The sequence below is a fragment of the Benincasa hispida genome, chromosome 2 (genome assembly GCF_009727055.1).
Source record: "Benincasa hispida cultivar B227 chromosome 2, ASM972705v1, whole genome shotgun sequence".
Classification (NCBI taxonomy): domain Eukaryota; kingdom Viridiplantae; phylum Streptophyta; class Magnoliopsida; order Cucurbitales; family Cucurbitaceae; genus Benincasa; species Benincasa hispida.
The window spans coordinates 17608710-17680798 of NC_052350.1; the positions used below are offsets into that span (position 1 = coordinate 17608710).

General features: G+C 32.8%; 2 protein-coding genes and 1 pseudogene across 2 annotated transcripts; 1 reads left to right on the forward strand and 2 right to left on the reverse strand.

The window, feature by feature from the left end:
- The first annotated feature begins 12576 nt into the window (after window positions 1–12576).
- On the forward strand, window positions 12577–14196 carry LOC120071996 (annotated as a pseudogene).
- A 224-nt stretch (window positions 14197–14420) lies between these two features.
- LOC120070847 (histone-lysine N-methyltransferase ASHR3) lies at window positions 14421–22539 on the reverse strand. Its single transcript, XM_039022733.1, has 11 exons — window positions 22135–22539; window positions 21520–21672; window positions 20733–20897; window positions 19878–19904; window positions 19149–19263; window positions 18781–18877; window positions 17485–17578; window positions 17061–17139; window positions 16117–16288; window positions 15043–15123; window positions 14421–14898 (listed from the first exon to the last, which is right to left on the reverse strand). The coding sequence occupies exons 1-11, from the start codon at window positions 22501–22503 to the stop codon at window positions 14742–14744; spliced, it is 1509 nt and encodes a 502-aa protein (XP_038878661.1). The 5' UTR covers window positions 22504–22539; the 3' UTR covers window positions 14421–14741.
- A 3431-nt stretch (window positions 22540–25970) lies between these two features.
- On the reverse strand, window positions 25971–29805 carry LOC120071836 (AP2-like ethylene-responsive transcription factor At1g16060). The gene is made up of 8 exons (XM_039024229.1): window positions 29660–29805; window positions 29482–29564; window positions 28621–28629; window positions 28398–28486; window positions 28228–28301; window positions 28087–28137; window positions 27929–28005; window positions 25971–26749 (listed from the first exon to the last, which is right to left on the reverse strand). Exons 1-8 carry the CDS (start codon window positions 29803–29805, stop codon window positions 26199–26201), a joined length of 1080 nt encoding a protein of 359 aa, XP_038880157.1. The 3' UTR covers window positions 25971–26198.
- Window positions 29806–72089: the final 42284 nt, after the last annotated feature.

Below are 72089 nucleotides of genomic sequence, written 5' to 3' on the forward strand. Positions count from 1 at the left end.
ATTATATGAGTACTTGAACTTTATTTGGAGACTTACAAGTGGATCAGATTCAAGTAAATAGTCAAAATGATTTATAGTATATGAATAAGGTTGGTTACCTTATTCTGGTAACACTATTGGATGCGGCATACTCTGTAGTTGTTACAAAGAGTTGTAAAGTGCTACATAGAAAATGATCCTAATTCGTACATGTTAAGACATGAGGAGTAGGGGTGTCTTGAGCAAATGATTTTTGTGCAAGATCGGACCACGAAACCTGTCACTCTTATTTTATAACGCTGTTTACTGTTTAAGACTAACTATTTCAAAGCGATGACCTTGGTAACTTAACCTTAATCCTGAGCTAACTATGAACTCCTGTTTGTTCGGGATTATCCTTTGATCTGCAAACGGTGAGAGTAAACCAATTGCCTCTGCTCAATAAGCTTACCATTTTGGGGATAAGACCAGATGAATAGCTGGGAACATAGGGTGCAAGAGGGAATTCACTCCTACCCGATTAGGGGTTAGTAGTGAGGTTTTTCCCTCCAAGTGCTGATTCTAGGTCTTGGAGTAGCGAGGTTGTTCCCTTCAAGTGCTGATTCTGGGTCTTAGACAAGAGGCCTCACCCTCTCATTGGCCTGAGATGGATTCGATTTGTTGATTGGATCACAAATCAATTGTTCATTAGGGGATCAGTGAAACTTAAGAAACAAGAGATAATTTTGGGGGTAAAACAAAGATTCGACCCAGCCGTTATTACGAGCAACCTGTGAAGGGTTAACTTACTAATCATGGTTATATCGAGTGGACATAATATATTTATAGTGAAGGGAGTTCAGCTATGGGCTTTAGTAGAATCGCCCATTAGTGAATGAATGGGGGTTAAATCGGTCTAATATGTTTAGCCGATTAATCTCGGATCGTTGAAGCCCATGATCTGTAGGTTCGTGAGGTCCTCTACTAGCTCGTAAATGGGTATGCTTTAAGGTAGCTTGAGAAATTAATTTGAAACGTTCAAATTAAATGGAACAAGAGAATAAATATTTAAATATGATTTAAATATATGAAGATGATTATTATGCAAAAATTAATTTAATATTTGATATTAAATTATTTTTTTAATTAATTTATGAAACTAATTTAATGAAATCAATTTTTGAATCAAAATGATTTAAAGTCATTTTATATTTTAAAAAGAAAATGAAAAAAACATTTTGCATGGATTGCACAAAGTGGAAAAAGGTTTTTCTCCATTATCATCATCTTAATGCTCACACACAAAGCATTTTCTTCTCGACTTTGATTCTCCAAGCATGAGCTGCAAGCCATGCACTCCATCTTTTTGCATGTTGATCTTAATATATAAAGAAGATTGGAGTTGTTGGAGAAGGAGAAGAAAAGAAAACAAAATACAAAATTCGGAGAGAAGAATTTCGGTGAAGAAGAGATTGTCTTCTTCAACTTGCTGCTGCTGTGAGTTTTTCTTGTTTCTCCACATCTTCAAGTTGTTCTTGAGTCCCACAACTCTGCCTAAAGCTCCAAGAGCATAGTAGGGAAGGTTTTGAGGTGGTTCACGTTGATATCAAGTGAAGACAGCGGCTAAACAGACATTTTCTTGGAGAGTTCATCAAAGGTATGTTCTGAAAACCCATTTTTATGAACAGTGTGCTTTAGTTTTTTCCAAATTAGTGAGTTAGAATACTTATGGATCCTTGATACTTCTGCTGCATGTTGTTTAACTCTTACAATGTCAATTTTTAATTAGTTCTAAATTTGATGGTTTATAATTTTTTTCATTAATTTGATGTGACAATTTGTGATCGATAAAAAATTTCTCATTCAATAGTCCTCATATCACATTTGGTGTACTAAAAAAATGCCAAAAGTGAAGGGAGCATCAGTGACACCTATTGGAATGATTGATGTCTTACAATTGACTCTTCAAAATTCTAATAATACGTTATAACGTAAAACAACATTTTGATGAAAGTAGTTTGAGATTTGCTCCATTTTAGTTTATATATTTTTGGATGTTCAAATTCAGTTTTTGTAGTTTTAATAAAATATAAAATTAAATTGAAATTAACTCAAAATTCAAATGTTTGATTAGACAAGATTAAGATATAGCAAATAAAGGGTAAGAAAATAAACATTGTCGAGAGTTTGACCAAGGCAAGACTCAAAGTCTACAAATTGGCCTAAGTCCAAAGAAAATTGGGAGGCGACATGAGAAAACACACATTCCAATAGGAAAATTTTGACTCTCGAATTCTAGGCCAACGACCTGACCTAATAAATATATACCAATAAAAAAAACAGAGTCGTGCTTAATCTGACACCTTGTAACCCTGACATCGCGAGAATTACATGTAACAATACACAACTCTCAAAGGAATGACATTATAAATAGTCTCATTATAATCTTCAAAGGAAAGTTTTGACCTCATTTTTGTGTATTTAGTTCAACTATACACTTTCTATACTAATTTAGATATCATAGTAGGATATGTTCGATAGCACACCAATGCAAGAAACTTTCATATAGGTCAACGCGAAAAGCGAGACAAGACTAGAAGAAGCATCTTAAGACAACTACCAAACACATTTTTTAAAAATTAAATAATAATCCAATTAAATCAAAATTTTGAGGAGTAAATAGACGCCCAATTGAAGGCTGATAGACTAAAAGTTAAAGAAAAAGATCCAAACATTATAAGTATAACATAGATTTGCAGTAATTGAAAATTACAACAAAATTTGGGCCAAAAATAATTATAGAAAATTGGTAAGGTTGAATATGACAGCCCCACCGGCCACCAATGACAATGGATTGGGATTTCCACCCAAAAAAAAAAAAAGAAAGAAAGAAAGAAAAAAAGCTCAATACTTCCGGAAATGCCAAAAAAGAAAAAGAAAAAACAGAAGAAAATTCCAAAAAAGCCCCCAAAGGCCGTCGCAGGTGACACACAATTGATAAGACCCTTCCATGAACACACTCAGTGCCTCATCATTCACTCTTCTTTTTCCTTCCTTAATTAATGCCTCCTTTTTTACTTTTCAAATTTTACACATACTGACAATTTTACAATACCCAACCTCAATAATAATAATAATAATACATTAATTACCATCATTTAATTATCCCTCAAAACATTCTTATATATATTTGTACATTTTTTTTCGCTGTTGAATTGTCAAATCTCACACTTCTCGAGAAAAAATCATTAATCTATGGAGCAGACAGAGACAGAGAGAGAAGAAGGCAAAATTCTGACATTTTCTTTCTTTTGAAATGGTAATATAACAGTAAGAGAAGACAACACATTGAACTGGCTGCCTAATTTTAATGCCATTCACTAATTCAAACGGATTTTCAGACCTCTCTCATAATCCACAAGAAATAATCATAATTAAAAGAAAAGAAAAAAAAAACCCTATTTCTAATTAACAAGAAGGAAAAATCCCAAATTAGCCCTTGAACATATTTCTTGGGAATTTTTTTTTTTTTTTACAGAAAATCATAAATTATTTCAAAATGTATTTCGAAGAGAGTAAAATAATAATAATAATATATCATAAATAAAAACCAGAGATTGAGCCGTCTCCGCCAATATCACCACCGCAAATGATCTGAATCTGAATCTGAATCTTCCTACCTCCATAAAACACCATTACCTTCCTCCTCCTCCTCCTCCTCCTCCTCCTCCTCCTCCTCCTCTTCTTCTTCTTCTTCTTCTTCTTCTTCTTCTTCTTCCTCCTCCTCCTCCTCCTCTTCTTCTTCTTCTTCCAAGCCACCGTCCTCCTCCGCCGTGACCCACATTTGAAAAAGAGGCGAAACAGAGTCGTTTTCATGAAAAGGGAAAAAGGAGGGAACTTTATGGGTTTGTGAGTTCATATTCGACAAAAATACAAAGACGCAAAAGAATCTAAACCTAACAAGAGCAAAAATTAGGAAAATGGGAACATGGGTGTTGGCCGGATTTGTATTTTTCTTCTAATTGCCCTGTTTTAATGAGGGGGGTTTATGATTTTCCACCATTGTAAAGGAAAAAAATGGAAGAAGAAGAGAAGGAAGGAAATTGGACAAAGAAAGCTTAAAAAGAAGAGTGTGTTAAGAAGAAGCAAATAAAGGGTAAAGGATTGGGTAAGATTATATGGTAGATGAGAGTTCTTTTTTTCTTTTTCTTTTTTTTTTTTTTGTCTGTCCAAACATAAGGAAGCCAAGTAACTATCTGTCTGAACACAAGGGAAAGTGTTTTGTCTCTGTTTTTTTTTTAAAAAAAATGTACGGTTTGAACAATAGGGTGTGAGAGAGTGAGTGAGCGAGCGAGTGGTAATGAGTAATAACAATTGTATTTATTATACCCAAAAATAAAAAAAAAATAAAAAAAAAAACCTTGCTTTTCCTTTTTTTTTTCTCTTCTGCCTTTGATTTTGGGTTCAGAAGAACTGGATAGCTAGATTTGCGCAAGCAGCTTATGTTAATTTTCTATTTCCATGTCTACCCTTATTGAATGAGTGAATTTACGGTTGAATCTAAAAAATTGTATGTTTAGAATACACTCTCAAGTGTTTAATTAAAAAACAAATCATTTTAAAAAAAATTGGATAACTACTCAAAATAGTTTTAAAGCATATTTTAATCAAAAGTGTTTTAAAAAAAAAAAGAGTTCTTTGGAAAAAAAAAATATAAAATGGACCCTAAATTAGGAAGAGAGAAAAAGCAGTGAAATTGATGAAAGGAAGCAGCAAGGTCGAGGGTGAGTAGGAAGCGCATCGAGACCGACACCAAAACCCTACAAACACAAAAGCAACAGAGCAAGTGAAGAGGACATTTTTGGTGAAAGGAATTGTAGGGTTAAATAAAGTTGGGTTGGTTTGGTAGCTTTAATGCTTGCCTACTACACTATTTTATCCAATGTTAAAATATTACATTTTTTTTTTTTTTTATGAAGTTGTCAAAACTATTATATTAAATATGTTGGAGTGGTATCGAAGTCTTATATTGATTAGATAAGGGGAAAATCTTGACATGACAACTATTTTCAATGTCAAAAGGTTTTTTTAGTGAGACAAAATAAAATCATGATCATTATGTTCAAATTGGATAATATCATATAATTGTCTAAATATATGAAAATTAAGATTTGAAACTATATGACCATCCAAATTTATATTCTAGATCATTGTCACACCATTTCAAGTCTCAATTTTTGTTCAAAATTTTAGGATTTCTACTTGGATGTAATTTTAAAATGTTTATGAAATATCAAAGGTAATACTACAATTTATTGAAAAATAGAGATATTTTTTTAACAAATGATAAAGTTCAATGATATTTTATAAAATTCTCTATTTAAAAAAATATATGTATTTTCTTTGAAAGTTACAACATTGTCCTTAAGACTTCATATATGTTTTAAAACTACTATTGGAATTGAAATCCAATGAAAATTAGAATTCGAACACTATCACTTCATTTTAGGTCACCACAAGTCATTCCAAATTCTAATTTCTATTTAAAAATCTAATAGTAATTATTGCAACTTTGTAAGGAGTAGTAATATTTTTCTTAATTTAGCAAAAAGGATCCTCCTTTTTGTGGGGCTCATAACGATAGCCCATGTTATGAGTTCCTCTCTCCTCTTATGTTGTTATTATTATTATTTTTTACTAAACCTCCTAATCATATAAGGGCTAATCTATCATTTTAGCTACTTTCAATAGTAATATTATGTTTATTTAGCCTTTATATTTCAAAAAATTTTCACCACGTCATTTCAAACTTTTTATTTTTAAATTATTTACACTTTTTAGGCTAATATCTATACTAAAATTCTAATGTAGTAGGCGTATTAGATAAATTTTAACTTTATTGAAGTGACTTATCTTCATTAGACAAACTCATGCACATATATATCATGTTAATATTTTCATTTTGCACAATAAGAAAAATACTCCATTACGAAAAAGCTATTAATTATTTTTACAGTTCAATAAAAGTGAGAGTATAGGAAAGAATCTTAAGAAAATTAATATGGGAATCTTTAGGGTGAGGATATGAGTCGATATGGGTTATAATATCAGTGTTTGGGATTTTAAGTTTGTATGTTGCCGATATTTTATATTCATATTCACCAATTTGACAACAGTACATTCAGCCCTCATCATCATTGATATCTCCGTTGTCATTCCGACCACTACTTTCAACGGCCAATTCTGACCACCACCTTCGATGGTGGCTAATTTTGACTAATTATTTATATTAGAAAAAACTGTATCAGATATCTATAAGGCAATTGAGTAAATTAAATCGTTATCTAACCCTTCATTTTTTAGCAATTAAAGTGAGTAGCTGCTATAATTTATATTTCAACATCACATTTTAAAAAATATACATAACATCTTTTATAAAATAAAATTTAATATTAATAATATGTACATTTTAACTAACGATGTATGTAGTTGAACAAATTGATTAATAAATAAATAAAGTGTACAAAATGCACTTCTTTATTTATTAGATAAATCTATATATAGTTGTTATATTAATAGTTGACATGCAAGTTCCAACTATAACTTAATATAAAATAATAGCCAGATGTTAAAATTGGTTGAACAAGGTGTTTAATCTTTAATGATCAAATAAATAATTTGTTTTCTTAGGATATTAATTAATTAATTTATTGTTAGTCTAGTTCTTTTTGTACCTTAAATTATATATTTCTATATGTTTATTTTCATTTATGCGAGGATGGAAGATTCTCCCTTTTAGAATTGAGAGTGAAAAGAAGACTCAAATCAATTAGTGTAAGTAAAGACATTCTTAATTTTAAAAGGAAAAGAATAAAACTTTTCTTTCAAAAACCAAAGTAAAGATTCTCTTCACAACTCGAATTTTAAGAAAAGAAAACAACTCGTTGTCGAAACCAAAATGGAATAGCTTATGAACAACGAAAAAATGTGTCTTAAATCCATGATAATGACTTTTCAAGTGAAAAAGAAACTGAGTTGTAAATTAGATACAAATTCTAGGTTCGATTCTCCAAAAATGAGCTAATTCCAAAATTTACCGAATATAGATAGGAACACTTCTAGAATTTATCGTTGTATTTAGTAAAAGTGAATTGTGAACCATTTAAGTTATACCATATTTACTAAATTTCTTCCTAATGAAGATATATAGTCCATTTGATGAAACGTGTATACCATCAACAAGAAAACTCTTCGAAAATCCTCAATCCTATATATGTTGGCTTTAACAAATAGGTTAACTTAAATTTGTATTATGGGAGAAAATAGTCTAAATACCGTACAAAACAACATATAGAAAGATTTGAATATCAGTGATATCTAACGACATACACTCCGACATTTCAATATTATATATATATATATAATCTTCGATGGACACTTCATACCAACCATCATAAGTGATCTAAAAATAAATAAGTGTCCGTTAATTTGTTTTCTTGGAAATTATTATTGATATAATTTGTTTTTTGAAAAATTTGTCCAAAGTTAGATTGAAGTGAATTTATTCCATAGTTCATGAATCTACAAGTAAAAAAAAGTTAAATTATAAATTTGGTCAATATAATTTGAGAAAAGCTAAAATTTAGTATGTAGTTCTCTTGGTTTAATAAAAGAGAAAAAACATAGTTTACACCAACTTTTGTGCAACTGAGACAATTACTCAATAAAATATTGGCATGTGTCAAATTTTTTAATAAAAAAATTGAATTACCTTTTTCTTTTGTTTAAGCTACACCTTCATAAAATTAAGACTATTTAATAAAAATCTTACAATAATAATTCATAAAGGTTAATTTAACCAATAAAAAATTAGAAAAAATTATAGAATTTTACCATTTGAAGCCAAAAACGTCGTTATTCTTAAACATAAAAAGATGATTATTTGAGAATACCACCGTTGCTCTATTATTGCCAATGTGCTGTCCCACTTCAGAGTCGTACACGTGTCACATAATATGACAAAGCAACAAAGCCAGCAACGCAATAAATGAGAGAAGAAAAATGAAAAATGAAAAATGAAAAAGAGATTTCCAAAAATAAATAAAAAAAAAAGGTGAAATTATTTATACAAAATAACAATGTTGATCAGTTTGATAGAAATCTATAAATATTTAGAAACGGTTATTTTTTTTTTTTTATTTCTATAAATAATTTGATATTTTTTTAAAAAAAAAAAATAAAAACCGTAAAGTATTTAAATTTGAGAATGGGAAATCGAGGAGAGAGAGAAGAGACGTGATCATCGCAACAGCTTTAATGAAGAAAAAAAAAGAAACACAACCTTTTTTTTTCTTTTTATTTATTATAATAAGTATTATAATTATATTGGTCGGTCCTGTCAATTAGCTTTTGCGGTGAATGTGGAGTCTAAGACCTAGAGACAATAATTTAAATGATATAAAAAATGATTGAAGTACTAAGATTTTAGCTGCTTTTTCTTATGAGAAAACCCACCCCATTCTTTGACTTTACCTTACCCACACACCATATATTAATCATTCTTTATTTCTTTTAATTTTTCTATTTCAAGTTCCCAAAAATCATAAACCACTAATAATCCTTGCCTTAAACCCACCTGTGTTTTACTCTCTTCTTCTTCTTCCTTGCAAAAACCTAAGTAGCTACTGCCTAACCATTTTCATATCTAATTAATACTTTATATTATCTTTTTAATTTTTTGTAAGGGTAATTTTGGAAGAGGAGAGAAAAAAAGAACAAAGAGAATAAAGGAGAGGTTTCAGATTTGCCTTGTAATTTATGAAGCTTGAGAAATTAGGGTAAAAAGAAAAGAAAAGAAAAGAAAAGTAAAAACACTCAACTTTTTTGAAAGAGGATTGGAAAGAGGGACTGTTTTTAGGTTGAATAAGTGGAGCAGAAAGCCAGATTCCTGTTACCTTTTCTTTTTTTTTTTTTTTTTAACGAAAAATTGAAGGACTAATTAGATATTTTTTAATGTTAAGAAACCTAATGTTCATATATTTTTTTTTTTTATAAAAAAAAAAAAAAGAAATGTTTTTTTTTTTTAATTTAATTTTTATTTTTATCAATCGGCAAAACGAATACTTCTTCTTTGGAAGTTTATGGGCCCAGCAAAACTTTCCATTCTTCTCTTCTACCCCATTGATGAAAAAGAAGTTTGTAGAAGCTACTAATGGTGGATAAAGTTTTTTTTTTTTTTTTTTAATATAAAATTTACCCCAAGATTCATTATATGATTCAATTTAAATCTCATTTTTTTTACGCTAGGTATTGAAATTTGAACATCTAACTTTTTATCAAAGATATATATCTTTGACGTATAAAATTTTGAAAAAATATTAGAACATTTTTTTTTCACCTCAAATAAATTGATATCAGAAAATTAGGCTTACAGAAAACGGCACTAAGACAAGTGCCGGACCAAACAATATTTTAAGTTTAAATATGTTGGCTCGGTTGACTCTCTTTTTATCTTCTCTTATTGAGAGTGGATAAAAGGGTATGAGTAATACAAATTTTTTGGAAATATACTTTTGTAATTAGATCTTTTTGTATAAATGATTGTGTCTCTTAGTTTTGTTCTTTTCTTTTAATTTCTCGATTAATTTTTGCTTATTTTTATTGTAATTGTGGAGTTTTTTTTTCAATAATAACACTATGTTCAACCGCTCAAGTTGATACTAAATTAGTATGCAGCATTACTCATTCGTTCGTTAGTATAGTACTTTTTTATTTAGGAATACGAGAATTTGAAAGTTACACATCAATTATCAATTTTTTTTTGGGGGGAAGGCAGTTGGTACACATTTCATCTATGCGCTAAATATTAAATTCAGGATTCTCTTCTTTTGAAATGGAATTCAAGTTTATCTTTTTATCATTTTATTATTGATGAATAAGGGCTGATTTGGATAATTTGATTGACTTAGAGATTCATTCAAGTAAATCATAGTAATCAACATACTTTCTACTTGTGGCCACATTGGCAATAGTTTAATTTTTTTTTTCTCCAAAAGCTATTGTCTCTTTGTTTTATTTATTCAATATATTTTCTTGGGTGTGAGGGGGAAAGTCTAGAAGTGTTATTTGTATAATGTTGCCTTTATATTGTACAAAAGGATAGATAATGGACAATGAGGCCCAACTCGATTTCTCTGTAAATGGGCTTATTGGGCCCCATACTGAGCCCAACTTTCAGCAACTAATTGGCTGTGTCGCAACTTGAAGTATCTAAGCGATACTTGGCATGTACTCCTCTTTAGTCAAATATAAGGAAAAGGAAAATCAAATGCATGCTATATATATATATATAAAGGATTGAATTTTGATTGAACATATTATGCTTTTCCTCAAACTCAAGAATCGAACCGTATGGATAAGTTTTGATAAAATTCAATCCAATCCAAATCGAGAATTTGTCTCAACTTATTAGATATTTTTAAAACCCCTAGAGTGAGCACAAAAAATTAACAATATGTAGAATAATAACTTCAATTGCTCATGAAAGGCTTTTCCCTTTTCCTTTCAATAACAATAAATTAATGCAGGCTCCTATTTGAACTCCAACCCATTTTTATTTCTTACAATAGGGGTCTAACCCAATTGAAACATACCCAAGTTGGCGAATGTAAATACTTTCTAAGACATGGTTGTTTAGGATTAAGGTTATTTGTGTTGGTACCTTTAAAAGATGCAGCAACCCAAAATTTGATGGGTAAGCCTGCTCTCAAGTAGCAGCTGCATGCAATTTGTGCAAATGGAACTCTCCCGTTTGATTCTATTGACATGGAACCTTCTTCTCCCATTCTAATCTGCCCTACTTTTTTTATTCCTTCTTTATAGTTCTTTTTGTCCAAAGAAAAAAACAAAAAACCTCCACTTTTACATTAACAAATAACCATAGAAATAATTAAAAACATTAAAAGGAAACAACAAAATTAGAAAACACAAAAATTTACATCGAAAATTCCAAATTTGAAGAAAAAACTATGTTCACCAAAAACTTCTACATGAAGTACTATACTAACATTTTTTTTTCAAATCCAACTACTCTTTTAGATATTAATTCTTCAAATTTCAATAATTTCTTTTCTCTTTTTTTTTTTTTTTTTTAAAAGTTTAGTAGCGTATATCTATGTTGTAAAGTTTTTCATCATATTAATTCTACGTAAATATTAATTAAAAATACTTGGAGCATTCTAGACAACCTTTATCTTTATGCATCCAACCAAATTCTTCAATCATAATATGTCAAGTGACAAATTTTCATAATTTTTTTCATCATATAGTTTAGAAATATTGTTGGGATTGTTTTCAAATATAGGAAAATGAACCAACTTATTTACAAATATAGCAAAATGTCATTTATTTATCAATGATGATGTCTATCATTGTCTACTATTGATAGACAGTGACATTTTATTATATTTAAAAATATTTTCAACAATTTTACTATTTAAAACAACTATCCATATTTTTATGTATGATGAAATTGAGATACACAAAGATAGATATATCTTGGGTTGCACTCAAATATCGCACAATATTTATCAACAATCAAATAAGATTGTGTGCTAATTTTATCTTAGAGTAAAACTTTAATAGTAGTTAAGAGACGAAATTAAAACATATAAAATTTTAGAAATAGAATTAGACAGAGACTAAAATATATTTAAAATTCGATATATATGTGGGCGTGAGAGAGTGATATATGTGGCATCTCCTATAATTCTTACAACCAAAACTTGATTCCAACTCTAGAAATAAGAAACTAAGAAATAGCAAATGAAGCAAAGTGTACTGACATTCCAATCTATCTGTGGGAAACAAAATTTGGAATATCAACCAACCGACCAAACAGGCTAGAGATACTATTCATGATTCGACCTTAAATGGGATCGAATAATTGTGCCTATTATACAAATTGTATTCTTACCCAAATTTTATTTCTTTTAATAGGTAGATTTGATTTTCAAATTCTACCAACTAAAAAGTTAATTGTTGGGCCAATATCCTCTAAAATGTCAAGATGTTTGAATTTCCTTTACATTTTATGCGCCTTAACCCAATTTTTTTATTTTAAAAAAAATTAATTAATTAATTTTATATAAAAAAATCTAAAATATAAGTTTAATCAATGTGAAATATATGTAAATTGTATTTAAAAGCATACAAGTAAACGTTCAAGACATTTGAGCATGAATTTAAATCTTACAGAAGTCATTTTCTTCTGTCACTTAAAAAGGCTAAGGTGATATTAATTTTCTTTGATTAAAAAAAATCAATCAAACTTAAAATTAAGTTATACTTTTAATAGATTTTTAGGCTCTAAAAAGTGGTATCTAAATTTTCAGATGTGTCTAATAAATCTACATATTCAACATTTATAAAAATTACTTAAATTGTCATACATAAAGTAAAACTTTATATCTTACCAAACTCTAAGCTTTCAAATTTTTAAAAAATATATTATTGATTTTTTTTTTAAAAAAATGTAAATCATATTGATCAATAATTTAAAAACCGATTAGATACTAAGTTCATGCTCTCAAACTTGTCTATATAAAGGAGAGGGTCTGATTGTCCCATAAAGACGACAAGAGAGAGCTTTAGCCATTTCCCAATAAGCTCACTCAAAGCACTACTTATTAACAACAATGGTGGAAAAAGTTGGCTTAGAAGGTCAAGGTGGTGGAAAAAGATTTGGATTATTGCAGGCAGTGAAGGACTCAGAATATGTAAAGTGTATGGAGGATATTTAAATGTGTTCGTTGCAGCTTTTGGTGTTGAAGGAGAGAGATGGGATTTGTTTATGGCGGTGGACGGAGTGTTTCCCGCCATGAATGAGCTTCAAAACTATGATGGTTTTGTGATCACTGGAAGCATTTACGATGCTTATGCCAATGACTCCTGGATTTTGGATCTTTGTTGCCTCTTGCAGACCCTTGACGCTATGGAAAAGAAGCTTCTTGGCATTTGTTTTGGTCATCAGGTCTACTATATTATATCATACTTATATATATATACAAATCACTTTTTTATATAAGGGCACATAAAATCATTACCGCTAAACCATTAATTTAAATTTTGATGTGGTTTCGTTCACTTATTGTTCTAGATTTGGTGATGTTGCTCACAGGCTAGCAAGAACTACTGTTTGTAATTGTAATTTTGAGAATTTTTTTTATTAGAAGCCCTTCTTCCTCTAAGGAGGGTGCGATAGGTTTGGAACTCATTAGGCCCTGCTGGTTTGTCTTTTTATGTGTATCTGATTTTTCTGGTTAATGAAGTCCAAATTTCAAAAAGGGAAAGAAAAAAAGAGTTCCAACAGTGATTTATTTGGAGGGAGAGATTTGAGTTCAAATTTCTAAAATAATATTTTCCCCTCCCTCTAATTAATATAATAATAGTAGAAAGAAGATACCCCTTTATGTCCTCTTAGATTTTAAAAATGGTACAACTAAGTTTCAAGATTTCTTATTTGCCTCCCTGAAATTTCAGTGAGTACAAAACTTTGCCCCAAAACTTTTGGCTTCGTTATCGATATGCTAGGTCTGAATCAAATTAATATTTAAATGATAGTGTAATGTATTGAAAACATACTTGAATATTGTATTGAAAGGTCGACTTTTGTGTGGTCATGACGGGTGTTGTGTAGGGCATTGGGTGGGAAAGTTGGGAAGGCTGAAACAGGGTGGGATATTGGGGTGAGAAAAGTGGAAATCATGGAGAGTTCAGAACGGAGATTTGCTGAAGAGATGGGTGAAATTCCTAAGAGCCTCTTCATAGTTGAATGCCATCAAGATGAAGTTTGGGAAATACCTTTTGGGGCTCAAGTCATAGGTTTCTCAGACAAAACAGGTGTTGAAATATTTGGTATTGGAGATCATATTTTAGGAATTCAAGGCCACCCTGAGTATTCTAAAGACATTCTTTACAATCTCGTGGATCGCCCCGTCAATAACGACACCATACAGGTCACTAATCTATTTTCCTAATCCTAACTTATCAGAAAATACCAATAATTTCAACCCCTTTTTTTTTACCTTGTAACGTCTGATTGAAGTTTATGGACTTTTTAAGAGGGAATTTGCTGAAGATGCAAAGCTAGGGATACAAGCGGCAGAACCAGATACAAAGTGGTGGGAGAAGATCTGCAAGAATTTTCTCAAGGGATGACTAATGGAATCTGCTTTGTAACCACCTGGAATGCTCAAAATAAAATTATTGATTAGCATGAATCATTTGTTGAACCACAAAAACAAACAAGATTTAACAAGGAAAAGGAGAAACTACGACTCCAAACATAGCCAAATAGGATACGTACAGATACAGATTATACCAACTATTTTAACAGATCCAGGCGGGATTAAAATTTAAGTGCATCCTTTTCAACTAGAAGATGAAATACAAGATAGCAATCAAATGGATCTTGAATTTCACTCATCAAATCATCTCCAATGAATAAAAACAATTAAAACGTTCAATACTACAAAAGAATCCCTTGATCTCTTTAGACAAATCGGGTAAAATCAATTACACGTATTTCTCAATCTCAGCGTTCTCCAACAAGAAAATTCTGGAGAAATTCACAATGGTTTGCTGAAATTCAAAGAATTTAATAGCATTGCAAACAAATGGCACTAGTACTTATTTTTGCTTCTATTCTTCTTCGTTTTTGCCCAATTTATATCAAAAGTAACAATGTACAGTGATATTGACCCAACTACGTGTTAATATGTGAATCATACAGTTATACCAGTTATGCGAGCTGCTGACGTTCTTCTGCGTTTTGTACCCCAGAAGAGGTCTATGGCACTTATCCTTTTTTTGGTTCCAAGATACCGTTGACAGTTTGCAGCACCACAATGGCATTTCACCTCAGGTCCAAATTGTACAAATCTTCACGATGAAAAATCTTTGTTCAATATCTCAAATGCAACATACACATTCATGCATGCATTCGCTTCAACCAAACAAATTAGAGGGTCGTCATACGTAATAGAAAGGCTAATGATTAACTTTTAGAACCATACTTTTACGTACCTGTAGTCATATGTTAAAGGCTCTCCAACTTCAATTGATCGAGCAGCAAACACACCAACACGTGTTTCCCCCTCAACTTGCCTGTACAAAATTGTACGATGAGAATCATTCGGGCAGTATTTATCTTACACGCGCAGCTTTTTCTTTAAAAAAAATCAACAAACTCATAACAAACTATCGCAATTCATAACCTAAATAGATGAAACAATAAATTGCAAGAGGCAATACAGAGGAAGGTAAGGATGTTCAATTAAAACGATTTCCCAACTGATAACACTTGGAAGATGAGCCAGTCGTGACCACTTACTATTCACTGTCATCAATTAACCAATTAATAGTTATGATTTTAAGTATAGAGAGTTACTTAATATCTTGTTCAATTCGTCCAGATTGTGGACTAGGAATTTAATTTATGATTTCTCTAATACTTCACAGATATCATGAATATAAATATATATGCCATGGTTCAGCATGATAATCTATTATTTTGTGATAACTGTCTTTGCCATGGTTCAGCATGATAATCTATTATTTTGTGATAACTGTCTTTTCATGACCATCCAAAATCTCCAATACGGCAAAGTTAATTTATGGTATTGAAAAAACAATAGTGTCTACCACTGGAAGTATGAAAGTCCAACTCCACTAAACTAGTGGGTCGTCTATCTAAAGAGTCGACACTCGAAATTTTGGATGGTCTCAAGACATGCAGATTCCATACGTAACAGAAGGCAGAAATGAAACTGATGCGATAAATAAGTCCATTAGCAGCGTCAGTTCCCAACCGTGCCTCCCATCACATGAAAGGGACATTCAATGATAATGCAATAAATATAATTAATGCGACAGCAAGAGCAAAGCTTGTCAAGGAAGCTGTTACAATGGCATTAGGCACAAGCTTGAATGACTTGTAAAGGTAGACATCAGCAGCAAAATGATTATGTCAAATATCAATTTGTATAATTTTAATATAAGAAGGTAAATTCCTACAGATGAAATACAAAAACTTGTTTAGAGTCCCTGCAAACACAAGGTAAAAGAAATCAAAAGAAAAAAGAAGGTAAACCAACTAACCACTTCTCAAGACTACAATTGGGATCACAGCTGTGGTTTAGAAAGCGAGATGCATTTCCCTTGAAAGTTGCATCAATTGTGAAGTCTTTCCGAATTTCACACATATAGAAATTCTTCATGCCCTTATATTTCATGTCCCAAAGCCTTTGTTCACATAGAGCATCATCAATAACTGAGAACAAGACAATGTAGCATATAATCATGATGTTCAAAAAAGGAAAAAAAAAGTGTTCTCATTGGACTCCGACACCCAACTATCCTAAGAAGCTAAAAGAGTATGTTCTCTGTTCATATTTAAAATACAAATAAATCAAGCTAAAGACATAAAAAGTTAATTCTTCACTTCGGATTAGAACCCACTTAGAGAGACCATTCACCTAGCAATTTTGGTGGAAGCTTTTTCAGACCTTAACCAAGACTCTTTGTAAGTCTGCAGCAAGACCTACCCATTCCTCTCGTGCCGTTCATTACAAGGAAAAGCCAAGGTTAGATCCACTGCAGTTTATTGTTATCATTTTCCAGCGTGCCTACGAAGAACGAGAAGAATACTCCGACCAGACGAGAGAGAAGGCGAAGTTTTTTTCTGGTGTTTTTTCTGTTGAGTTCTGCCTCCACAGTTTCTAATAATTATTATCAATTAGAACTTATTTTAGTATATCTTATTTTGAGGTAGATTATCACTAATCTAAATTTATCTCTAAATTAGTTTATACATTAGTTTATCTCAAATCAGTTGCTCTTAAAGCTTTGTATTAAGTACCATTTTTGCCTGAGGTAAAATATCTTTCAATTTCAACAATGTCAAAACAATGGGATATGGATAAGATTCGGAATATATAGTATTTTGACGAAGATTCCCTAATTTGACAAAAATAAAGGCAAATGGAGATTTATCTAGCACCAATAAATTGATACTGTTGCATGCAAAGGAAAACGAGAACTACCTTCCCCAATATACTCGATGACAAATTCACCTTTACTGATAGACTCTGCTGCCTCGACACCCCAGCCACACAGTTCAGTCTGAAATTAGTTTACCAATAAATAACTGTTTAAAGAGAGAATTTGATATAATACGACGGTTCTTAATTGAATAATCAGTAGGCCTCAATATCATTTGATTTTTGTTTTCGAAATTTATGCTTGTTTTCTCTCATTTTCTTTAAAATGTGTTTCATATGTGTTAAAAAAAAACATTTGAATTCTTAGTCAAATTTCAAAAATAGAAATTAGTTTTTAAAATTAATTTGATTGAAATCTTAAGCTTGGATTTTCAAAATATATGACAAAAACCATGAAATCTTATAACCTTCACAGTTACCAAACAGGAAGTAAAAAAATACGATTTGATATAACCATCGAACTTACCTTGACAATTTTGATCTTCTTCTCCTTACGGAATGGTCTATTCGTACAAGTATCTCTACAATGGCAAGCTTTTGAGCAGCTTATGCATTGAACCCTAGTAAGCCATAATGACAGCTAATTCAATGCTGACACAATTAAGCAGAGATGAAAATGATGTAACAATCAAGAGTGGATTCAAAATTGTACGGCTGTCATAAAATATTAACTATGGATGAACTTGTGCAAAAGAGATGGTATAAATTACAGGATGTATCTACATTTTCAGATAATGGATGGGCCACGTTTTAGACTAGGTTGCTAAAAGTAATTTGATAAATGTCATTTATTAATCCAAAATAATTTTCCAACTTGTACAAATAGAGCGCGTCGTACAAATTCTAAGGATGTCGTGTTAACACTTGTGCAGAATTCATTTATTTGCAACTCGTGCATGTTTTTGTAACATATCAGAATCCTCCGCGGGGCTGGTTGGATTGATTCCTTGACGGTCTCTTGGTCCTAGGATTACCTTCAGGCTCCGACCACCGATTTCTTTGGAATACGGTCTCTTGAAGTGGGGCCTGGACGTTTTACATTAAAAAAACATGTGGTTTTCTCGTCCTTCCTTTATATCCTCCTTTCATTCTTGGAGGAGTTTGGAAGAGGCGGTAAATGGAAAAAGTTCGTTTTATGAGGAAGTTGAGGTCCTTAAACAGCATTTAAAACTTCAAAATCTTGATACTTATGGAAATGTCCGGCTTAATAAATCAGAAATTTGGAGAGAGATAAAGTTCTGGATGAGCTAAAGCACGAAGGTGGGCTTAAAAGGTAGGCTTGAGGAGGTCATTCGCAAGTTTGCTCAAAGAATTTGGTCCTACTTTTGACAGGCTTTAAAGCCTATGGTATGGGACGGTAGGGGTATGATGGAAAAGGTTTTGATGTCCTCCTTTGAAGAGAGAAGGGCGACGTCATTTGGTAGGCTTGCCTTTTTACGGTGATGTGGGGACTTGATCAGAAGGAATCATAGAACTTTTAAAAAGAGAAACCGTTGCGAGAGAAATATGGAAGGTTATCAGGTTTAATGTCTCCATTTGGGCCTCGATGTCTAAGGTCTTTTGTAATTATCATATAGTCTTTATCCTTTTGGTTGGTGTCCTATCTCGTAGTTTGTTGGGCATTTTTTTTCTTCTCTTATATGTTCTTTTATATCTCTCATTGAAAGCTTGTCGTCTTATTTAAAGAAAAAAACAGTCAAACAAAATTTGATGGACAACAGTCACAAGTATTTATGGATAAAAGTAGATCTGAAAAGACTACCTGCACACACAGTCATCAGAGCATTCAGTTTTACAATTTGTGCATCCAATGCCATCAGCAACACCAGTATCCCGCTTCTTCTTTACTAGATAAATATCTTATCTCAGTTAAGACAAATAGCACGATTATTCTAACAAAATTTTAGTTCAACCAACTAATCAATAGTAAACAACTAGCAGCCTAAAGAAGTATTCAAAACTAAATGAGTCGCGTCCATAACAGAAGAAAAAACTTTTATCGATACAAAGAAGCTTGAATGGAACTTTTATGACAATGCGTTTCCACATTGTCTTATGAATCATCCGACTGTAATTTAATTTTGTAACAGTTCAAATATATGTTATATAACTATCAATACAAAAGGATACTACGCCTTATGTGAGTGTATGGCGGTGGCTCCATCTTTTTCTCCGCATCTTTCCATGTTATGTCAATCTTGAATTCCTCGTCAACATATGGAAGAGGCAAACGAAAAAATACCTCCTAAATTTGAAGTAAAAAGAAATTTCATGAGATACACAATGTACAAAAAGGAATAGAGCACGTGACTCGTTATAACAACAAATTTAGATCCAAATGCAAGCATATTCCATATGTTCTCTGGTATGTCTTCTCAGATAAAACTACGTTAACCAAGGAACAGAAAAAAGTGACGAGAAAATCGAACTACACATTTTAGTTGACAATAAATTACCTTAACCAAAAATCTCCGAGTGAAAATTCAAATGAAAATAAAAATGGGAAATTATTTTAAATGGAAATTTTGCTGAAATTTGGTTATATTTTGTAAATATTTTCGTTCATTTTTCTATTTTTGAAAACAGCACAAGAAAAATGACACGGCTAGAAAGCTCAAGTGAAAAATGAGAGTATACTCGAAGGCACATATGAATTGCATCAGCCTCACATGCCCAAGGTGTTGGTTTTCATCAAGATAAAATGTTAAAAAGAAATCTCCATAACAAGTAAAAATGTTGAATCCCAAAGGTCAAAGTGTACGATCTCAATAAAAATTCAAAATATAGCATGAATACTTGACACATTCACCAGGTAGGGAGCAAGAGAATCTAACAAAGTAAATTGCTCGTGAATCGAACCTCTATGTCACTTGTTGACACTGCATGCTGCCCATTCAACAAATATAATAGTCCTGTCAGCCAGCCTAAAGAATAAGGATACAAACGCAGGAGTAAAACTTCAACAAGAAAAAAAAAAAAAAACAGAAAAAGAGGTCAAAGACAAGATTAACTAGGAGATATAAAATAAGCATTAAAACAAGGTGTCTTCAAAATGAATACAAATGACATACAGTGTCACAAAGTTAATATCACCATTGCTGGATAAAACAACAAATTAAGCTTCATAATGCATAACCTTCCGAAATTACCAGTCACTCACTGGAGATTGAATTGAACAGTAAAACTAAAGACAAGAAAATCACCTATGCAACATTATTTTTACAAGGACTTTGCAAAAAGAAACATCCATATAGGCATGCTACCATAGTATAAGAAGTTTATCTTCAAAAGAAACAAGTGATCATTTCATTTCGCAATTGGTAGTGATCACAAAGAAGTTATTGCATACTCAAATCAGAAGGTTTGGATTTATCAAGGACGTTGAGCATGAGAAAGCATCTTCAAACTAAAGACAAGAAAATCACCTATGCAACATTGTTTATTACAAGGACGCAAAAAGAAACATCCATATTAAGCATGCTACCATAGTATGAGAAGTTTATCCTCAAAAGAAACAAGTTGTCATTTCATTTCGCATTTGGTAGTGGCCACAAAGAAGTTATGATTTTAAATAAGGGCTTCCATCTGAAGAACATATAGCATACTCAAATCAGAAGGTTCAGATTTATCAGACATTGAGCATGCATGAGATAGCATTTTCAAAGAGATAAAAGCAAACACAATTTTAGAGGTGAAGGATAGAAGAAAGTTGACCTCTAGGTCCACTCGCCAGTCCGTCGGATGCCTCCAGCAGATGGCTCTTCCAGGTTGATTTTTTAAATGCATCACTTTATCCGGCCATGGTGCACATTTATCATGTGATGCTATAGTGCAGCGTATGCACTTCCAGTGTAATCTTTGTTTGCATATAAAGCACTCCTGTTTCCCGGTAAAAAATAAAACATATAATTGCATAAACCCGCTGGTGTTTTCCACTGTTTGATAACGGCTCTGTCTTAAAGAGTACTCACAGTAATGTTATGTTGAATTATAAAAATGCCATAGACGAGCCCTAATGTCATAGAATGTAGCAAGATTCTATAAATTATAGAATCATTTGTCTACCGCAGGAGTAAACTAAGACCATGTTAGAAAGATACAATCATACAAATAACTAAATGCAACTATACTCCTAAATATACTTCGACTACTTTTATGATCAGTAACTTCTTAATCAATTTAGCAAATTCTAGTTTAGATTATTTTGACTGTCAATAAAGCCCACCCTGGTGCAATAAGATGATACATATATTAAACGAATTAGATCAATGTTTGTAGACAGATGGTGATGATCCTAGTGGTTACCTTATTAGAAGGTCTTGAAATTTTGATGAAAATAAGAAAAGAAAGGGAACTGTCAGCTACTGATGGCGATATGTAGGTTAAGCTAATTGAGGACTATGTTGTGATGAAAGCCCTTTATAAGGTTAATGAAGATGTTTGTGTCTGTTTCTATACGAAAATAAAATATGTGGTTCAATAAATGATAGAGTAATATTACATGTTGAGGGCACTTGAACTTTCTGTGACCTGAGAACCCCAAGCTGTCCTTTGCGCACAGGGCATGGTAAACTCCTCCACAGCCACGAATACTGCATTCGACCTCCTCTCCGGGAAATATATATCTACGGCAACACAAACATTGTTTTTCTACCTGGAGCAGTCAACAGAAGGAACTATTTAATTGACAGAAAATTTTAGATGGCAGTTCAAGCGTCGTTTTTAAAATCTTCGATTAACAGTCACACGTCCATCCATCCAAGTCAAGAAAAAGCAACTAACTCATTGCAGATAAAATTAAAATGAGTGGGGAAATAAGTTTTATCATATGCTACTCAAACAAAATTGTTACTCGCTACACCCGAATCATTTCTTCCTCAAGCATTTCTCAAACGAATGTAAACTAATCCAATATATACTTCCACAGCTTCGAGAATGCTCTCTGGAACTTCAAACTCTGTTAACTTAATAAAGTTCCGTATTTAGAATCAAGGAGAACGAAACTCCAGCAAAGAAAGACATGCTAAACACTGAATCAAATACGCCATTTCTTCAATCTACCGGCTCTAATACTGTAATATGTAAAACGTAAAAAGAAATCAGGCAGAGAAATAACCATTTTCCGAGCGCCTTGGAGAAATGGAAATGAACGACGAGACTCGGGAACGCCGGACTCTTGCTTTCTCCGAACCCAAGATTTCACATGGTCTTCCAAAGTCTTCCCGCCGTAATTCCTTTTAGATCGGTCCAAGACGTCTCTGTTCTGGCTCGAAACCCTAATCCCACAGCCTCCACCAACCTCATCGTCGTTGGGAAGTGGGCATTGAAAGCCCTGGGTCGAAATAGTGTCAATAGGCAGAGATTTGACTGATTTTTCACTGAGGAAGGAAGATGTAATATCAGTAGAATCGAGAACTGGTTTGAGATTAGGGCATCGAGTGAGTGTAAGAGATTCAGAGAGTGAAAGATTGCCCAAGTCTGGCATTTTATTTTCTTGTGAAGAAATAAGCAAACAAAAAAAAGTAGCAGAGGAGGGAAGTAGATGAGGCTAAATTGGGCGGGAAATCTGAAATCATATATTCACGGAGGAGAGTCCTTGTGAAATTACGATGAAGACCGAATAGCTGGAGTGGAATTACGAAGTTGCCATTGCCACCATACTGTAACAGGAAATTGTGCTCTATAGCTAAAAAGAAATGAGGATGGAAAATACTTCAATACGTGTTTGTATAATTCAATAATGATATGATCTTAGAAGAAGAGAGTGAGGAGTTTTATACTCATTTTTACCTTCGTATTGACGTTTGCTCCATATTTCGAAAATAATAAAGTATAACATTATAGTATGCTAATTATTCATACTTCTTTTTTGCACATCATTAATAAGAGTTTGTTGGAATCGTGAAAGTCTCTTCTATTTTAAGTCCAAGTGCGATGTCTGGATTAAGTGTAATGTTTGGATCAAGCCTAATAATGAGTCAAATGGAGTTGAATGAAAGTATGGATCCGAGCACAAAATTTTGGTTGAGTCCGTTCACGAGTTTTGTGACTTGAATAGGAGTTTGAGTATTGGTCTAAGTGTGAAATTTAAGGTGGGTATGATCATAAGTTTAATGATTGGGATTAAATTATAACCAAAAAAATATGTCACTTTGTATTGAAATTACATTAGAACCATGATCTCAAAATTAGATTTAATATAACTAGGAAAAAAATAAATAAAAGGTTCTTAAGATTTAGCTACACTCCACGTCCTACCCCATCTCACTTTCCTTCCCATTAACCGTTTTGACTCTTGATCATCTCATAAAAAGATGTCCATTCTTCAATAAGGTAACTTTTGCACAAGGTAATAGATAATTCATCGATAGTAATGTAAAAAATTGGACCCAATTGATTTGTTTTTGTTGATGAATTTCATTATTATCATAAATCGTGGGGTCCATCTCAAAATGTGTAATCAAATCGTACCATATAATTAAGAAATTAATAGTACTCAATCCAAACGTGGTTGAAAGTTACGTGGGACCCACTATCTTTATCGTTATCGTTGCATATATTATTACTATAACAATATGAAAATTATAAATCTGACCCATTTATTGTTACCTTTACCTATATTGTTACCATTAAGGTTGAGCAGTAATGATAAACGATAACAATAACAGTAAAATGTGGCATGTTCATAATTATACGTAAAATCGATCAAAAGCAATCCAATTACGCTTGTGATTAAAGCCTATTACGATAAATCTATCAGTGAAATCTCATTCCGATTACACAAATTTTCATTACGATTTAGTAAACGTGGTCTAAGTTTATAGAGATTCTAACAAAAAGAAAGACAATGATAGAAGTACAAAGGGAATCTAATGACTTAAATGTTTCTTACAGTGTTGTATGTTGGCAGTTAGAGATGTCCAATTTCCTCACGGGGACGGGGTCTCGCGAGAATTCCCCGGTTAGGCAGGGAATGGGGGAGGAAGTGGGGAAAAAACTCCCCATGAGCTAAACGGGGACGGGAACGGGGAATGCATTCCCCGTCTCCGGCCCCACCTCGTTCCCCATCCCTGCCCCGATTAGCTTCTACATATTTATTTAGTATAATTATCTAATGGTATGTTATTGTTATTGTTATTATATAAATATTGCATTTTAATTTCAAATTTGATTATTTATTGAGAAAGATAATGAGTATGTTTAAATTGAATGTTTAAATTTAGATCATATATGTGAATAATTTGATTTATATTTATTTATTTCTACTAAAAAAATAATTAGTTTGTTTAGGCCAAAATTCGAGTAATTTTTCTTTAAATTCAAATTGTCATATAAAACTAACAATAATAAACAATTTAGTGATAAATTTAATTATTTAATTAAAATTTGCTGAGATTAGTTATTTAAATTAATTAATTTTTAACAAAAAAAAAAGTAAGAATCCCCACCCTGATTCTTGTGAGGAATTTCATAGGATGAATGGGGAGTGGGGATGGGGATGGAAAATGACATCCCGGTCCCGCCCCGTCCCGTGGACATCTTTATTGGTAGTTGAGTGTTAATAACCAAATACATTCGTTATGTGTTTTATTATTTAGTATATTGGTAAGTTTTAATGGGAGATTTTGATCTTGGGAGTGTGTGGGATTTTTGTGCTTTAATTTGAAGTTTTAGTTTATATTTTGTCAGAAAGAAAACTAGTGTAAAAATTGGACGAATGAGAGAAAAAAATGAGAGTATGTATATGAAAAAAATTTGTATTTAATTTGTTTCAAAATTGGTTCTCTTGGAACTCAGATAAACTTCAATAGGTTGATCATTATGCTAACCACGAAGCATTTCAAAGCCTTTGTTCTTTTTGTAGGCTAAGAGTATTAATACAACTTTTGAGAGTTCAATAATATTATTTAAATGAATATTAACGATTTGTGTTCATATACTAATAGTAAGGATACTGTTGAAGTTATTTATAAATTAAAAGAGTATTTTGCAGGGTAACTGCATTGGGCAACAATTTAAAATATAGTAATTAAGTATATAACATCATTTTAAAAAATGCAAATATAACAAAATCTATTACCAACAGGCTCAGTGTAAGGGTATGTTTGTAGCTTTTGAAAGTTTAATGACATATTCGACACAAAGTACAAAGTTTGAGGATATCTTGTATGATCTAGTATAATATTGAAACTCAAACAGAGACAAATTCAGCATGGCCTAGGGGGGCTCGAGCCCCCCTCAACTTTTTGTTATTTATATAATATATATATATAAGAAACTGACATAATATCACAATTGCTAACTAACCCATAGGTAAATTCGCCTTTAAACCTCCTTTAGATAGGTTCAAACTTGTTCATTATATTTATTTTTATAAATTATATAAACTTCTCCTTCAACAAAAATTATAAACTCGAGCATAAGTAATGGAACGAGCATGATTGAAGGCCGTATAAATAAGAATCCAAACTCACTTCTAAGACCATTTTGTACTAAACTAAAGATGATCCGCTACACCATTAAGAGTCCAGTAAACAAAAATAGAAATAATAAGAATATTATTGAAAGAAAAATGGCCTAGGCGGGAATTTTAAAATTTGGCAAAGCGGTTTCACTTCCAAGTTCCAACCAAGCGCGTCTATTGCTGATTGATGCAGGACAAATTTGGTGCCATGTCAGCGCCCCCAAGGTTCCCATATGAACCTGCTTTTTCTACTTAAAGGAAGATGACAACACGAAAACTCTAATGTACCTAATTTTTTAGTTACTTCGCTCTCTCTCTCTCTCTCTCTTTAATATATAATTTTAAACTCGTGTAGCTCAATTCATCTAAAGCATCTTATAATGCCAAATATAAATCCACACCTTCATGTTATTAATTAAATTTTAAAAATTAATCTCAAAATAATGATTAGAAAACGAAGAATAAATTATATTAGATAAACAAGCGGTTAACACAAAGTTGAATACAGTTTGGAGCAGGACAAGAATCGTAACGAGAATTTGATCAGTATATCAATCTTTCGTCAAAATAAAAGAATTATTTATAATCAACAAATGCTAAAACCTCCTCAGTCTAAATCTAAAATGAATATTGCAGATAATTAATTAATTAATTAATTATTCTCTCGTCTCCTACCTCTGTTTTCCAAATTCCATCTCCCAACAGAACAGATCCTTCTAATCGATAAATTCGTAATGCGATGGCGGCGGCGGAATGAAAGAATTGAAGTCGCTAAAAATTGCGTCATCCACTTCTCCATAGCAGTAAGATCCCGAGGTCTCGCAGGCAAAGAAAGTCTGAACATCATCGGGAAACAAACACCGCCGCCGCTCGAGCTGCTCCGATGATGACGGCGTCGACGGACACTCCGTCGCCGAATTCATCTCCATCATTTCCTTGAACTTGGAAGATTGGAGCAGCAGGCCGAGAGCTGACGTGGTGGTGGTGGTGGTCGATCGGTGCGACGGCGGTAAGATAATTGGTTCAGCCGTCGCCGAATCGGTGCTGCTTTGATTTTGGTCCGATGGGAAGAGACCTAGGTCGAGTTCTTGTTTAGGGCTTGGGAGGATTGAATCGACGGTTAGGATGTGGTTGTTGTCATAAACGACGTCGTTGCTTGGTTTAAGCCATTTGATGTAACGGCTTAGGTCGAAATTGGTAACGGCGTTAAGTCCACGGTATTCTATGGCTGCGATGTCATACGCTGTGGCTGCTTCTTCTTGCGTCGCTACGAAAATTCAAGTACCAAATTCAAATACATTAGTTTCTAATTATTTAATCACGCAGATTTTTTTTTCTTTTATATATGTCAAATTTCAGCTTTTCCGAATTGTAAAATTCAATTTATAGAGAAAATATATACGAGGAATATATTGTCAAATGGGACGATCAAATTAGTTAATCAACATGTAATAAAATTGAAGAAAAATTACATTGTCCCTAGATTTGGGTATAATGTCAATTTTGTTCTTAAATTTTAAAATATGACACACTTAATTGTTACGTTTTGAATTTAGTTTTAATTTAGCATATAACTTTCGAAATGTTACATGTTTACGTTTGAGATTTGAATTTTTTTTTATCCATATATTTTTTATGCTTTTAATATTGATTTTTCACCAAATCTTGATTTTTCTATTTAGCGTTAATATTTGTTAATTAATTTAAAATAATTAAGATCAATGACTAATAAAATTAATTTATAAACATTACTGTCAATGACTAGCCAAAACTTAAGACTAAATTAAAACTTAAATTCATGATTTTAAGTACTAAATGTGAAATATTTTGAAACCTAAAAACGGAAATAATGTATATTAGACCCAAAATTCATATCAAACATATATTTCCCTAGAATTAAACAAAAATGCACGAATACTATAATGTTCTATTTGGTAGCGCAGTAAAATTTATCCATTGCATTTTATGAATATTATAATTTATAAACTACCATATCCAAATCTAATTAAATGTTTACAATCTTTACGTAATATGAGATAAAACACAAGTTTACACAGTTCCAAAAACAATGTTTATTAATGGACAGTAAGTGACTAACCCTCATTTCTATACAAGGTTTGATAATCAAAATCAAACATATATCTAGAAACGATAATGATTACGTATGACAAATACTCAAGTTCTAAGGCCAAATGTAATTCAAAACAAAGTTTAAAAAGAATATGAGTCCAACTCAATATACTAATAATCTCCTTTTTGTAAGTTACGTACGAGTTTAACCCTATGAATGTCTCTATAACATTGTGGGTTAATCTTAAATATATTTGAAATATTAGTACTTGTCCAAAATTAACTTGATAAGGCGTGAAAAATTTCATATAAAACAAAGTATAATTAATTAATTAATTAAAAACTGTAGTCATATATTATATACATAAATACACACCATATGTTCCAAGATAGAGATACTTGTTGCCAAACACTCTGCCAATCCGAGCTTCCCATCTACCATTGTGATGGTGTCTGAAAATTCAATAATTAAGCATCCAAAATAAGCATTAACGGGCTAAAACAAATATCCATTAAGTTCGCAAATTAATTTACCTCGCAACGCCTCTGTATTTAGAAACCCCTCGAGAAAACCCACTGCTTTTTCTGCAAATTCAATTAATTAATTAACATTAATTAGCTACATTTATCAAATTTAATTTCCTTAATTACGTTTTCCAAAATAAAAATTAAAACCTTCTCAATGACCCGATGTATTCTTCTCTTGATTGGCCCTCCATTTCCTTCAGCTCTTTTTGGTACGTCGCTAGCTGAATTTACAAATATAATAATTATATATTAAACTTTAAATTTGGATTATTATTATTATTATTATTTTTATATAGTTGAGAAAAATAATAAATCACCGGAAAATTAAGAATGGTTTCCTGGCCCCAATATTTTAGTGCTGCAAGGTCGTAAGCATGTGCTGCTGCTTCTTCGTCATCGTATGCACCTTTTCAAAATTACCATGTTAAAAAGGTAAGAATAACTCATCAATAAATTATTGACAGCTTTGTTTTTCTCCAAAGATTAATTAATAGCCTTTATTAAATTAAATTGCAATTATGATATTAATAAATAACCTACCAAGATAAACTGCGCGTTTTGAGTAGAGCATTCCATATCCATTCCATCAGCAGCGATGCCAAGCCAAACCAACGCAACCGAGTTAGCCGAAGAACTTATAATTTGTAAATATTATTTTCTCGTACTTACAATATATATATATATATTCTCTTTACTTTCCCTTTTTGATCGTTTCAAAAGATTAATTTTAATCTTTGTATTTCTTTTGTATTTTAAAAATCTCACTAATTTTTTCTCTTCAATTTCAACTAATTTTGTCAATCGAAATTTGACATCAAATTTTATTTACTAAATTTCTCAAAATGTCGTCATAAATATATATTAAAAGATTTTTATTATTTATGGAATTTGATTTAGAATTTTGCAAATAAGATCAAAATAGTACTTTTTTTTTTTTTAAGCATAGAGATGAAAATCCATATTAGAAAGATATTAAGATTATGACCACCTCTGGTAATAATTTTGTTTTTGAAAATTATGTCTGTAGACATTATTTCATCTCCAAATTTCTTCATTTGTTATCTATTTTTTTAATTATAGTTTAAAAAACCAAACCAAAATTTGAAAACAAAAAACTTGTTTTTTTTCTAGAATTTAACTAATAACTCAATCATGGTAGTACTTTTAAACTATGAATTTAGCTTTATCAATAAATATTTTAATACTTTTAAACTTCATTAAAATGAACGTGGTTTAACCGGGGATTCCCATTCAAAAAATACTTCTGAACCTCGTAACATTTGGAAAATGTTGCATGCAAAATAAACTCGAGTGTAATACTCACACTACACGGTAGAAAAATAAATTTTGATACCAACGTAATAGTATAACTTTTTTCACCGTCCATAGAATGAATTTTACCTTGTCTTCCTTTCTTGTTCTGCGATTCATTCCAACAATTCTTATCCCACAAATGAGCCTCATATCTACCCGTCCAACGATGCCTAAAGATTTTTAAAAAAACGCCGCAACCAAAGAAATCAAAAGAAGAACAACCTCACAAAGCAACAATGGGCGAGAGATTAAATAAATTAAAAACCTAGTAACGCCGCGATAAATAGAGCTTCGTTGAGGAGGAGAATCTCTCGGAACGCTTCTCCGAGTTCGCTTCGTTTTAGTCTTCATTACAACATTATTCCCATTCGATTCCCTAATCTGAACCTGTTGCGATGTGGATTTCGCCATTACAGATCAGATCAATCAACTCTGAAATTCCCCCCAGAAAAAAAAAAAAAATTGACGATAAAATTTATGAAGAAACGAGACGGTTTATATAATCCCGTATTCGAATCCGATTACAGTTAGGGCTGGCATTTAATTGAATACACAGAGTTAGCTGTAAGATATAATAAACCGGCCATGGAGGTTAATTTCTTAATTTTCTTTCTTATTTTGGTAATGGTTCGATTGGATTTGTAGTGAATGGCTTCTTCTACATTGTCAAATGTGTTAATGGTAAATTTGCAGCCGGCCGGCCATGGAAGTTGTTCTTTCTCTATTTGTGCCGTCTTTAATCGGCTTCTTTGTCTGGATTCTTCCATTTTTTGCCCTTTCACTTTCTGGAATTCTTTTACCATTTCATTAAATAACGTTTTGTTTCCTCCTTCTGCACTAAATGACGGAATAATGGCATTTTTGTAGTTTCTTTGGTTTATTTTACATTTAATATTCTATTATTAAACATCCAAATTTACATTTTTATTATTTGTAACAAAAATAAATGCAGTCATATATAAAATTAGATTTTATATTAAATTCTTGTTGAAATATCGTGTGAGGGCTGGGTCAGCTAATGTCACATATATTACTTTATCCAATGTCCATGATAGTGTTAATTTTTTTTTTTTTTAATGTTTTTATAAGTTCGATATTGACATGAGCTATACATCCATATTTTATTATATCGTAGAAAAATCAACAAGACATAGAAACACGAGTAATAACATATCACTAATATAAATATAATATAAATGGATCTCCAATTCTAGAGTAGGAGACTCCTATTAATCTAGGATTAATTGTAATGTTATTTTTTCAAAATTTGTTACTGTATTATTTCATATACTATTTCTCTTATATTACAATATTTATTATTTCATACCTATATTATATATTTTGCACGCTATTGACTGTAATAACCGCATATTATAATAATACTCCATATGTCCCTGAAATCTTTATCTACTAATTTAAATTAATTTTTTAATTTTATTTTATAATTTGTCCATAATATCCATCGACGTTGACGTTTTATCGATATTTACTTAAAATTGAGATGTCGATATTTTCATCGATATGGACAATGTAATATTTTAAACCTCAACTTTGGTCACATATGATCCTTTTTTAAAATCCATTCAAAAATAAAATTGTTAGTAATTAATAAAGCTTTTTTTTTTCTTTCGAAGGTATTGTTTCTATTTATTTAATGGTTAATATCAATATATCGTTTAAACTTAATAAAGGTTAACTATTTATGTCTGTCTTAACTATTTGATATAGACCTTTGTTAATAGTTTGATTGTTTACTATTAATGTTTTAATTAATGTACGCTTATTTTAGTAAAATCTCGTAATTAAATTAAATTAAATATTTGTGATTTTCAACACTGCATTTAATTAATGTTTTAATGCACAGCTATTTCTATACCTTTTTTTAGGAGTATGTACTTTTATTTGATTGAAAATTGAAAAAATAAAAAACATATCACAATAGATTAAGTAATATTCGGTTTAATTTACTATGATTAATTAATTAATTAAAATTCTTACAAATAAAAATTGTGCAACAAACTATGTTATTTATTTTTTAAATATTAATTATTCTACATACATAGACATTTAATATATACCAATCAAACAAAATTCGTGAGGGTAAATTTATTTGAAAAGATTATATACGTTTATTCGAAGAGATTATATATTTGTTTGGTCAATGTAATATCTAAGCATATGTATAGCTAAGTAGGTATGATTTATGACATTAATTATCACTTGAAATATGGATGGTTCACTTTCCACACTTTGCAATTGTTGAACATATATTTTCTTCTATGTTAATAGTAGTCACAATAATGTAGTAGTTATTATCATTATTATTTTATGAAGTTAAGAAATTCATTTTCTTCTAAAATAATTGAAGTGTGCAAAATTCAATTAATAAAGAAATCGTGAGCATTTACGATCAAAGTTTGTGAAGTTATACATTTTGAAAAGTCATTTTTGGTATTTCTTAGAAGTGTTTAAAAAATCTGATGATCTAAAAAAGACTGATCAATTCAACCAAATCCGTGCGGTCTGGATTGGATTGAGTTCAAATAAATGATAATTTTATGGGTTGGGTTGATTCATTGATTCATTTGATATAACTCGAACCAATCCAAACTTATTATTAATTTAAAAAAAAAACTGTTACTTTATAATACAATTATTTATACATATATTAATTTTAGTTTTATTTAATTTTATTATATTTTAAATAATTATTCTTCAACAACTCTTAAAAATAGTTTCTTAGAAAATTTCATTATATAAATTTTAATTTTATATATGAAATTATATAAATCTTAGTTTTATATATGAAAATAATTAAATTAGATTTTGACGTATTTATATTTTTCTTCTTTTAGAACAAGATTTTAAATAAATGATCCAAGTAATCTGAACCAATCCAAACTAAATATTTCATGATTAAGTTGGACTGGAATAAATTTACAATCTAAGTAATTTCAATCTAACCCAACCTACCAACCTTCCTATTTCCATGTCACAAACACGTTTGTTAATTTGTATTATTTTTTCAAACTATATAAAAAAGTAATAATAAAAAAAAAATTATCGGTCTACGTCTGTTTCTTTCGTTTTCAATTGTACAGGCTATTGTAACGATACTACAACTTCAAGGCACTTCAAGGCGTACGGAAGCTTTAGTGAATTAGAATTAGGCAAGACTATATAACCTTTTGATTAATTTCAACTTTGCTCCTAATGGAATGGAGTTTTGATTTCACTGATTTAATTTTTCAAATGTTTAATTTTTAAATTCAGTCATTTTCGAAAAAATTGAGTTTTTAAAATACTTTTAAATGTGCATTTTAAACCATTTTTTTGGAAAGAATATAAATAAAAATATCTTTATTGGAAAATAATTTTTCTCTAATCTAGCCCAACAAACTCTTAGTTTTTTAATCTGACTTAAACAAACTACTCGTTAACGATATCCAAAAAGTAAAAATAAAATAAAATAAATATTTAAAAGGTCAAGTACAAAATTTACACCAACTATTATTGTTTTTTTTTTTTAAAACCATAATTTTAGGAATGAAAATTGAATCTCTAACCTCTAGGATGAAAGATGATGTCATCATATCAAGGGAGTATGATACTATATTAAAATGTGTCTCATACTTTGAATTATTTAACATTTGTATCATTATTTCAATTTTTCCAAAATGTTTACTTATTTTCTCATTAACAACGTTTTCAAATTTTGACTTTAGTTTTATTATTTATTAATTTTAGATATATTCTTCTAATGCATAATACTTCAAATGAATGTTTCCTTCATTTTAGGAGATTTCATTTATTTTCTTCCTATATTCTTAGCTGAAAATCAACCACCTCTCCATTAATCTCAAGCATATGTCAAATATATTGAAAAATGTAAATATATATCACATATACCATAGTTTTTTTTGTGTGTGTGATTATAGATATATTGGAAAATGTAAATATATATCACATATATTGTTCAATATACGACGCTATATTATACATAAATTGTATTGTTCTTGCACTTATCAAACATACATTAGTTTATTTTTAAAAAAATAAAATATATTGTGTTACTTATCAAATATATATTATTTTCTTTTTCAAAACTTCTTACTAATCTTTGTTTTCATTTACGAGGGAACAGTTTTCTAATTTTGAGAGAAAATTTTCTTATTTGTGTAGGTGTTGAAAAAAAAATCATTTGAGAAATTTCATAATCGCGAAAAACTTTCTTCTTTTAATATTAGCAATTCACTAGACTATTCATATAATAAAATAAAAGTTTAGACAATTATGTAGTTGAGCCTATTTATTTAAGCTACATGGGTAAAAATCCCTAAAATCAAATATATATTGGGAAAAAAAAAAGGATGTTTGAGTTGATTTGACTGATGCCTAATTTTAAAGGCCTTTTTAGAAGATGTCTAAACCTATTTTTCACTTAAAAAGATATTTAAACGCACAAAACATTTAATTTATTTAATTTAAAAATAGACAACTGTATCTATGTTGGAAATCAATAATATTACAATGTATTTAAACAGAAAAAATCTAATAGAACAAAATCAAATTAAATGAAAATAAATCAGATCTATAATAACCTATATTTCAAAATCAAAATGAAATTACACAAAGATTAACACATCTAAAAATGAAAAACCCTTTTCTCAGAAAAAATAAGAATGGAGACATAATGAAAAAAATCAAATTTTATTTTTAAAAAATATGAAAAAACCAAAAATTAAGACTCCGTTTAGTAACCATTTGGTTTTTTATTTTTGTTATTGAAAATTAAGTCTATTTCATATACACATTTTTTTACCATGATTTGCATATTTTTAAGCACAATGGTTGAATTTTTGACCAAATTTCAAAAACAAAAACAACTTTTTGAATTTTTTTTTTTGTTTTTTTTCAAAATTTAGCTTGGTTTTTTAAACCTTTGGTGAAAAGTAGAAAACAAAAGTAGAAATCTGGAGGTGGAAGTAATGTCGATAGATTTAATTTTCAAAAATAAAAATTAACAACAAAATGATTATCAAATAGGCCTAAATAAATACGGTGTTTAAATAGAATCTAATCAAATAAAAATAAATCAGATATAACAATCCAAAACTATATAAATAAAATAAAATCACAACAATTTCTCCAAAATCACACCAATGAAAAAAATAAATGTAGATTGAGGGGACAGTTAAAATATATATATATATAACTCATTAATACTTGTCACACCCCTCCCGAACTCACCACGTGAAAATTGTTTCCTCAAACCGGTTTATGGTGATTTTCTACGTAATTGGAGGATTATGTGATCATGCCAACTTCGTCTCATTTATTAGATTGAATGTATATATTCGATGGTCGTATATGTTGTGATATTGCTTTCCTAAAAATGTTTTGAAAATAAATAATATTTTAGTTCGAACCTACCACTCACTGAGCATTCTCACTCACGTTTTTCGAATAAAAATAAAATAGAACAGGTGTTTAAATAGAATCTAATCAAATAAAAATAAATCAGATATAACAATCCAAAACTATATAAATAAAATAAAATCACAACAATTTCTCCAAAATCACACCAATGAAAAAAATAAATGTAGATTGAGGGGACAGTTAAAATATATATATATAACTCATTAATACTTGTCACACCCCTCCCGAACTCACCACGTGAAAATTGTTTCCTCAAACCGGTTTATGGTGATTTGCTACGTAATTGGAGGATTATGTGATCATGCCAACTTCGTCTCATTTATTAGATTGAATGTATATATTCGATGGTCGTATATGTTGTGATATTGCTTTCCTAAAAATGTTTTGAAAATAAATAATATTTTAGTTCGAACCCACCCCTCCCCCCAGGGCTGTCTCTTATACACATCTAGATGTGTATAAGAGACAGGTAAAAAAAACTCATAAATGCCAAATGATATATATATATATATATATATATATATAACTCATTAATACTTGTCACACCCCTCCCGAACTCACCACGTGAAAATTGTTTCCTCAAACCGGTTTATGGTGATTTTCTACGTAATTGGAGGATTATGTGATCATGCCAACTTCGTCTCATTTATTAGATTGAATGTATATATTCGATGGTCGTATATGTTGTGATATTGCTATCCCAAAAATGCTTTGAAAGCAAATAGTATTTTAGTTCGAATGCCCCCCTCCCCCCAGGGTATCAGAAAGAGGGCAATGGATTGTGCTTAGAACCAATCGACGGAGTGATTGCAAAGTCATCCTATCTCAGCAGCTGTATTAGGAGGGTTCAGACACATTGTAGCGGTGGAGACTTATAATTGTTAAACGATAATGTATTGTATAAAACACTTCTAACCGAAATAGTTCAGTTTTGATTTATAATAGGGAAAGAAAAAAATATTTTAAAAAATCCTAGACAGTAAAAGTTCCTAATATCTATAGCCCTCACACTCCCTTTCGGGTGAGTGTGGTGAGCTTGGGAGTGGGTGTGACAAATATGTTCCAAATTTTCTTTTAAAAAAAATTAATAGACTTTCCAAACACTAAAACTAAAATTAGTGTTGGAGAAATTTGTGCACGTTCTTGTACAGAATGCCTCTTTTTAGAGGTTCAAATGAAAAATAGGCACCCATTGAAAATTGAAGGAGAAATGGTTTTCTACTTGCGTCAGCATCCTGTGAAAAGACCAAATCGACCCTGAAAATTATCTGCTTGCGCGATTCATAATTATTTTTTTTTAATACTAGATACTAAATACTCGATACTCGATACTAGATACTTGATGCTTTATGCTTTATGCTTATGTTTTATACTCCATGTTGTATGCTCGATACTCGATCCTTAATATTCAATACTCGATACTAGATACTTGATGCTCTATGCTTTACGCTTGATGCTTCATGTTATATGCTTTATGCTATATACTGGCTACTCGATGTTATATGTTCTACATTTTATTTTCATTCAAAAATTCATTTGATACTCGATACTCAATGTTCGATACACATAAACGCAATAAAAGAACAAAAAAATAGAGGAAGAAGTAGAATTGTAGAAAGAAGAAGAAAAGAAGAAGAAATGTAGAAAAAAGACACAAAATAAGAAAAATGGAAGATATGCAACAAAACAAAAGAAGTGCAAAAAAAAAAAATCATAAAAATAGAAGAAGAAAGAAGAAACACTAAAAAAGACGGAAAAAAGGGGGAAAAAAGTTACAAAACAAAGAAAATAGTATAAGAATACATAGGGTTAAAGTGATAATTTCAGACAATGAGAACATAAACATTAGGCCCTTTTTCATTAATTTTAAAAAAAGTACCAATTTTTCATTCAGACCTCTTATTTTATGTCATCTACATCATTTCCCCCCTATTAAGGGACCACTCGAAATTTGGCCTATCACGTTGTGAATTTACTACTTTAACCCTTCTTTAGTCTTCCTCCTTTCTTCTCTTTTGCAACACTTTTTTTCTTCCTGTTTTGTTCTTCATCCTCCCCCATTTTTTGTTTCCAGCAATTTCTTTCGTTTATGCCGCCCTCTTGGTGATTTTCTTTTTTCTTCACTGGCAATTTCTATTTATGTCACCTTTTCCCCCCATCTTCTCCTTTCATTCTTCGTTTTGCAGTTTTTTCTTGAAGAACAAAGTTACAAATGTGTCTGATGAAGAACAACACGAATGAGAGAGGAGCGGGAGTGAGAAAACGAGAGAAAGAATCTGAACAAGTGAAAAAATTGAATAAAAAATTGCATTTGTGTCTTATGAGGATCAATACGAAGGAGTGAAAAGCGGGAGCGGGAGTGAGGAGCTAGAAACAGGCCCTCACACACGTTGTGAGGTCAAATGGGTACTTTTACATGTGGATGATGTCAGCAAAAAGCCAAATTTTGAGCGCTTTTTAGAGTGAGGGCAAATTTCAAGTCGTTCCCTAAATATGGGTTATCCGTACATATCCCCCATTAGTAATGAGGTACAAATACTTAGCACATGCAAACTAAGTATTATTACAAATAGACCACTTGCGATCAAGTCAAATAATAAACCTAATACTCTATGCCACAACAAAAAAACATTAATTCTACCACATTTACACATATTTCCATCCAATTAATTACGGGTATATTTAGATTGACTAGAGAAAAAAATCTTTTTCAAAAGGAATTTATGCAAATGAAACTCTCCCATTTGATTCTATTGACTTGGAACCTTCTCCTCACATCTTATCTGCCCTAGTCTTTTATGCCTTCTTTAAAGTTCTTTTTGTGGAAGGAAAAAAAGAAAAAACCTCCACTTTTACATTAAGAAATAAGCATAGAAATAATTAAAAACATTAAAAGAAACAACTAGAAAACACAAAAATTTATATCAAAGACTCCAAATTTGAAGAAAAATCTCCGTTCACCAAAAACTTCTACATGAAGTTCTATACTAACATTTTTTTTTTTCAAAACCAATTACTCTTTTAGTTCTTTAATTCTTCAAATTTCAATATTTTTTTTTTTTTTTATAAAAAAGTTTAGTAGTGTATATCTATGTTGTAAAGTTTTTCATCGTATTAATTCTACGTAAATATTAATTAAAAAGGCTTAGGAGCATTTTAGATAACCTTTATCTTTGTGACAAATTTTTTTAACTTTTTTCTTCATATATTTTATTAATATTGTTGGAATTATTTTCAAATATAAGAAAATGAACTAACTTATTTATAAATATAGCAAAATGTCATTATTTATCAATGATAGATACTGATAAATATCTATCATTGTCTACTATTGATAGATAAATATTTTATTATACTTGAAAATATTTCCAACAATTGTATCATTTAAAACATCTATCTATATTTTTATGTGTGATGAAATTGAGATGCACAAAGATAAGTACATCTTGGGTTACACCCAAATATTGCTCAATGTTTATCTGAAAAAAAAAAGAAAAAAAAGAATAGAGACATAATGAAAAAAATCAATCCCCCTCTCGAGCTCACCACGTGGAAATTGTTTCCTCAAACCAGTTTATGGTGATTTGCTACGTAATTGGAGGATTATGTGATCATGCCAACTTCGTCTCATTTATTAGATTGGATGTATATATTCGATGGTTGTATATGTTGTGATATTGCTTTCCCAAAAATGTTTTGAAAGCAAATAATATTTTAGTTCGAACTTACTACTCACTGAGCATTCTCGCTCACGTTTTTCGAATGTTTTTCTAAACACCCCCCCTCCCTAGGGGTATTAGAAAGAGGGCGATGGATTGTGCTTATGACCAGTTGGCGGAGTGATTGCGAAATCATCCCGTCTCGGCAACTGTATTAGGAGGGTTTAGACACATGGTAGCAGTGGAATCTTATAATTGTTAAACGATAATGTATTGTATAAAACACTTCTAACTGAAATAGCTCAGTTTTGATTTGTAATAGGGAAAGAAACAAATTTAAAAAAAAAAAAAAAAAATCCTAGACAATAAAAGTTCATAATATCTGTAGCCCTCACACTCATTTTCAGGTGAGCGTGGTGAGCTTGGAAAGGAGTGTGACAAATATGTTCCAATTTTTTTAAAAAAATTAGTAGACTTTCCAAACTCTAAAACTCAAATTAGTGTTGGAAAAATTTGTGCAGATGGCCCATAAATGGGGTTCTTGTACAGATGGTCTCCTTTTATAGGCTCAAATGAACAATAGGCACCCATTGAGATTTGAAGGAGAAATGGTTTTTTGCTTGCATCAGCATCCAGTGAAAAGACCAATTGACCGTGGAAACTATTTGCTTGCGCGATTCATAAGTTTATATATATATATATATATATATATATATATATATATATATACACTAGATACTTGATATCTGATACTCAATACTAGATACTTGATGCTCCATGCTTTATGCTTATGTTTTATACTTTATGTTATATGCTCGATACTTGATCCTCAATATTCAATACTTGATACTAGATACTTGATGCTCTATGCTTTACACTTGATACTTCATGTTATATGCTTTATACTATATATTGGCTACTTGATGTTATATGCTCTACATTTTATGCTTCATTCAAAAGTTCACTCGATGCTTGATGTTTGATACTCGATATTCAATGTTCTATGCTTTATGCTCGATGCAAAGAAACACAATAAAAAAATATATAAAAAAAGAGGAAGAAGTAGCAATGTAGAAAAAAAAAGATAAGAAAAGTAGAAAAAAGACACAAAAGAAGAAAAATGGAAGAATAGATGGAAAGAAAAGAAAACAAAACAAAAGAAGAGCAAAAAATAAATAAATAAAAGAATCGTAAAAATAAAAGAAGAGAGAAGAAAGAAGAAACACCGAAAAAGATTAAAAAAGAGAGAGAGAGAAAAGTTACAAAACAAAGAAAATAGTATAAGAATAAATTTAGGTTAAAATGATAATTTCACACAATGATAACATAAACATTAGGCCACTTTTCATTGGTTTTAATAAAAGTACCCATTTTTCATTCGGACCTCTTATTTTAGGTCATATATACCATTTCCCCCCATTTAGGGACCACTCAAAATTTGGCCTCACTTTTACAAACAAATGAAATTTAGTCTTTTGTTAATGTCATTACGCTGTGAATTTATCACTTTAACCCTTCTTCATTCTTCCTTCTTCCCCCTCTCTTTTGCAACACTTTTTTTGTGTGTGTGTGTGTGTTTTTTCCTTTTTTTTTTCTTCATTTCCTCCTTTTCCAGCAATTTCTTTCATTTATGCTGCCCTCCGGGTGATTTTCCTTTTTTCTTCACCAGTGATTTTTGTTCATGTCACCTTTTTTCCCCTCGTCTTCTCCTTTCATTCTCCGTTTTGCAGTTTTTTTTTTCTTGAAGAACAAAGTTACAGATGTATATGATCAAGAAAAACATGAATAAGAGAGAAGTGGGAGTGAGAAAACGAGAGAAAGAATATGAACAGGTGAAAAAATTGAATAGAAAATTGCATTGGTGTCTTATGAGGACCAAGACGAAGGAGCGAGAAGCAGGAGCGGGAATGAGGAGCTAGAAACAGGCTATCGCGCACGTTGTGAGGCCAAATGGGTACTTTCATATGTGGATGACGTCAACAAAAGGCCAAGTTTTGCCGACGTTATTGTTATTTGTGTTTAATCATTGATAAAAAAAATCATCTTTCGATTGCCTAAATAAAATGGACAAAAAATTACAATAGCTAAGCTTAGGATAAATTGTTCGTGTCGTCTATGAGGACGATACCTTATTAGTTGGGATTTTATTACTTTAATACGTATGTTTATGTTGCACAGCGCGCATCAAGTTTTTGGCGTCGTTGTCGGGGACTAGCAAGAAATTTTTTTCCCATGCTTAATATTGCTAAGAATTGAGTTGATCTTAATTTGGGCTTTTTGTTTTTCTTTTGTAGTTATTGGAGAATTCTGTGCCTGCGAAGAAGTAAACAAACTGAGCTTGTTCCTTGTGACCCAAAACTTAGACGAATCTTGAGAAGAGTGAGAAGGAATTGGAAAGTTGAGTTCAACGCCACGGGAGACCAAAGGGGAGCTATAAGAACTATTCAAGATTACTTTCAGCCAGGTGTCCCTATGACCCAAACTAGCATTGCTGAAGCCCCAATTAATGCCAATAATTTTGAGCTGAAACCTGATCTGATTCAAGTGGCAAAGGACCTTGAATTCAGAGGAACTCCTCAAGAAGATCCGCACAAGCACATCTGCTACTTCTTGGAAATTAGTGGAACGATGAAAATAAATAGAGTCTCTTCTGATGTTATTCGTCTGAGATTATTTCCATTTTCTGTGCAGGACAAGGCAAAGGATTGATTGGAGTCACTTGCAATAGGAAGTATAACAACGTGGGATGAGTTGGCCCAAGCTTTTCTTAACAAGTTCTTCCCTCCGACGAAAACGAGTAGATTGAGAAAAGAGATTGGAACATTCAGACAGAGAGAGGAGAAGTAGTTGTTTGAGACATGGGAACGATATAAGGAGCTGTTGCAGAAGTGTCCTCAGCATGGATACCTCGACTTGCTGCAAATTCAATTGTTCTACAATGGATTTACCTATACGACGAAATCCACCTTGGATGTTGCTGTAGGTGGATCAATTTTTGAAAGATCGCTGATGCTACTCAGGCACTTTTGGAGGATATGGCTGCCACAAGTTACAATTGGCCAACATAACGATCTCCATCTATAGTGGCATGACTTTATGAGCTTGATAAGGTAAGTGCTTTAAAGGCACAAATGGCTACTTTGACTAACACCATTAATCTTTTGTCTACAGGTACTCAACCATTGATTGCATCGATGGCGGCTTGTAATGCAACTAGATCATGGGAAGTACTTAATCCTGAATAGGCTAATTACGTGCGTCAAGCGAACCAATTTTAAGGATCTCATCAGAATTCATATCAGACGCACCAACCCACTTATTATCACTCAGGATTGTATAATCATGAAAATTTCTCATACACTAATAATAAAAATGTTTTACAGGTCTCTCCAGGTTTCTCTGCTTCTCAGTCTCATGTTCAGAAGAAATTATCGATGGAGGCTTTACTCGGGGATTTCATCAAAGAGTAGAGGAGTAGAACGAACTTCTTGAAGAACACTATAACGAGCCATGGGAAAGCTATCTAGAACCTTGAGGTTGATAGCTACCACGTTGAATACCATGAACAAAGGAGCTTTCCCTAACTATACTGAGAAAAACCCAAGGGAAGAATGCAAGGAAATAACTCTGAGAAACGGGAAGAATGTGGTGCATTCTGTGACAGATCAGACAGAAGAACGGGTGGTATTGGGCCCTGTAGCTGGTGACGTGAATGAAGGAAAAAAGGGCGATGTTCCTGTATCAACCAAATTAAGGAGTAGTTCTGAACCTTTATCTACTGTGTTGAATAAAATCCCTTATCCCGAGCGTTTTCAGAAAAAAAAAATTAAATTATCAATTTGCAAAATTTGTTGATATTTTTAAGAAGCTTCACATAAATATTCCTTTTGCAGGTGTTTTAGAACAAATACCCAATTATGTGAAGTTCATGAAGGAAATTATATATACGAAAAAGAAATTTGAGAAATACGAGACGGTGAGCTTAACTGAGGAGTGCAACCGCAGAAATTGAAGGATCTTAGGAGTTTCACGATCCCCTACACTATAGGGAATCTGACGGTAAATAGAGTTTTATGTGATTTAAGAGCTTTAATCAATCTAATGCTTTTATCTCTATACAAGAAACTAGATATAGGAGAGGTACAACCGACGACGATATCATTGAAACTAGTAGATCATTCCCTCACTTACCTTCATGGTGTAGTAAAGGATGTTCTAGTCAAAGTCAACAATTTCATCTTCTTAATAGATTTTGTGGTTCTAGACATGGAAGAAGATTCATAAATTCTCATCATCCTTGGCCGGTCGTTCTTAACCACAGGTAGAGCATTGATTGACGTCTATGAGGGTAAGCTTACACTTCAGGTGAACGATGAGGAGGTAAAGTTCAACATCTTTCATTCTATTAAACCCACTGAGCCTGTGAGTTCTTGCCAAGAAATAACTGAGTTGATGGTAATGACGTCCCAACAAAGGGTGAAAATTTGGAATAGTCTCTTGGTAAGAGGAAGGACAAGGAAAAAGTGATTAGTCCTGAAAAATCTCCCAAATATGGTACAATAAATTTTCTTGATTATGTTCGTAAGGGGGATATAGAAAAGTGAAAAGTGTAAAATCTCCCAAGGCTAGATTGGTAGTAGTAGGGTATACACAAAAACAAGGTATTGACTATTTTGACACGTATTTCCCTATAACAGAAATAGCTACAATTAAAGTTGATTGCATTAGCTGCTATCCATAGACATTTAATTCACCAAATGAATGTAAAAACAACATTTTTAAATGGTGATCTAGAAGAAAAAATCTATATGGTACAGCTTGAAGGCTTTACAGTTACCAGTAAGGAAAACAAAGTATGTAAACTGGAAAAATCTCTTTGTGGTCTTAAACAAGCTCATAAACAATGGTAAGAAAAATTCAATGGTACTTTGATAAACATTGGGTTTAAGGTAAACTCCTCAGATACGAGTGTTTATTCAAAGGTTTTTGGAGTTGAGTGTGTGATTATATGTTTGTATGTTGATGATATACTCATCTCTGGAACAAAAATAGAGACAATACGTAATACCAAATTGTTATGATTGTCACATTTCGAAATGAAAGTTTTAGGTGAAGTTGATGTAATACTTGGTGTTAAAATAAGAAAAACTGAAAATAGTTTTTCTCTATGTCAATCACGTTATATTGAAAAATTACTAAAGAAATTTGACTATTTCGATGATCCTCATGTAAGAACTCCATATGTGCTAGTGTGAGTCTTAAGAAAAAATAAAAGAGATAGTGTATCTCAGTTTAAATATGCAAAGATCATAGGTAGTGTTATGTTTCTAATGAACCATACTAGACCTTGTTGGGTTTTATACCTTAAAACTCGTAGATAGTAAATGTAATTAATTTACTGTCATCAATAAAGAGTTATCAATGTTATTTTAGTAAATATTATTAATTGTGTTGTATTCTATTCTATCTCAATAACCCCTAAATCTAAGAAACTAACATCCTAGGCTGTCTTATGAGTCTTGAACAGTATGTGGAGACATACAGGGATCAATGTTCAAGATACAACCTAAAGGGTCTATAGTATAGGGATAAGGTTGGGTACCTTATTCTGGTAACACTATAGATATAACCCATTTTGTATTTGATATAATCACAATGATCCAACACATTCGTGTAGGTGACATGTGAGTGGAGGTATCCTATATAATGAGTTTGTATAAGACCGAATGGCGAAATAGTAACCATTAGATGTAACACAGTTGACTAATTAGGTTTCTATTTCAATAGGATGACCTAGGCAACTTAGTCTTAACCCTGAGTCTATTATGAACTCCTATTCACGATGGATTGTCTTTTGATTTGTATGGGTGAGAGTGGCCAGTTCGACGACTCAATAAGCCTAACACTTTGAGGATAAGACCGAGTGGGAAGTTAGGAACATAATAATACAAGATGAAATTCACTCATTCCTGACTTTAAGGTAAGTAGATGGCTGTTCCCTTAAGTGGTGTCTCCAAGACTTGAACAAAAGGCTCTACCCTTTCATTAGCCCGAGAGGGGTTTCTGTTTAATGGTTGGACCATAAACAGGATGTTTATTAGAGAAGCATTGGTACTCAAGGATACAGAGGTAGTCCAAGGGTAAAATGATAATTTAACCTAGTTGGTGTTACAAACACTTGTGAAGGACTAACTTGTTGTTGTTGGTCTATATCCATAGACACAAAAATATATCTACAGTGAGAAGAGTGCAACTATGGGTCTTTAATGGAGTGTCCCCATAGTTAATGAATATTGATTAATTTGATTAATGAGTTTCCAATTAATCTTATATCGTTGAAGCTTCTGATCTGTAGGTTCACCAGGTCTTCTTGCTAGCTCACTAAAGGATATTAATGAGGAATGATTTGAATAGTTCAAATTAATTGAGGAAAATGTATATTGATGTGATTAATATGTAATTGATCATATATGTGATTTATGATTCAAATAATGTTAGAGAGAAATATTTAAATGAGATTCAAATATTTAATTCATGTGAATTAGATTTATGAAGAATTAATTAATTAATTTTATAGAGAGATGGATGCATATAAACACGTGATGTTTATATTTATTAATCAGCTATATATACATAAATATAAATATATAAAGAATTTTTTTGGTGATTTAAATCTAGCCACTAAAAGGAAATCCTCACTATACCCTCTCAAAGAAATCCTTCTACTTTTCCCTCTTCCAATTGTTGGATACCACTTATCCAATTATTGAAGTCCTAGAGAATAAGTTATTCGTGTGGTCGTGTCCGAGATTAATTAAGGAGATGTTCGTTTGAAACGCTAGAGAAAATTTTGAGAAGTTTGGGAATCTTCAAAGGTAGTAAATGATTCTTCCCCTTTGTTTATCCTTTTATTACATGCTAAGCATGCTGTTTATCCTATTTACTATTTTGTTTTGTTACTTCCTATAAAATGAAAAATCGAATACGAGACGGTCCTAACGTTTTTGCTCGGGATTTGATTCCCAACATACCGGATTTTACATATGTTGTGAGTTGATCGAGTAGATATACACATAATCCTGATAAGGATCATTGGACTGCTCTTCGTTGTCTGTCAAGATACCTTAAGGGCACCATAAACTACTGTTTGTATTTTAACAAACTCTCTGTTGTATTAAAAGGTTAGTGTGATGCAAACTGGGTATCGATAATGATGAGGTCAACAAGTGGATATGTATTCTTACTCATGTTGGAACGTTCCATCACGCAGCAGAAGTGGCCAGAATCCATAAGCACTTTAATTCATTAATTTTGGTAGAAATGAAAGCGTGCTTTAGCAAAAATAAATGGGTTTCATGACATACCTTTTGCAGAACTTCCTCTAAGCTTGAATTTCAACTGCAAATCTCCTCTAAATCTTGGTGTAGATCACCCCAAGATCTTCCCTACTATCCTCTTAGTGCTCTAGATTGAGTAGTGGGACTCAAAATAAACCGAATTAAGGGAATTTAGAGACAAACTCACAACAACAACTAAGCAAAAAAACTATTTTCTTTCACGAAATTTTCACAAAAATTTGATCGGTTGCCTTCCATAAAAAACACTCTAATCTCTTCAATATATTGTAGACACTCATGCAAAGAGATTAACTGCATGAGATGCAACTCATGCTTGGAGTTAATGAAGCTTGAAGATGGTGAGTTGTTAGTGAGCTACTTGAAAAAGTAATGGAAAATGCCAATTTTCCATTTTTGTGATTTTTCATTCTTTTTCATTTTTTCAAATATTGATTTCATAAATCAATTCTTTTAATAAAATTGAAAATATTATTGATTTTACAAAATTAATATCATAAATTAATTTTCTTAATAAAATAATAAACAATTATTTAAACAATTTTAATAATTCTAATTAATTTAATATCAATTATTAAATTAATTTTACACAATTCCATCTTCAAATATGTAAATCATATTTAAATATTATTTCTCCAATTTCATTTAATTCTAATTTGAACGTTTCAAATTAACTTATCATGCTACTCTAGAGCTAATCCATTTACGAGCTAGTAGGGGACCTCGCGGACCTACAGATCATGGGCTCCAACGATTCGAGATTAATCGGCTAAACTCATTAGACCAAACTAACCCCCATTCGTTAACTAATGGTGATTCCACTAAAGCCTATAACTGAACTCCCCTCACTGTAGATATATTATGTCCACTCGATATAACCATGGTTAGTAAGTTAACCCTTCACAGGTTGTTAATAATAATGAATAGGTCGAATCTCTGTTTTACCCTCGAAATTACCTCTTGTTCTTTTAGTTTCACTGATCCCCTAATGAAAAATTGATTTGTGATCCAATCAACAAATCGAATCCCTCTCAGGCCAATGAGAGGGTGAGGCCTCTTGTTCAAGACCCAGAATCAAGAACAACCTCTCTACTATCCCTAATCGGGTAGGAGTGAATTCCGTCTTGCACCCTATGTCCCCAGTTATTCATTTGGAGGCTTATTAAGCAGAGGCATTTGGTCTACTCTCACCGTTTACAGATTAAAGGATAATCCCGACCAAATAAGAGTTCATAGTTAGCTCAAGATTAAGGTCAAGTTAGCTTGGTCATCACTTTGTAATAGTCAGTCTGAAACAATAAACAACGTTATAAAGTAAGAGTAACTAGTTTTGTGGTATGACCTTGTACAAAACTCATTTACACAGGACACCCCCATTTCTCATGTTCCAACATGAACGAATTAGGATCACTTCATTTGTAGCACTTTAAAACTCTTTGTAACAACCTTATTCATATACTATAGATCATTAATGTTACCAGAATAAGGCACCCAACCTTATTCATATACTATAGATCATTTTGACTATTTACTCGAACTTGATCCACTTGTATGTCTCCACATAAAGTTCAAGTACTCATCTATTAGTCAAGGGACTTTAGGTTTACTGGATTTCTAAAAGACAATATATTCAATAATAACTTATTGAATTTCCAAAATAAGTTCTATTGTTTACAAACCACGAGTTTTAGGACATAAAACCCAACAACTCAGAGGAAGAGCAATATCGTGGAAGCCTGCAAAATAGACTTGCATAGCTAAATCCACCACGGAATCTGAATTTAGATCCACCATGGAATATGAATTTATTGCTTTAGAACTAGTAGGACAAGAGGCTAAATGGCTTAGAAGATTACTAGGGGATGTACCATTTTGGGGAGTATCAATACCAGTCTCTGTATACTGTGATTCACAGGCTGTCATAGGTATTGCCAATAATAGTGTATATTACGTCTTCGACATGGAGCTGTGAAACAATTGCTAAAGGGAGGAGTTATTTCCTTAGAATATGTGAGGTCTGAAAAAAAATTGGATGATCCTTTAACCATGATAAGGAAAATAATTTTAGAATTCTCAATAAACATGGGGCTTAAACTCTTATAGAGTTCCATAGCCCTTTGTCTGAATGGTCTATTGCGATAGACTTGATAGTCCATAGCCCTTTGTTTGGGTGGTCTGCTGCGATAGACTTAATGATCCATAGCACGTTATGTAGGTGGTCCTAGAATGGACTTGACGGGTAATACTAAAACCTTTTAATGATCCATAACCTTTTCTTTGGGTGGTCCTAATGTGGACTTGATGGATAGTGATGAAATCTTCATAGTTCAATATTTGAGTGGTTTGTCTTTGATGTACTTGATGAAGATGGTCTTGACACGTGGATGAAGAAGTCTTCATAGCTCCGTTTGAGTGGTTTGTCACTAACAAACTTGAGAAGCATCTAACGTGATAGTGAAGGTGTGGTCGCTTTCTATGAAAGAGTTTAAAGGTCTCGTACTATGGCTTTCATGGTGACAAGAGGTTTATGTGCATGGCCATAATAAGCACACTCTATATCGTATAATCAATAATAGGACTAGAAGTCAAATATGTCGTGAGGGTCTCAACCAGTGTTATTGATATTGGGTTGAAATCCCAAGCGCAAAGAAAAAAATTTCATACTATTTTTCGATTTAATAACAAATTAACAGAGGGAAAAAAAAATCTAGAGACCCTTACTTTCGTTGACGACTTTGGAGCGTTTCACCAATTTTTTGGATCTTGATTCCTGTGCTGCAAAATAAGTGAACACTACCAAAAAGATTTCACCAGTATTCTCCTTGGGCTAGTGAGATAGAATGAGGTGGGATCATTGGGGAGAAAAAGCAAAAGCTAGAGAGATAAAAAACTAATTTTATGATCTAGAAAGAACTTAGAGAGGAGAAAGTTAAGGAGAAGATCTCTCTTCCACTTCATATAACTCCCTACATTGGGGAGTTGGTCATAATTAATTTATTTAAAATCATTATTTAATTAGGTAACAATAAAATTATTTAATTTAAAAAATAAATTAAGTCAAAATTTAATTTATTAAAATAAATCAAATAATTATTAATTAATCAAATTAATTAATAATAACTAGATATCTCATATTTAATTAAATGCACATTAGAATCATATTCTAATACATCTTTCTCATAACTTATAGTTTTAATTTAATTATTTTTCTCTCATATTACCTATAGTTTTAATGTGCATCTAATGCGTATTAATTTTAACACATAGTGTTAATATGAATTCTATTCATATTAAATTTAATATTTGAACTTCTTAAAATATTTAATTCTCCCATTAAATTAATTTCTGAATCAAATTCAAAATAAATTTATATTATAAAGTTTAATTAAAATATAAACTTTATATTACAATGTGTGACCATACATTATATTCTTTCCCTTAGTAAATTTGAAAATTTGAAAATTATTTTAATTATCTCAATACCCTTTATAAGCTACCAGTGGGATTTAATGGACCCACAAATCCGAAACTCCAACGATATGAGATAATTGGCTAAACTCATAAACTAAGTTAATCAATATTCGTTAACTGTGGGTACACTCTATTATAGACCCACAATTGTACTATTCTCACTGCAGATATATTTCTGTGTCCATGGATATTGATCAATAACAGTAGGTTAGTCCTCCACGAGTGTTCGTAACACTAGTTGAGTCAAATTACCATTTTACCCTTAGGTTACCTCTACATCCTTAATTACTGTGCTTATCTAATGAACATCTTATTTGTGGTCTAACCATCATACAGAAACCCCAGGCCATTAAGAGGGTACGACCCTTTGTTCAAGTCCTGGAGACACCACTTAAGGGAACAATTATCTATTTACTCTAAATTCAGGAAGGAGTGAACTCCATCTCGTGAAATTATGTTCCTAGCTCCTCACTCGGCCCTGTCCCTAAAATATAAGCTTATTGAGTCGACAAACTGACAACTCTCATCCATACGAGTCAAAGGACGATCCCTCATGAACAGAAGTCCATAACTCACCAAGGATTAAAAATAAGTTACCTAGATCATCTTAGTAAAATAGAAACCTGACTAGTCAACGGAGTTACATCTAGTACTTTTTCGTGGTTCGGTCTTATACAAATTCATTACATAAAATACCTTCACTGGCATGTCCCCTACACGAATGCTTGGATCATTGCATTTATATCAAATACAAAGTGGGTCATATCCTTAGTATCACAAGGATAAGATACCCAACCTTATGCATATACTATAGACCCTTTAGGCTGTATCTTGAATACTGATCTCCATATGTCTCTACATACAGTTCAAGACTCATAAAACAATTTGGATATTAGTTTATTGGATTAGGGTTATTTAGGAAAGATAAATACAAGATAAATAATAACTATTTATTGTAATAAACATCGATAACACTTTATTAATGATCGGTCAAATGTTACATTTACTATTAACGAGTTTTAGGGCATTAATCTCAACAATTGAAAGTTCAAAAGGTAACTCACTCTCTTTAACAAGGTTGTTGCCATAATTCATCGTGCATCAATTCAAATAATTAGATATTGATGTTTAAGTTTGATCTTCTTTACTTGCTCAGAACAATTTCTTCAAAATAATCTTTTATGTTGTTTACTTGTTAACTTTTCTGTAACAATCATATGTGGGAGATTGTTGGAAATGACTTTTGGGCTTAGATCCATAAAAAAAGTTAGGAATGGGAGAGTTTTGTCCCACATGGAAAATTTAGCATTTCCTAGAGGGTATAAATAACAAGGTATTCTAGATTTAAGTCCAAAGTGTGCTGGTGGTGGAAGTATAACCCTTTCATCACACGCGTGCGTTGTCGCCACTGTCCATTCGATAGCGGGTATTTTTATTACTTATTCGTTTAATTATTTTTAAAAAACTCGATTTATTAAAAATACTAAATATTTTACTTATCGTTTATGAACATTTTGTTGACCGTTTATTTGCCCATTTATGACCATTCATTTGCCCCATTGATTCCTTTTCCCCTCTACTATTTAACAAATATCAGACTTGGGGGGGGGGGGACATACTTGAAAGTTCTTACTTCCCTCTTATGTTTTTCTTTAACTATTCTTCTGTTATGAGCAACCTTCTTTTTTGATTCTAGTCCTTTTTTCGGTGAGCACACACCTGAATTTAGAGGTTGCATTAATCTTGAAGAGCAATCGACACAACGATTAGCACCAGGTCACGCCGTAATTTCTTTTAGTGTAGTGATTTCTCTATGGCGTAGCAACCTTTCATGACATTTGTTCGTTGTTCTAACTCTAACCTTCCACCATCTTTGAATCCCTATCTCCCCTATTTGGTTTGATTAACATTTGTGAGTTCAACCACACATGCCAGAAACGACGCCACCCAAAACACCCTTCATGCAACATCACCAACCCTAAGCACCGCGCAAGATTCAACCCCACCCGACCCACTATGTGATCATCGTTGACAGAAAAAACTCTCACCGCATAATTCTCGACAATCATCCTGGAAACCATTGATAGATTGCAAAACATTGTAAACTGGGAGACTAACCAAATGTTAAAAAAATGGCAAAAGGGACCAAAATAATCTACATAGAACAATTCTTAAAATTCATTAAAAAAGACCCAAATTTCAAAATCATTAAAAAATAATAGCTTATATCATTTGATGATTTCCAATTAAACAAAGAAAAAAAAATGATCTGCATATAAATTCCCATTAAAATCGTACATCAGGTGCATGTTAGTGATGGCAATGGGCTGAGGCGGGGAGAGGATGCACTCTCTATCCCCGTTTCCATGGAGATTTTTAATCCCTGTCCCCGTCCCATTCTCCGTTTTGGGGGTTGGGGAATCCTCGTTTGGGGATTCGGGTCCTCGCAGGGAAAAATCCCTACTTTTTATTTATTATATGTAATATTATTATTATTATTATTATTATTATTATTATTATTATTATTATTATTGTTTGGTTGGCAACCTGGATTCTATTTAATGATTAGATTCGTTGAGTTCAAAAAGCATGTTTTGGTTAGACAACTCAGATTCTAAATAGAACATTTTTTGTGTTTACTTTATATCTAGATTTATAAATATTGTATGTCATGTTTTAACTTAATTCATTTGTTTAAAACTAAGATATGTATAATAAATTACATAATATTACAAATAATAATTATACAAATTTTTTGACATAAAACATGTTGCTAAATTCATTCATAATAGTTTATTGTCAACTAATATTTAGTGTGTAACTACAACTAGTTACACTTATATTAAACTATGAAATATAACTTTATTTTTTCTTTACTTTGTTTTTAAACCTCCGATTTTCTACTAAATAAGCAATTCTCATAAAATAGATAACTCCTAAATATCATTCAAACGATAAATATCGAATTTTTAGCGATAATTTCAATATCACTTTTAATGATGGACTTTTATTATATCTAAGACAGTGTTGCTCTTTGTTTTAAACTCAAAATATCTTAAAAAATTGTAGAATATGTCTAAAATGAAAAGTGATTTTGTTCGATGTCTATTTTTTGTATTGTTTTTTGAAAAAAATATCAATGGTGGATAGGTGAGGCCTAATATTTACAACTTATTTTCGTTTTTACCCTCCATGTACCTTATACGCACTAGGAATGGCAAAATTCCTGCAGGGTTGGGTCGGGGCGGGGAATCCTCGGTTTGATCGGGTACGGGGTCAAACCGAGGATTTAAATCGGGTCCCCATCCATGGTCGGGGATGGGGTGGATCTCCTCCCCATCCTTGCCCCATCCCCGAATGGGGACCCCCGTAAAATCCCGATTTAAATCTCCGGTTTGACCCCCGTAAAATCCATAACAAAGGTAAGTTGCATGCTCACGTAGGTTAACCACTTTTTTTAATAGTTAAATAGGTGGTTATCTTATAAAACTTGGGTTACAAACTAAATCGATATATAATCCTGTCTAAGGCTAGGGGTATTTAACTTGAAGGTCTATGGAACACCTCCTACCTGAGGATTGTGGCTGAATAATTGAGCATTGTTAACCGATTTTATAAAGCATACGTGAGCAGTGTAAAGTTTTAAAACTGATTTATCACCAAGACATCATAGATTAAATCCAAATATAATCATTATACTTGAATAAACACCTAGACTTAAATAATTTATCGGAACAAACCTGAGTAAACATATACCCAAACAAATATTAGAACACTTTAGTGGGAGTTTAATAGCATATATGATATGTTGTTAGGACGCTTCAGTGGGAATTTAATAACGTATATGATATGTTGGTGGAACGCTTCAGTGGGATATTAACTACATATACGATATGTTGTCTTTAGCTCTCGCATCTTTAAGAGTTCACATCGAGATTTATGCTTTGTTTCGTGTCGATTATACCTCATTGCTCAATTCGAAAAGTGTTTTCATGAATCGAAATTAAGATGAACAGATGAAGTAGTTCACAATAAAATCGCGATGTTTTGATTTTAATTCTTAAGTTCTTAATGAATTCACACCATGAGGTTCATGCGGCACTTCATGTCACCTTAGGAGTGACCTCCATTCAGAAAGTGTTTGCATGAGTTAATATCAAGGTGAATAAAGAGGAAGTTGTTCATTGTAAAATCAAATATATGATATATTGATTTCAACTCTCAAGTCCATAAAAAGTTCACATTGTGAGATCTATGCAATGCTTCATGTCGATTATACCTCGATTACTCCATTTCGAATGTTTTTGCATGGAATCAAGATCAAGGTGAATGAGGGAAGTAGTTTATAGTAAGTGGGTGAAAGATATATGTCAATGCATTCTACGGTCTCTTCCATAGGTTTGGACCGTGAGATTCCTATGTTGTACTTGCTGGTTAGCTTTAAGCAGCCCTTGCTAGTCGTTTAATGACGGCTATCCTCCCAGAGGATTGTAATATAGGATTCAGAACAACTCAAACTCAAACAATGGATAGGATTTCTTAAGTCCATTCCCAACCTTGACTCTCCAATTTGGTAGCATTGTTAGGGCCAACCTCTGAGGTCTAAAAATGGAGAGTTATACTTACAGAATTACTAAGTGTTAGTAAGTTTTGACAAAAAATAGTAATTAAATGACTATAGGAATAAAAGTTATTCTGAAGATAATATTTAGTCAAGAATGTCTTGCTTTAGTGAAAGAGTATTTGACTGCCTCTCGGTAGCACTTATTCTGTTTCACTATTGTATCGTTGCAAATCAATAATGATTATGGGTACATTATTATTTTTTGCTAAAACTTGATTGGATTTAAAAACAATTCACTAATAGAGAATTTGTTTATATTTTCAGAATAACTAGTTCATTAATACAATTGTTGGCTTTGGATAAATTAACTGGGAACATTTATGCTACATGAAAATCAAATTTGAATACAATACTAGTGATAGACAATTTAAGGTTCGTTTTGACAAAGGAGTGTCTTCCCATTCCTAGCTCAAATACAAACCGAACTGTTCGGGAAGCATACAACAAATGGACGAAGGTGAATAAGAAAGCCCATGCCTATATTCTTGCCAACATATCTGATGTTTTGGCTAAAGAAACATGAAAGCATGTATACTGCCAAAGATATTATGGAATCTCTATGTGGGATGTTTGGACAACCGTCATTCTCCCCGAGGCATGATGCTATCAAATATGTTTACAACTTCCGTATGAAAGAAGGGGCCTCTGTTAGAGAACATGTTTTGGACATGATGGTCTATTTCAATGTGGCAGAGATTGAAGTTATCATAGACAAGAGAAGCTAAGTCGATTTTATTCTAGAGTCTCTTCTGAAGAACTTCTTGCAATTTCGCACCAACGCGTTAATGAACAAGATAGAATCCAACTTGACTACACTTCATAACGAACTGCAGACTTTTCAATCCATTTTAAAAACAAAAGGACAATAAGAGGAGGTAAAATGTTACCGCTACTGAGAAAAGAGGACCGTCCTCTAAAAAGTCTGATGTTGCTTCTTTTTCTAAGAATAAGAGTATTCCAGTGAAAAAGAACAAAGGGAAAGGGAAAAAGAAATATTCTACTGGCCGCAAAAACAAGGCTAAAGCTGCATACAAGGGAAAATGTTTGTATTGTAGCGAGGATGGGCACTAGAAGAGAAATTGCCCACAATACCCTTGCAGAGAAAAGAGCGGAGAAAGCAAAACAAGGAAACTAGTTCCTAAAGATTGCTCGCAATGAGATAATGCTCTAGGTTGTGAACATGGGAGAATATCTAAAAAATTCCAGTGGGAGATTATGAAGTTGCTGACAGAAGATAAATCCTTTTAATTTTGTTACAGTTGTTTTATCTTTTGTAAAGGACAAATTGTATAAAATTCTTTTGTTGTAAATGAAATGTTCATTAGCAAAAGATATATTTTATATTTGTTCTACTATAAAGCAACTTTTGCGTTAACACCAACCAAGATAAAAGCCATCTCAAATATTTATATATTTAAAACGGCTAGAAATCAATAAGGCAAATGGTATATTCTAGTACTTAAGATTTTTGGTAATTCAGAATTTTTGTCACATAATGTCATAATGAGATTAAAAAGAAGGTTAAAAAGTGTCATCTAAATAAGTTAGAAGACAAATCTTTTTGACTTTATATGTATCTTATCTTTAGATAAGATGATAAAAAATTTTAAGAACCAAAAGAACCTTTAAAGCTTATACATTCAGATTTTTAAGGTCTGATGAATGTTAAAGTATAAGGAAAAAGGGTATGAATACTATAGTAATTATTTAAGGAACAGTTATGTTTACCTAAGTTTTAAGTTTAGAACACTTGAAAGGTTCAAGGTGTATGAAACTTGTTAGGTAAAAATAATCGAAATGCTTTGACTAGTTCGAGGTAGAGAGTACAAAGAATCTGAAATTTCTATGGCTATTATAATAGAACATGAAGCTTAGTGACAACTCTCTACACCTAAGTTACCTTGATCATTTTGAACATCATTCCAATTTTATGGTATTTCTAAAACTCCATATGAGATATGAAGAACTCATAAAATTGTTTATGATATGTAAAAGATGTTTACTTAGTTCAGAAATCTAGAATAGATCGACACATGTGTTAGTATCAAACCCTTTAGTAGTGGAATATCGCTCAAATGACATGTCTATCTGTAGGCAACTCAAAGGTAGTATACTTTTCAAATAAAAGAACATCAAGTATTTGTATTGATAAATGCTAAAATGAAGTACAGAATAACAATGTAAGTAAGTAAAGAGCTTGAAGCAATTTCTTGCCACTAGGCGTTACACTGTTTCTACTCTTGCTCTAAAGATGTTCTCGCTTTCGCGAGAGTCGGCCCGCTCTCTGCACTTACGCCCCAAGGTTCTCTCTCGAGCTGCCTTGGATAATCTTCGGCGTCACCACAATTCTCTAGCTCCGCCGTAAATAGTAAAGAAAATTATGCACAGAGGTATGAACTTGTAAAGAGTTAAAGTAATCGACTGCTTAACCCCTTCTTTGAAGAATGCACTTGGTATTTATAGGGCATCAAAATGTGAAAGGCGGCTTCTCTTTCCGGGTTGTACAGATGGGACAGATTTAATTCCTGACTGATGCGTCGAATATTTGTCACCGATAAAGCTGAATGTACTTGTGACCGTTATCGACTGTCAACTTAATTAGGATCCGATTGTCATCAGCTTTCTGTCCCATTGATCTTAATCATCCTTTCATTCGAATGCACCCACCATGTTGCTGTGATTCTTCTTGGGTGAATGTTTGCGAGCACGAACAATGCAAAGTCTTGCGGTGAAGTTGCGGTCGACCAATGTATTCTTATGATCGCATTTTTTGTATTGCGTTAACGCATTATTCTGCACAAAATAATAAATATCAACTGCTCTAATATGTTGCACGCATGCGACTGCAAAATTATAGAATTTATGCTTAATGGACACAAATCAATAGATTTTACCAACGCAATCTAACATTGTTTAAGAACTTAGCACTATGATAACGTGCATTTCTGCTGGTTATCACACCCCTAAATTTAAACAATGCTTGTCCTCAAGCATAAGCTAAAGATTCCTTTAGCAAATTAGCTGCAAAGTTCTTTCCCTATATTTCTCACGGATACTTCATTCAGGTCCCTTATGCCAGAATTTCCTTAAATCTTATTTAAATCTCTTCCTAAAATATTTCTAAGACTTAGAAGTTGCAAGTTTAACTTTCAAAAGGACTTTACTGAAGTCCAAAGCATCGCATGATTTATTTCAAAAAGAAAATTTTCCACCGGGGTGTTAAATGGTTTATCCTTGCACAATTTTTTTTTTTCATTTCTATTTTTTTTTTCTGACCTTGCACTGATTCGAGTGCCTTGATTTCGTTTTGGCTTGCCCCCACATGTATCATGCGGACATCCAACTATGGGCAATATACTTTTTCTCAGACTAAAATCATATCAATTTGGCAGTGGAGTTGCGGTCATTTGTTTTTATTTTTGCGTTGATCCTGGCGACTTACTTTCGTTTTGGCTTGCCCCCACGTGTGTCATGCGAACATCCAACTACAGGTAAGTGCCTTTTACAACTTAACTCTTATCAACATGGGTTTCCCATTGCGTTGACATTGGAGTTATTATTCTCACTTTTTTTTGTAGCAAGGTCGGAAACAAATACCCCACCCCCAAATCTAAAATGCGACAATGTCCTCATTGCCAAAATATTAAAATAAGTCATGCAATGGTCAAAGAATGCGTTGTAAAGAGAGTTTGAAAGAAAGCTTGCAAACTTCTAACTTCTAGAAATATTTCATGAGGTGACTATCTTAAGATTTACGTTGGCTATAGTATATACGAAGGAGATAGAAGCATATTTTTCATCATTGAAATCATCCTTGGCACAAAACAACATGCGACAACTACTATAGTGATCTATTTGTTATATGATTGCGGTAGTCAAGGAGGATGCAATGATAAAACTTTGAAAAGTAATATGCAATGTGATAGCGCGAAATTTGAAGTAAAGATAAGGAAAAGTACACCCCTAAATTTAGCGTTGTCGCCTGCATTGTGCTGACGCATCCATCTTGCGGCGATCATTATTTGTTGGGCTGGCGCCTCGATCGTTATAAGGAAAACAAAGAGAGGGTCAAATTATTTTAAACAAAAATAAAAAAACATTATTCTCTTTTTTTTTTTTGTTGTTGTAGAAATAGATCTGAAAAGTGAAGAGATAGTTTAATAGATAGTGAAAATTCTGGGTAGTAGAGAAAGAAGTTGAAGACTTGAAGGTTCCCAAAACTTGCGTCCCTGATAAATTGTGATCATTTCATAACGCAGGGACCACCTTCTTCCTTCTTCATTCAAAGTTTCTCAGTTCCATGGAGTCGACCTGGCGATGCCAGTCTTCTTTGTGGTATGCCTTTACACGCTGCCGATTGACTTTGAGTATGTTGGTACTGTCGTCATTTGATAATTCTACCGCGCCATATGGAAGTACTTGTCGAATTATGAATGGTTCAGACCAATGAGACTTTAGCTTTCCCGGGAAGAGTCGCAAACGTGAATTGAAGAGCAAGACCTTCTGCCCGACTTGGAGGTTCTTAACGCATATGCGGTGATCATGCAAGCGCTTGGTGCGCTCCTTATAAATTTTCGCATTTTCATATGCGTTGTTCCTCCATTCTTCAAGCCGACCAACTGCATTTTTTGCGCTTCCCCTGCTTTCTTTAAATCAAAATTCAGTTTCTTAACCACCCACAATGCTTTATATTCCAGCTCCAAGGGTAAGTGACACGTTTTGCCGAATACCAACGCATAGGGGGACATACCTATAGGTGTTTTAAATGCGGTCCGATATGCCCATAACGCATCATCAAGCTTCATTGCCCAATCCTTCTATGAAGGTTTGACTACCTTCTCCAGTATCAATTTAATTTCATAATTGGACACCTCGGTTTGGCTATTTGTTTGCGGATGGTATGCGGTGACCACTTTGTGGACGATATTATACTTGCGTAACAACTCCTTTATATTATTGTTGACAAAGTGGGATTCTTTATCACTTATGATGGCACGGGGAGGGCTAAAGCAAGTGAAAATATTTTTCTTCAGGAACTGGGAGACTACTGCCGCATCACTTGCGGTGCATGCAGTTGCCTCTACCCACTTGGAGACGTAATCAACGGCTAATAAAATATAGTGTTTACCGTTTGAAGGAGGGAATGGTCCCATGAAATCAATCCCCCAAACGTCAAATAGTTTCAGCTCCAAGATAGTATTCATTGACATTGCGTTCTTCCATGGAATGTTGCCAGTGCGTTGACACAGATCACATTTCATTGTGTAGTCAGCAGCATCCTTAAATAATGAAGGCCAGAAGAATCCACTTTGTAGAACCTTGGTTGCAGTATGTTGTCCTCCAAAGTGTCCTCCATAAGGTGAATCATGGCACTATGACAATATACGCCGTTGAGCAATATCTGGTATGCATAATCGAATGGTTTGGTCTGCACCTCTTTTATACAAATTCTGCTCATCCCAATAGTAGTGTCTGCATTCATTCTTAAACTTCTTCTGTTGATGATAGGTGTAATCATTAAGAAATTGTTCACAGACTAAATAATTATCGATGTCCGCTTACCATGCCAGTTCTTCTATGCGAAATAGCTGCTCATCCGGAAACACGACACTCACTTCAGATTCATTGCAGTCAACCTCAGGATTCTTCAATCTGGACAAGTGATCCGCAACTTGATTCTCTATCCCCTTTCGATCAATTATCTCGATATCAAATTCTTGAAGTAGGAGAACCCATTTAATCAATCTTGACTTGCGTCCTTCTTTATCATCAAATATTTGATTGCCGACTGATCAGTATGAATGAGTACCTTGGTTCTCAACAAGTATGCCAGGAATTTTTCCAACTCAAAAATCACAACCATGAGCTCTTTTTCAGTGGTGGTGTAATTAATTTGAGTAGGATTCAGGGTTTTACTCGCATATGCGATGGCGTACAAAATTGTTTTCTTCTTTTGCGCTAACGCAGCTCCCATCGCATACCCGCTTGCTTTGCACATGATTTCGAACGACATTGTCCAATTCGGCACAATTAAGACGGGTGCGGTAATCAGCACATCCTTTAAAATTCGAAATACGTCGAGGCAATTGTTGTGAAATTCAAACTTTCTGTCTTCCTCCAACAATGCACTCAATGGTCTTGCTATTCTAGAAAAGTCTTTAATAGATCGTCTGTAGAATCCAACATGCCCCAAGAAGCTTCACACTGCCTTCACATTGGTTAGAGGTGGAAGTTTTTCAATTGCGTCAATCTTTGCTTTGTTCACCTCCAACCCTTCTCTGGAGACCTTGTGCCCCAACACTATACCCTCTGTCACCATGAAGTGACATTTTTTCCAATCAAGCACCAGGTTTATCTCTTCACATCTTTTCAGAATTTTCTCCAAATTGGCCAAGCAGACTTCATAAGTGTTCCCATAAACGGAGAAGTCATCCATAAATATTTCTACTGAGTCCTCGAATAAATCTGAAAAGATTGCCATCATGTACCTCTGGAACGTGCTTGGCGCATTGCAAAGGTCGAATGGCATGCGGCGGAAAGCGAATATCCCATATGGGAAGGTGAATGTGGTCTTGTCTTGGTCTTCAGAAGCTATCATGATCTGGTTGACCCGACGTATCCATCCAAGAAACAATAAAATTTATTCCCTGCCAATTTATCTAGCATTTAATCGATGGATGACAAAAGGAAGTGATCCTTCTTTGTGGCCGCATTCAATTTGTGATGGTCCATACAGATGCGCCATCCAGTGATGGTCCTCTGCGGTATTAATTCATTGTTCTCATTGGGGACTACTGTCATTCCGCCCTTCTCCGGCATACATTGCACGGGGCTGACCCACATGCTATCGGCAATGAGATAGATAATGCCCGCATCCAGCCATTTGATAATCTTCTTTTTGACGACCTCTTTCATTGCAGGGTTAAGTCTACGTTGATTTTCAATGGTTGCCTTACGGTCGTCTTCAAGACGAATGTGTGCATGCAGTACGCAGGGTTAATTCCTCTAATGTCAACGAGCGTCCAGCTGATTGCTCGCACATACTTCTTGAGAATGCTTATCAACGCATTCTCTTATTCTGCGTTGAGTATAGAGGAAATTATTACTAGCAGCTTCTTAATCTGCCCCAGAAATGCGTACTTCATATGTGTTGGTAGGGTTTTTAATTCAAGGGTTATTGGTTCCACGAGAGAAGGTTGCGTTATTTTTCTTTCTTCCTTCAGCTCTTCTTCTTGTGTTGCGATCGGTTCTTCTTCTCTGTTTGTCTTTGCTAAGATCACAAGGCAACTACAGATGCGTTGGCATCCTCTTCTTCATACTCTTCATCAGACTTTTCTTCTTCAATCGAATTCAATTCATCTTCTGAATCTGACAGGTCTTCCTCATCAGGAAATTTCATGGCGCGAATTATATTAAATTTAAGCTTCTGTCTGTTGATGCACAAAGTGATCTCTCCCTTGTGTACATTAATCTGAGCACGACCCATTGATAGGAAAGGTCGCCCTAAAATGATGGGCACATATTTATCGGCCTCATAATCCAAGATGATGAAGTCAGCTGGAAAAATAAATTTATCAATTGTGATCAGCGCGCCCTTCACCTTACCCTCTAGATGAACCAGAGATCTGTCAGCCAACTGAAGAGTCACGGATGTGGTCACGAACTCCCTCACATTCAATTGTCGAAAAATTGACAGTGGCATCAAATTTATGCTGGCCCCCAGGTCACACAGGGCTTGCCCAATATAGAGTCCTCCTATGGAGCAAAGAATGGTGAAGCTCCCAGGATCGCTCATCTTCGGTAGGATAATAGATTTGGAACTCTGCGTTAGTGCCACCATGGCAAATTTTCTGGCGCCTCTGTTCTTGGTTACCATGTCCTTCAGAAACTTGGCATAGGCAAGTATTTTCTCAATTGCTTCACTGAAAGGGATATTCACATGTAATTGTTTAAGCATAGCTAGGAAGCGTTGGTACTATACCTCTTCGTTTTTCTTCTTTTTTAGCCTCTGAGGGAAAGGTGGTAACTGGACTCTTACGGTTCCCGTTTCACTTGACTTTGAGGTTGACACAACCTCAGGTTCTACTACTTCATTTTCTTTTTCTTCTTCTTGCGTTGCCGCAATCTCGGGTTCAACTACGATGGAGGTTGATTTGTTCTGCTCCTTCTGCTCTCATTCCATAGTTTTTCCACTGCGCAATGTCACAACCTGACATTTCTTCTTACTTGAATCCCCTGGGTTGTGTGGAAGCTCGGTTGAACTTGGTAGTGCCTCTTGCGGTCTACTTTTGAGCTCACTTGCAATCTGACCTATTTGCAATTCTAGATTGCGGATGGACATAGCCTGTCTTTGAAACACTGTCTCATTCTATATATTTCTTCAATAGGCTTTTTAGGGAAGAAGATTGTGGTGGTTGTTGCAACTACTTGCTTGGTTACTCTGTTGACCGTTGCTGCATTGGAAGAATCCTGGTGGCCCTTCTTTTTGTGCCATAGATTGAAAATTTGGTTGTTGATTCTTGCGAGCAATGTTTGGGTGTTTTTCCACCCGGGGTTATAGGTGTTGGAAAAAGGATCGTTCTTTACAAAATATACAGACTGTGGGTTTTGTGGGCAATCCTCCATAGCATATCCATCCCCGCAAGTCACACACCTTGCGTTGTTTTGACTTATTGCGTTGATTTTCCCTTCTTGCGGTGTTGGGCTGCTGATCGTCAATCCAATCAGATTCATCATTGCGGCATTGGTTTTGCAATGAAACAATAGCACCGTTATTTGCATCCGAGTCTTTGAGTGTTAATCTCTGGTCGCTTTCCCTCCAGTCTTCATGATTCTTGGAGATGCGGTCTAGGATATTCTTCGCCTCGCCATAAGTCTTGTCAAGCAGACCACCAGCTGCAGTCACATTGGCAGCGTTCTGAGAATCAGGATTCAAACCGTGGTAGAAAATTTCTATTTGCAGGCAATCTGATAGCCCATTATGTGGACAATCTCGGACCAACCTTTTAAACCTCGCCCAGGCATCGTTGAGCGATTCGTCCATGTCTTGTTCAAAATTAGTAATAAGCTTTTTTCGTCTGACATTTTCTGTAGGTAGGAAATACTTCTTAATAAAATTCTCCACCACCTATTCCCAAGAAGTGATCTCTCCTGATTCGAGTGAATAAGTCCATTTCCTTGCTTGATCATAGAGAGAAAATGGAAACAACATTAGTCGAACCTCCTCAGCAGAGATGTTCGGGAACACAAAAGTATTGCAGATTTCAATAAAACTTCGGAGGTGAGCGTGCAGATCTTCGCCACGCCTTCCTCCGAATTGACATGCAGCCTAGATCATCTGTAGCATCACCGGTTTCATTTCAAAGCTACTTCCGTCTAAGGCAGGTCTCATGATTCCCGGAGAGAAATCATAGAGGTTTGGCGATGCATAGTCCCTAATGGGCCTATTGTGATCGTTTGCCAAAAGAATTGGATTTGCCATGACATTGTTATTGTTTTGTGCTTCATTCCTAGGCTGCTCCCCCATTTCTTCTTTATCGAATTGTGGTTATTGTTGGCGCTCTCTCAGTCTCCTTCGAAATTTTCTCTTAATCTCCGAGCCGTAGTTCGCCAGAGATTGAGAGTTCTACAAAGAATTTACAAAAATTACCGTTGACAACTATTTTGCCGAAGTCCCCGGCAACGACGCCAAAAACTTGATTGCTTTATTTTATTGAATGTGGAAATTATGGATAATATGTATGGATGGATAGTGTTGTGCACTCAAGTTTCCTCAGTGGAATCCAAGTGTAAATTCCTCTAAGTTTCCTGGTAAGTTCAGGGTTGAACATAAGAACTTGTGAAAATAGTTATGTTGGTAATATTTATGAAAACTTTGTGGTAACCAAGTAAATAGTGAGTGTTGAGTGGTTGTTGCATTGATGAAATTAATAATAAATGCGGTGGAATTTGAAAAGAGTTGGTAATGGGAAATACGATGAATATATGATGAACGGGTTGAAAAAGAATTCAGCTAACACTCCCTAGGATGCGTTCATACTATGCGATCATGCAACATACATACAATAGTAAACCACCTCTCGGCGTGAATGCCACAACTTCTAGGGCTAGAACGTATGCGATACTTATGCGATAAGTCTACAGGTTTTACAATAAACCTCTATCTCTATTTATGCGATGACGACATGACATTCACACAAATATGCGACCACATAATATCCCTCCTATTCCTAGGATACATGCGATGCAAGTTTACAAACAGAGCTTATCTTTAAGTCCCTATCTCTTGTTTATACAAGCCTAATCTTGCTCTTTCGAGTTCAGATTCTAACCTAGCTCTCTCGAGACATTAGGTTATTTCCTTAGATTCTCTCTCAAGTAACTCTAAAGGGGTATTTGCACAATATAAACAAGACAATCGCAGGCAATGAACTTCCTAGATTATGTTAGCTTATTTCCTCCCAACCCATTCAACTAGTTTAGCTACTCATGCATATTAAGAGAGTGAGCAAACGTAGAAATAGAACTTCCATTAAATAGATATAAAATGAAGTACAGAATAACAATGCAAGTAAGTAAAGAGCCTGGAGCAATTTCTTGCTACCAGGCGTTACACCGTTTCTACTCTTGCTCTAAAGATGTTCTTGCTTTCACGAGAGTCGGCTCGCTCTCTGCTCTTACGCCCCAAGGTTCTCTCTCGAGCTTCCTTGGACGATCTTCGGCGTCATCACTCTTCTCTAGCTCCGCCGTAAATGGTAAAGAAAACAATGCACAAAGGTGTGAACTTGTAAAGAGTTAAAGTAATCGACTGCTTAACCCCTTCTCTGAAGAATGCACTTGGTATTTATAGGGCATCAAAAGGTGAAAGGCGGCTTCTCTTTCCTGGTTGTACAGATGGGACAACTTTAATTCCTAACTGACGTGCCAGATATTTGTCACCGATAAAGCTGGATGTACTTGTGACCGTTATTGGCTATCAACTTAATTAGGATCCGACTGCCGTCAACTTTCTATCCCATCGATCTTAATTGTCCTTTTTTCCGGATGCGCCTACCATGTTGTTGTGATTCTTTTTGGGTGAATATTTACGAGCACAAAAAACTCAAAGTCTTGCGGTGAAGTTGCGCCGACCGATGTATTCCTATGATCGTATTCTTTGTATTGTGTTAACGCATTATTCAACACAAAAACATAAAGATCAACTGCTCTAATACGTTGGACGCATGTGACCGCAAAAGTATAGAATTTATGCTTAATGGACACAATTCGACAGATTCTACCAACGCAATCCAACATTGTTTAAGAACTTAGCACTATGATAATGTGCATTTCTGCCCATTATCAGTCATCAAGTCTAGGTGACCGTATCGAGAAACTAGAAGTTATGGAAATAAGATGCATTCCCTATAATTGTTTGAATGAAGTCCACTGTATAGTAATATATTTACAGCGATCTTCTCGGCTAAAGTATTTTAGGATCACCTAGTCAGACTAAAACTACGAGTTATATAATCTAGGGCAAATGGGAGAAAAACCTGTGGGTATGTGATACCTAAAGACAAACCATGGGTATATGATACCCAAAGGTAAATCATGGGTATGTGATGCCTTAGTTTATTGTATTTCTCTGTTAACTAAAAAAAACTCAACATTATGTATTCATATATATATTATCACTAGATTTTTAGTCCAAGTCGAGTTTGTTGGGTTTTATGCCCTAAAACTCGTGGTTTGGTAAAAAAAAAACAAACTTATTCTATAAATCAATAAAGTTTTTATCAAAGTGTGGTTTCAATAAAGTTGTTATTGAATATATGAATTGCTTATTTCGTTTTAGAAATAAATCCAATAAACTAAAAGATCCATGACTGTTACATGAGTACTTGTACTTTATGTGGAGACATAAGAATGGATCAGGTTCGAGTAAATAGTCAAAATGATCTATATTATACGAATAAGGTTGGATACCTAACACTATCGGATGTGGTCACTCAAGATGGAATTCGCTTCGATAATGTTATCTGAATAAGGTATGCAAGATGGAATTCGCTCCTACCCACTTTCAAGGATAGTAGAGAGGTTGTTCCCTTAAGTATTGATTCTGGGTCTTGAACAAGGGGTCCCGCCCTCTCATTGGCCCGCGAGGGATTCTGTTTGTTGATTGGATCACAAAAAAAATTGTTCATTAGAGGATTAGTGGAACTTAAGGAACAAGAGGTAATCTCGGGGGTAAAACAACTATTGACCCAGCCGTTATTACGAATAACCCGTGAAGGGTTAACTTATAATCATGGTTATATCGAGTGAACACAATAAATGTACAGTGAGGGGAGTGCAACTACTGGACTTTAGTGGAGTGACCCAACAGTAAACGAATGGGGTTAATTCGGTGTAAAGAGTTTAGCCAATTAATCTCGGATCGTTGCAGTCCATGATCTGTAGGTCCATTAGGTCCCTTTACTAGCTCACAAATGAAATAAACCTTAACATAGTGTGATGAGTTAATTTGAAACGTTCAAGTACGAAAAAAGGAAATTATTAATCATATGCGATATAATTACTCGTTTAATTATTGAATTAAACGAAATTGGTGAATTAATTGATATTTAATTCGATTTAAATATCAAGTTACATGAGTAGAGATTCGTGATTGTAGAATTGACATGTAATTAATTTAATATTTTGATATTAAATTAATAAAATTGTTTAATTAATTGAATTGTGAATTTTGTGAAAATTCAAGTACTAGAAAATCAATTTTTGGGAAATCAAACTAAGTTTGGAGTTTTAGTAAAAATCCATTTAATTGATTTTAAATTTAGTTTTTGAAATTAAATATCAATTATAATATGATTAAAATTGATTTTGATTAACAAAATTGGAAAATCCAAAGTTAGTCTGATTAACAAATTAAAGTTTTAGTAAAAATCCAAAGTTAGTAGGTTTTTCCAATTCATGTCATCAAATTTCACTTAAAACCTCAAAGTAGTAGCTGTCTACTTGATATGCAATTTGATTGCATGAGTAGACTAAATAAAATTTGAAGTTTTGAGGCTGGAGATTCATTCATGCAATTTTGAATTCTGAAAAAAAAAAAAAAAGGAAAAACTGATGAAGGAAGGGTTCTTAATCTTCACAACAGAAAATCAGTGAAGTTCTCCTCTTAATTCCCTTAATCTCAGCTAATTTTAAGTCCCACAACTCAATCTAAAGTTCATAGAGGATAGTAGGGAAATCTTTGTGGTGGTTCACAACCAGAAGAGGAGAAGATTGTAGCTGATTTCGTGATTTGAAGTGACTCTTCAAAGGTATGTATTAAAACCCTATTTATCATTTGATGAACATGCTGACTTTAAAGCTAAAATTAATGAATTAGAGTGCTTAATGATTTTGTTTTCTTCCGCTGTACATTTATAGAAACTAGCACTTATCATATATTATATACTAAACTATATGTTATATTGAATATAACACATAACCTATAGCTTTTATATTGTGTCAAATACAATATAATCTGAGGGGTGTTCATGGGTTGGGTTGAAAAACTTTTAGACCCAACCCAATTATTTGAGTTGTAAATTTTTCAACCCAAATAATCTTTATTAAAAAATGAACCTAACCTAACCCAACCATGAAATATTTGGATTGGGTTGGTTCGGTTTAATCGGTTCATTTATTTAAAATTTTGTTCTAAAAAGAAGCGAAATGTAAATATGTAAAAATCTAATTTAATTATTTTCATATATTAAATTAAGATTAAAAACTCAATTTCAAATTATATAGTGAAAAATTTCTTTCTAAAGTGCAAAGAAATTACTTTTAAAAGTTGTTGAAGAATAAATTATTAAAAAAATATTAAAATTAAATAAAATTAAAATCAATATATGTATAAATAATTGTGTTATGAGTAATAAAAAATATATATTTTAAAGTTAATAGTAAATTCAAGTTTATTTAGGTTATATTAGGTGATAACCCAACTCAAATCGTACGAATTAGGTTGGGTTGATCGGTTTTTTTAGGTCATCGAGTTTTTTGAACACCCCTAATAATCTATAATTTAAATTCTCTCAATCAATCATGGTATTTAAAATTAAGCTAAATTATCTGAATCCAATCCATGTAATTAGTATTTTGAATCTTAATCAAATATTTATTTCCTCTCATAATAAACTTTATATAATGTATCAAATACATTATATTCATTATATCACATATAATTAATTTAAATTAATTATGTCATATATAATTAATTTCCTCATTTAATTTCAACAATTCAAATTAATCCAAAATTAATTCTCAATAATCCTAGTTGAGCTACAGAGGGGACCTTACGGACCTATAAATTGAAGCTCCAATAGTACTTGAATAATTAATTAAACTCATTTAATTAAATTACTCAACTTTCATTGATTGTCGGTCACTCCACTAAAGACTAACAACTGTACTTTGTGTACTATAGATATATTTTCGTGTCCATTGGATATAACTAGTTAACAATGCGATGACCCTTCACAAATCACTCGTAAGTACAATTGGGCCAAAATGCCATTTTTGCCCCTTTTGTTACTAACTCCTTAAGTACCATTGATCCCTTTAATGAACAATAAGTCATAGTCCAACTATGACCAAACCCCTCGAGCCAAGAGAGGGTGTGGCGCCATATTGTTCAAGCCTCGAAATCAGCCTTTAAGGAAACAATTTATCTACTTGCCCCAACATTAGAGAATAAGTAAATTATATTTTGTGTAGTTGTGTTCCCAACTCTTCAATAAGACAAATCCCCGAAATGGTAGGCATATTGAGTCGGTAATCTGGCCACTCTTGCCCATGCAAATCAAATGGCAGTTTTCATAGGCAAGAGTTCACAACTCACTCAAGATTAATGTCATGTCACCTATAGTCATCCTAGTGAAATGTAAGTCTCTATTATTACGGCGTTATATAATGAGACTTCATTTTGTGGTCCAGTTTTATATAAAACCCTTTTGTATAGAACACCCCCGCTCACATGTCTCTACATGAATGATCGGGATCAGATCATTTGTAGAACTTTACAACAATTGCAACATCTATAAAGCGAGTCATATTTGTAGTGTCACTAGGATAAGGTACCCAACCTTATCCATCTATTACAAACCATTTTGGCTACAGGAAATAACCTTGGATGTTAGTTTATTGGTTTTGTGGGTTAATGCTTGAATGTCGAATAAACTACAGGACCTATAGATTTAGAGCATCAACAACCCCAACGGTAATTACATGGGTAAAATGGTAATTTGACCCAATTGTAATTATGAGCGATTTATGAAAGGTCGACTTAGAAACATATGTACAGTGCAAAAAGTGTAGTTATGGGTCTTTAGTGACGTGATTTGCAGTTAATGAATGTTGACTAATTTAATTAAAGAGTTTAATTAATTAATCTCATAGCTTTTAAACTGTAGGTCCATTAGGTCCCCTAGCTAGTCACTAAGGATAAAATAAGAATCATTTAATTTTGGATCAATTTGAATGATTCAAATTAAATAGGAGAGTTAATTGTGTAAGATACAATTAATATAATATATATAGATACATTATAATAGAAAGTTAATTTTGAATAAAATTCAATATTATAATTTATTATATGAGAGAGATAAGTATTTGAATAAAATTCAAATATTAGTTATATGAATGAAATTCATATAGAACTATAGATTAAAAAGATCAATATGAATGAGATTCATATTAAAACTATAGGTTATAATTAATATGAATAAAATTTTTATTAAAACTATAAATTATGTGAGAGAATGTTATTTGAATATGATTCAAATTAAATTAAATATATGATATTAAATTATTACTTAATTCTTAATTAATTAATATTATTAATTTAATTATATAATAAATTGGATTTATTATATTTTTAAATAAAACAAAATTAGAATAACTCCATGTATTAGTGGAGCAGAATTGGAACTCCCTCTCCATTCATCTCTCTCAAAAAGAATTCTCTACACCTAGAACTTTATTCTATAAATATCTCTTCCCTTCCAAAAGGGATCCCACCATCCTGCTTCTTGTCTGGAGATAACAAGGTTTTCGTGTGGTAGTATCCTTGTTCATGGTTGTTCAAGTTCGAGGGATGAAGTTTATTGAGTTCGAAGAGTTCATGACAAAGAGATGAATCCTTAGAAGACCATCTTTGAAGGTATGATCTCTTCTTCCTTGTAAAAATATGTTGTAATTTAGATTGTTTATCCTATTCTGTTTATTTCTCTATTTTTCACATTTGTTCACAATGGATTTCAAAGGCACACGCGCTCACGCGCATCCATTGAGGAATTCGATTCCTTCAATCTTTACATCTAAGCGTGTAATTTACAATAATTCAAAGATATTTGTTTCTATTAATTTAAATATTATGTTTGGAATAAATTTAGTTCATAAAGATAACAAAAGAGATAATTTTGAAAGTTGTACAAGAGAGCAAAAGTTATTGAACATAGAAGTTATGACAAACCCCCCACTTATACCATAGGGATAAATAGAAAAACAATAGAGAAATTACAAGAAAGTAATAAAAACTGAAAACACAAGAATTTACGTGGAAAACTCACAAATCGGAGAAAAACCTGCACTCACCAGAAAGACATCCACTATGTGAAAAATTATTACAATCACACAAAACAATACTCTCTCCTAATCCCAATTATAAAAGCACTCTTTAAACACTTTTATACTACTCATACCCTTTTCCCACTCTTAAACTAGATAATATATAAATAGAATTTAGCTAGAGTTTGTACACTAAATCTTAAAGTGTTTCTAATTGGTACGACTTGAAACTAGAGATATAGGTTCCTTTTATATGTTTGGAGCCCTTCCTTATTCTTTGACTTAACCGATGTGGGATTCTACAATTCTAATAGCTTACCAAAATCTCGACAAATTCACTTAGCAAGATATTTAAAGAATCCACATCTTCTACTATATCCATTGTTTTCACTGACAATCATAATTCTCAAGTTCGACAACTATAACCTACTCCACCATGAAAAAGTATACCACTTGGAATACCACCTCCAAAGATTTTCTGTTTTCTTCACATGCTGATAAATCTTGTTGATATTTATGTTGCAACTTCCACCTACTGGCTCACCTGAAAGTTTTTTAGCCATCAATAGAATTTACACCATACACCTTGCATAACCGCCAAGTCAATATTCGTGTGCAAACTTACGGAACTACTACCATCACATCCTCTATCATGGTAAAGTGAACACACCACGAGGATGAATTTCATCTTTTTTAGAGGAAGTCACCATCTTCCCTTGGCGAGAAAGACGACATCAGTATCCGATCTAGAGCCCTTTGACAAACCTGATATATTTTTCATGTGCTTAGATTGTTCACAACCCCAACAGCCTATCTTCTGCTTAAAGACTCTCTCCTTCGCACCTCTGCTGGAATCACTTTGGAATTACACTGGAACACTATCACTACTTAACTTGCACTTGCGTAACTCATATTGTATTAATACATCCTTACTTGCACTTACCACGAGCCGAAGTTGATCCTTCCATCAATTTTCTCCACATCAAACTTTACTGAACTCATAAAATTTGACATATCTACTTCTCTTCCTGGCAAATAAAAAATAGTAAACCCACACAATTCATAATACGCAGCCTGTTTCAAGAATTCTTTTATGATATTGGAAGGTCAGAGAATGGTGCAACCATAAATCATACTTAGAAATTTTAGAAACTACGAACCTAACGCTCTGATACTACTTGTTAGAAAAAAACATTCTACTACTATTGCAAGAATCAACAGAAAAATAATAGAGAAATTACAAGAAAGTAAAAAAAATTAGACACACAATAATTTACATGGAAAACTCCCAACTTGGAGAAAAACCACAACCTACCAGAAATAAATCTACTATTGGAAAAATTGTTACAATCACTTAAAACAATTTGATCTCCTATCCCAATTACAAGAGTACTCTCTCCAGCTTTTATACTACTCACACCCTTTTCTCACCCTTAAACTAGAGAATACATAAAGGGAATTTAGCTAGAGTCAGTACACTCAAGCTTAAAGTGTTCCTAATTGAGACAACTTAAAACTAGAAGCATAGGTTACTTTTATATGCTT

What these genes read in the sequence shown, in the direction of transcription:
- LOC120070847 (XM_039022733.1), bottom strand. Translation starts at nt 22,503, where the DNA reads ATGCCAGACTTGGGCAATCTTTCACTCTCTGAATCTCTTACACTCACT. An exon ending in AGAAGATCAAAATTGTCAAG is followed by an intron (nt 17,140 to 17,484) that starts GTAAGTTCGATG and finishes AACTAATTTCAG; the next exon opens with ACTGAACTGTGTGGCTGGGG. An exon ending in AATTGTAGTCTTGAGAAGTG is followed by an intron (nt 15,124 to 16,116) that starts GTTAGTTGGTTT and finishes AATTTTGTACAG; the next exon opens with GCAAGTTGAGGGGGAAACAC.
- LOC120071836 (XM_039024229.1), bottom strand. Translation starts at nt 29,805, where the DNA reads ATGGCGAAATCCACATCGCAACAGGTTCAGATTAGGGAATCGAATGGG. An exon ending in ATTTATCGCGGCGTTACTAG is followed by an intron (nt 29,565 to 29,659) that starts GTTTTTAATTTA and finishes AAAAATCTTTAG; the next exon opens with GCATCGTTGGACGGGTAGAT. An exon ending in TCTCTATCTTGGAACATATG is followed by an intron (nt 26,750 to 27,928) that starts GTGTGTATTTAT and finishes GAATTTTCGTAG; the next exon opens with CGACGCAAGAAGAAGCAGCC.